The sequence below is a fragment of the Hordeum vulgare genome, chromosome 6H, assembly GCF_904849725.1.
Source record: "Hordeum vulgare subsp. vulgare chromosome 6H, MorexV3_pseudomolecules_assembly, whole genome shotgun sequence".
NCBI classification, from domain to species: Eukaryota; Viridiplantae; Streptophyta; class Magnoliopsida; order Poales; family Poaceae; genus Hordeum; species Hordeum vulgare.
Window position 1 is genome coordinate 473,083,044 of NC_058523.1, and position 72,089 is coordinate 473,155,132.

The following is a 72,089-nucleotide window of genomic DNA, read 5'->3' on the forward strand; positions in this document are numbered from 1 at the left end:
TGTTCAAATCAATGAACCCAAAATGGCCTCAAGAAAAGTTCAGCTTTTCTGATAATTCTTGAAAGCAAATAAGCAATGAAGAAAACCATTTTCTTAACACATTTGGCATTTTAAATAAATGCAAAAGGCTACTGGTTTCAAGTTTAAAATTTGAATTCAAAAATATATAGTTTCCAAAAATGCTGAAAACTTTATGGGTGATTCGAAATATTCCAACTAACACCCGAGCATTTTTCAAACTATTTTTAGTTTGCTTTTGAAGCCAACATAAATAGAAATCAATGTCAGTAATTAAAACAGAAACAAAACAGAAAAAAATTGAGGAAGGACTTACCTGACGCTCACCTGGCCCGTCCCAGCTTCTTCCTGTCGTCTTCCTCCCCCGCCAGCAGGCAGCAGGAGGTGGCTGCCACGACGCCGCGTGCCTCCACGCAGCTCCCTACCTGCCTGGCCGCCGCTTCGCGCTGGCGAGCGCGGGGATAACCTCCCCGAGATTTGGCCTATCCATTCCCGTGCGCCATTCCCCCTCTCCTCTCGGTTCTTTCCTTCCCCCCTTCTGTCGCCATTGCCAAGAGCTCGAGCTCGAGCTGCCCGTGCCTCTGGCAACTAGATCTCTCCCCCGAGTGCGCCATTCGCTCCGCCTCGACGAGCTGGTCCTCCCTGCAGTAGCCGAAGGTCCCCCGAGCCCTGCAACGCCCACGGCACCGTCGTCGTCAAGCTTCGGCCGTCGGCGAGCTCCGCTCGATTCGTCGCCCACAGCGCTTCCCCGAGCCGTCTAAGCCCTCCCCTACACTCCTCGTGAGCTTGCGCAGCTTTCCCCCAACTTTTCCCCGTCGATCTCTTCCTCTAGGCCTAGTTCCACTAGAGCCCGACGAGGACCGCCGCTGCAGCTCGTCGCCGGTAGCCGTCCGGTGAACGGTTGGTCCATCTGAGGCCACCAGCAGCATCAGGCCATCGCGTAGATGCTTTGGGAGCCTAGCCCCGCGTGTTTTGACCCTGTTTCCGATGACCTCGACGATGGCCGAACTTTGTCGCCGTCGAGCTCGTCGCCGGCGTCGATTCCGACCACCCTAGCCCCTGGGGTTTGCCTCATCGTGCGCGTCGTCAAGTGGTCGATCTCCCCGTGGTCTCCGCGGTGCGTTTGGTCGTCGGAGACGAGTTTCCGATGCCCTCCGCCGTACTGGTGGTCGCCGGAGGCTCCTCGCCGGCAAGGACGACCTCGCCGCAAGTGGCTCTCAGTTGGCCTGAGCCACTGACGTGTGGGGCCAGCCTCTGGATGATTTAGTTATAAAAAATAAAATTAAATAAACTAATAAGTCACTGACATGTGGGTCGAGTGAGGTTAATTAGCTAATTAAGTTTAAAACTAATCTAAATCTGACCAAAGTCACTGACCAGTGGGTCCCACTGGTCAGGTTTGACTTTCAACGGCCAGTTGGACCTGCTCATGTCATGCTGATGCAGTAAACATTTTCTGATTTAAAAGAATTCCAGAAAAATGCCAAAACTTCTAAAAATCATAGAAATTAATCTGTAACTCCAATGAAAATAATTTATAGATGAAAAAGTATCAGAAAAATCCAAGGAATCTGAATATGTCATTTTCAAACATGTTTGAAAATGTTACTGGACCAAACATATAGAATAATGAATAAGTTAAATTTTATAAATGCTTTGGAGATGGAATTTGAAAATCATTTGAATTCCACTTCAAATGCCATGATCAAACATTGCTCAAACACAACCAGCAACTTAACATATCATTTCCATGCATGTTAAAAACAAGTTGGTCTGGGCATCAGGTCGAATCAATTAAAAATGGTATTCGAGAATACCTCGTTTGAAGTGATATTTGAATCTGATTCAAATCAACTTCAAACCTAATAAATGATAGTTATATTAGCATACTACCTTGTATCTTAATGCCATGCTCATGCATCATCTTGTTTCATATGATTGTTATTGATTGTTGTCATTTTCTTCGGTAGGCTCCGCTCCTCCGGATTCCACCGAATATCTGACTAACGGATATTGTCCCTTCTCTGAGCAACAAGGCAAGCAACCATTTTGATTATCCCGATAAATCCCATGTTCTCGCTCCTGCACTTACTTATTGCATTAGGATCAAATGCTCACATGATTTTGCCACGTTAGTTGAACCCACTTCCTTTGCATGACCTGTCCTTGTCACAGTAAATAGCTGAACCTTCCAACCTAGCATACCTGGTAGTTGCCTGAGCCATGATGTGCCTTATCCTGCTATGCATGTTATGCTTAGAGTTGTGTATGGTCTGTCATTTGGGAGATGAACAGAATTGTGAGAATGTGTTCAGTCGGTAAAGGTTGTGTGTTGAACCTGATTTGGTAAAGGTACCGGTGAAAGGCTATGTAGGAGTACATGTCGGGTTGTTTCATTGGAACCGTCCTTAGGAACTGAATTCCGTGTATGTAATCCAAGACTAGATACTACCACACGTTGGGATACTTAATTTACCCTCTCGACTTATTAACCGCTTAGTACTCGGTCGAGGAGTTGCAAGTAGTTTCTGGTGTTTACGGTCATGCTGGAGGCCGTGCATAGCGCTGACCTGAGAGGTGGGCTGTGATGCGGTAGTCAGTGGCACGGTGTACCAAGTGGCACCCAGATGGTGGTCTTGGAAACCCTGCGCACATCGTTTGGGGCCGTGGCGGAAACCTCGGCCGGACTTCCGTGCGGGTTACCCTCAGATAGGCGATAAACCTGGACTAAGTATTAGCGTGGTTAACGGTCGTGGCCGACTCCCTCGCTGGGCTTCCGCTTGAAGGTTGCCGAGGTGCATGACGTGCACATGGCGATAAGTGGCGAGAGCGTGTGTGATGAAGTACACCCCTGCAGGGTTATGATCTATTCGAATAGCCGCGTCAGCGGATATGGACTACTTGGAGGCATATGTTGTTCATAGATAACTTCAATGGCTACTCATAAAACTGTCAAGATAAGCGTGAGTGTCGTGGACGGCATTTCCGTATGGAGACGGAATGATGCCACGATGCAGTATTGTTGTGGTGTTAGTGGACTCGTGTGCGAGAAATCAAGTTGTCAAAAATTATTTAAAAATGCAAGTTGTCTAGCCACGAGTCAAATGCTGGCTTTCCGCATGAAACCCCACAATTCCTTATTGATACATTGCATGAGTAGATAGTTATCCTAAAGTCTTGCTGAGTACCTCCGTACTCATGTTTGCTTAATAATTGTTGCAGAGGTTGTTAATGACCCTAAAGGAGGGTTCTTCCTAGACATCGACGACGACGAGTAGCTGGTGTCCCAGCTACGATCTGGCCCTAGGGTGGGTCTGTAGTATAGTCGGGCCACGTGCCTTCTAGTTTCATCTGTCTGTACTCAGACAGTTTGATTACTTCTGCTCGCTTGTAACTTGAATGACTGTTATGATGGGTCGTGAGACCCCTACTGTGTAATATTATGTGTGTGGCTCTTCCGAGACTTTTAAATAAAGCTTGTATGTTTATGGTTATGTTGTGATGCCATCGATGTATCTATACATATCGGTATGCCATGCGTACGTGTGTCGTACTTGATATGTATGGGGTTCGATTACCTATCCGTAGACTTTAGTAGCATTCCTTACAGGGAAATGCCCCTTTGTGATCCAACGAGCCATGGTAGCTTGCTACTGCTCCGGACACATTGGTTGACCGTCGTGTGTCCTTCTTAGCTGCTGTGTCTGTCCCCTTTGGGGAAATGTCACGCGGTGTAATGGAGTCCTTGTAGCTTGCTACGACTCGTCTACATTCGCTGGTGACCGACACCTGCTTTGCTGGGTCATGTATGCTTGTCCCTGTGCGGAAGTGCCACTTTGGTTTATGACTAGACATGTCGATCCGGGTTCTTTGTCAATGGATTGCTAGCGACACAATTGCATACGCGAGTCAAAAGGCGCAAACGGTCCCGGCTAAGGTAAGGTTGCAGCCGTGGGGTTAACCGTGCGTGAGACCGCAAAGAGATGTGATGTGTTACAGGCTGGATTCCTATGGCTTAGGATCGGGGTCCCGACAGCGTTGGTATCAGAGCCTGACTGACTGTAGGACTACTAAGTCAAATTGGTCGAAGTTGAGTCTAGAATTGCTTTAGTTATATATAAGGGAATTGTTCGTGGAAGGGAACGTAAGACTCTTGTTCTCTTCTCAAGTTATTCTATTCTGGTTATCCTCGTCTTTTCTGCGGGAATTAAGGACTAGGTTACTCATCTTCTTCTAGGCTCGTGTTTCTGATCGGTAGATTATAGGACTACGGGTCAAGAGATATTTGGGTTTCTTTTATCCCTAGGAAAAAGGAAGTAAGTTTGATGATCAGAGAATTGAAGTTGATAGTTGAGTGGTTACGCTATTCTATTTTTGGGTTGTCTCAAAATTGTTTTTGAGCACTTACAGCCGTTATGCTGCCTAAATTTCCATTCAGAGCTCTAATGCTTTTGCATTACTCTCTATTTTCAGATGCCTGGCCGTCCTTCTCGTCAGGTGGTACGTCTGACCAGGTGCATTGATGTGCCGGGTCATACGGCCATGCTGGTCAGGTTGATGTCGGTGTGCGGTTACCGCTGCTACCCAGAGTACACAGTGGAGGACCAGTACCGAGACTTCAACCAGAGCCAGTATATCTGCACTGTTAGGGTATTTCCAGACTACCCTGGAGCTGAGGAGCCAATCCATTGGTCCTATGGATTGGGAGTCACTGTTGACATGGCAGTACAAGATGCTTCTTATTCAAGGCTGACCATTATGAGGGCGAGACATGCACTGTTGCAGAATTCAGAGTTCTGTTATGTTCCTACATCTCAGCCTGGTGAAGAGGGATACCTTAGAGGGGTCTATTTTGATTCCTCTATGGAGGATCCGCTACTGCAGACCACTACTGAGATGCTAGAGAACAGAGACAGGGATGCCCGTGCTCTCCGCATGGAGCTTTATGCTACACGTGCCCGTCTGTGGACGGCTTTGACGCAGCTGGCACCGGTAGTCCAGACAGGGTACGGAGATATGGAGATGCTGAACCCTGTTAGGACCCATCTTCCGGCCCATGTTGACTGGCCCGCTATAGGAGGAGTCACCCCTCTTCGGGGACCCTTACTACCACCAGTCACGGGACCAAGGCCACATCCGTGTCCTTATGGATCCCAGGGATCTCAGGCCAGAGTATTTCCTGATCCGCAGGTTGAGCTTCCAGGCCATGGAGGCAATCTTTATGAGATGTTCTATGCGGATGCCTGAGCTATGAGTGGAAGGATGGTATGGTAGTAGCTGTACGTTCACAGTCCTGTGTGACTTGTGAAGTATGCTTGTGACGTGGAATGAATTCCGGAGGCCTAGTTAAATAATGTATAGGAAGCTTGTAAGCCTCTGATGAGTAGTTTCATAATTTCAGTAGTTTGCTCTTCGGTTAAAGTTGTACTGAACTATGTAAGGGTGTGTATGAACCATGGTGTATATATAGCAGTTGCTTGTTACCATGTTGTTCGGATATTCATTTCCGCATTCAATGTGTTCAGTGCATTCTTAATCCATAGCTAGTATTGATAATGATATTGGTCTAAGCTGTGAGTTTGTTTGTCAGGAGGGTGTTCACCAGGTTGAACCGTGCCCCTGCTCATGAGCAAGGCGAGGGTAGTCAAGCGTCGCAGGAAGACCTGCCTCACCCGCCCTCCCTGGCGGAAGTGATGCTTGAGGCAGAGAGGAACAAAAGGGAGACCAATCGACTATTAGAGCGTATTGAGAAGAATACGGCTCGTCAGCCTAGGAATGCTTCAGTGTCCCTCAATGACTTCGTGAAGCTAAATCCTCCAAAGTTCCATCACTCCGTCGATCCCCTCGACGCTGATGACTGGCTGTGCAGTATCTCACGTAAGATTCGCTCTGCGAATGTTTCTGAGGCCGACAAGGTGACCTTTGCGGCGTATTTTCTGGAAGGAAACACCAATCTGTGGTGGGAGAACTTTGAAGCTATGCGTCCTGCTGAACCAGCAGCCACATGGGCAGACTTTAGTGCAGCCTTCCGTCTGCACCATATTCCACAGGGCCTGATGGACAGAAAGAGAGAGGAGTTTTGTGCATTCACTCAGGGAAAGTTGACCGTGGATGCCTATAGCCGCGAGTTCGGTAACCTCGCCCGCTATGCAACAGAGGAGGTGTCTACTGATGCCAAGAAGCAAGCAAGATTCTGTAAGGGTCTGAGCCCTGAGCTTCGTCGTGATCTGCGCCTCCACGAGTGTGCAAGCTTCCACGCCCTAGTTAACAAGGCGATCAGTGCCGAGACTGGTCATACCGACTTCAAAGCCACAAGGAAGCACTCCCGTGACTTTGGCTCGTCATCTGGTTCCGCGTTTCCAAAACGCAGGTTGTGGGTTCCAAACAGTTCTCTGCCGCCAAGATACACTCCGAGGCCATCCTACATGGCGCCTCAGGCGAATCAGACCAACCCTCCAGCAAAAACTTATGGTGGTCCAGCTAGCAATGCTGCACCACGTGCCAACCAAGTGATATGCTACAAGTGTGGAGAACCCGGGCATTATTCCCGTGAGTGTCCTCAGAATGTGGGTGCCAAGCAACCCGCAAAGTCCGTCGGGCAAGGCAAGTCGGGCAAAGCTTACTATGTGAAGCCAACTCCTGCACGTGGCCGTGTGAACTATGTCTCAGTAGAAGAAGCTGCACAGGACCCCGATGTCATACTGGGTATGCTTCTTGTTAAGCATCACCCAACGTCTGTTCTTTTTGACACTGGGTCTTCTCATTCCTTCATTTCAGAAAGTTATGCACAGTTGCATAACATGTCTTTTTGTGATATGCCAATTCCATTGGTTGTCCAAACCCCTGGCAGTAAGTGGCAAACCTCTAGGATAACCTATGACAATGAAATTCTAGTAGACAGGCTAGTTTTTCTAGCCTCATTGATAGCCCTGAAATCTTCGGATATTAATATCATCTTGGGTATGGACTGGATGTCAGCTCACTATGGCAAGATTGATACTCATACTAGAAATGTTCAGCTTACCCATCCCTCGGGTGAGATAGTCAATGTCTCTACTCGAGTTGCCAAATGCCAACTCTATTCCCTCAATGCCAACCCTCTTCCGGAACTTGAAGACATTCTGGTAGTCCGTGACTTCCCGGATCTTTTTCCAGAGGAACTGCCAGGAATTCCACCTGACAGAGATGTAGAGTTCGTGATAGATCTTGTTCCGGGAACTGTTCCAATAGCCAGAAGACCATATAAGATGGCACCCTTGGAGCTAGCCAAACTTAAGAAGCAACTAGATGAGGCCTTGAATAAAGGTTTCATTCGTCCTAGCTCTTCTCCTTGGGCTTGCCCCATCCTCTTCGTCAAGAAGAAGGATGGAACGGATTGGATGGTTGTAGATTATCGACCAGTGAATCTGGTCACCATAAAGAACAAGTATCTGCTCCCCAGGATCAACGACCTGTACGATCAGCTCGCTGGATCCTCAGTCTTCTCCAAAATGGATTTGAGGTTGGGATACCATCAAATCAAGATCAAGAACGGGGACATTCCAAAGACGGCTTTTGTTACTCGTTATGGCCAATACGAGTACACCGTCATGTCCTTCGGTTTAACCAATGCCCCATCCACTTTCTCTCATCTGATGAATTCAATCTTCATGGAGTATTTGGATAAATTCGTTGTGGTATACCTCGATGATATTCTCATCTACTCGAAGAACGAATGGGAACATGCCGAGCATCTAAGGCTGGTATTGATGAAACTTCGAGAGCATCGCCTTTTATGCCAAGTTTTCAAAATGTGAATTTTGGTTACCAGAAGTGATCTATCTAGGTCACGTAATCTCTGGTAAGGGTATTGCTGTCAATCCCGAGAGAGTTCAAGCCGTCCTTGATTGGACTCAACCTGAATCGGTTAAGCAAGTTAGGAGTTTTCTTGGTCTAGCGAGCTATTGTCTCCGCTTTCTCGAGAATTTCTCCAAGGTTGCAAAGCCTCTAACTGAACTCCTCAAGAAGGATAAAAAGTTCGAGTGGACACCACAGTGTGAGCATAGTTTTCAGGAACTGAAAAGACGCCTGACTTCCGCACCTGTGTTGCTACCACCAGATTTTTCTAAGGACTTTGTTATCTATTGTGACGCCTCGCGACAAGGATTAGGTTGCATTCTTATGCAAGATCGTCATGTGATTGCATAGCATCTCGACAGTTGCGTCCACATGAGGATAATTATCCCACACATGATCTTGAGCTTGCAGCTGCAGTCCATGCACTAAAAACCTGGCGACATTACCTTCTGGGTAATCGTTGCGAAATATTCACTGATCACCAAAGTCTAAAATATATCTTCACCCAGCCAGATTTGAACCTCGGGCAAAGACGGTGGGTTGAGTTGATCTCGGATTATGACTTAGGGATAACTTACACCCCAGGGAAGGCCAATGTTATGGCTGATGCACTAAGTCGTAAATCTTATTGTAACAATTTGATGCTACAACAAGGTCAACCACATCTCTATGAAGAATTTCGGAAGTTAAATCTCCATATTGTTCCTCAAGGATTCCTTTCTACCCTGGTGGCGAAGCATACTCTTAGGGATCAAATCATAGCCGTGCAGGCTTATGATAAGGGTATATCTCGGATCAAGGAGAATATTGCTAGCGGTAACGCTAGGGATTTCTCCATCAATGAGAAAGGTGTTGTGTTCTTTCAGAACCGTTTAGTGGTTCCTAAGAGCAAACGTCTGCTGCAATTGATCCTTAAGGAGGCTCATGATTCTCCTCTCACCATTCATCCCGGTAGTACTAAGATGTATCAGGACCTACGCCAGAGGTTCTGGTGGACTAGGATGAAGAGAGAAATTGCTGTGTTCTTTGCCAACTGCGACGTTTGTCGTCGAGTTAAGGCAGAACATCAAAGGCCTGCTGGCACCCTTCAACCTTTAGCTATTCCTGAATGGAAATGGGATAAAGTTAGTATGGATTTCATTACCGGATTTCCCAAGACCAAGAAAGGAAATAATGCTATCTTTGTGGTCATTGACCGTCTCTCCAAAGTAGCTCATTTTCTTCCAGTTCGTGAGAGTATAACAGCTAGCCAGTTAGCAGAGTTATATGTCTCTCGAATAGTGTCTCTTCATGGTGTTCCCCTGGAGATTAACTCAGACCGTGGGAGTATCTTTACTTCTCGCTTCTAGGAAAGTTTTCAGAATGCTATGGGGACTCACTTATCTTTTAGCACTGCTTTCCATCCTCAATCAAGTGGTCAACTAGAAAGACTGAATCAAATCCTAGAAGATATGGTCCGAGCTTGTGTTATATCATTCGGTATGAATTGGGGGAAGTGCCTTCCATTCGCCGAATTTGCTTATAACAATAGTTATCAATCAAGCCTGGGCAAAGCCCCTTTTGAAGTTCTCTATGGACGAAGATGTCGAACACCTCTTAATTGGTCAGAAACCGGAGAGAGGCAACTCTTTGGCCCGGATATGATCCAGGATGCAGAAGAGCAGGTTTGCATTATTCGTGGAAAGTTGAAAACAACCCAGTCTCGTCAAAAGAACCAATATGATCGTCATCATCAGGCTGTGACCTTTGAAGTTGACGAGAAGGCTTACCTTCGGGTTACACCTTTGAAGGGTACCCATCGATTCGGTATCAAGGGCAAGTTGGCTCCTCGTTACATTGGTCCTTTTCGCATTCTTGCCAAACGAGGAGAAGTTGCCTACTAGTTGGAACTTCCTCTGCATCTTTCCAAGGTTCATGATGTTTTCCACGTCTCGCAACTCACGCGTTGCTTTTCGGATCCTATCCGTGAAGTGGACCATGAAACGCTTGATCTCCAAGATAACCTTTCATACCGAGAATACCCCGTGTGTATTCTTGATCAAGCTGAGCGTACCACTCGACGTCGAAACCTCAAGTTTCTTAAAGTTCAATGGTCAAATCATTCTGAAAAGGAGGCAACATGGGAAAGAGAGGATCGTCTCTGACTTGAATATCCCGCGTTATTCCCGACGACTTCTAAATCTCGGGACGAGATTCTTTTGAGTGGTGGTGAGTTGTCACATCCCTGAAACCCTAATCAAGTTAGCATTGTGCTCATATCTTCTTTGCATTGCATCCAAGAAAATTTCAACAAGAACAAAGCAAGTGGTGAAGGAAAACTCAAAAACCCTAGCCACTTCTCAAATTCAAAGAAATTATAAACTTGTTCAAATCAATGAACCCAAAATGGCCTCAAGAAAAGTTCAACTTTTCTGATAATTCTTGAAAGCAAATAAGCAATGAAGAAAACCATTTTCTTAACACATTTGGCATTTTAAATAAATGCAAAAGGTTACTGGTTTCAAGTTTAAAATTTGAATTCAAAAATATATAGTTTTCAAAAATGCTGAAAACTTTATGGGTGATTGGAAATATTCCAACTAACACCCCACCATTTTTCAAACTATTTTTAGTTTGCTTTTGAAGCCAAAATAAATAGAAATCAATGCTAGTAATTAATACAGAAACAAAACAGAAAAAAACTGAGGAAGGACTTACCTGACGCTCACCTGGCCCGGCCCAGCTTCTTCCTGTCGTCTTCCTCCCCCGCCAGTGGGCAGCACGAGGTGGCCGCCGCGACGCCGCGCGCCTCCACGCAGCTCCCTGCCTGCCTGGCCGCCGCTTCGCGCTGGCGAGCGCGGGGATAACCTCCCCGAGCTCTGGCCTATCCATTCCCGTGCGCCATTCCCCCTCTCCTCTCGGTTCTTTCCTTCCCCCCTTCTGCCGCCATTGCCAAGAGCTCGAGCTCGAGCTGCCCGTGCCTCTGGCCACTAGATCTCTCCCCCGAGTGCCCCATTCGCTCCACCTCGACGAGCTGGTCCTCCCTGCAGTAGCCGAAGGTCCCCCGAGCCCTGCAACGCCCACGGCACCGTCGTCGTCAAGCTTCGGCGGCCGGCGAGCTCCGCTCGATTCGTCGCCCACAGCACTTCCCCGAGCCGTCTAAGCCCTCCCCTGCACTCCTCGTGAGCTTGCGCAGCTTTCCCCCAACTTTTCTCCGTCGATCTCTTCCTCTAGGCCTAGTTCCACCAGAGCCCGACGAGGACCACCGCTGCAGCTCGTCGCCGGTAGCCGTTCGGTGAACGGTTGGTCCATCTGAGGCCACCAACAGCATCAGGCCGTCGCGTAGATGCTTTAGGAGCCCAGCCCCGCGTATTTTGACCCTGTTTCCGATGACCTCGACGATGGCCGAACTTGGTCGCCGCCGAGCTCGTCGCCGGCGTCGATTCCGACCACCCTAGCCCCTGGGGTTTGCCCCATCGTGCGCGCCGTCGAGTGGCCGATCTCCCCGTGGTCTCCCCGTGTGTTTGGTCGTCGGAGACGAGTTTCCGATGCCCTCCGCCGTACTGGTGGTCGCCGAAGGCTCCCCGCCGGCGAGGACGACCTCGTCGCCGGTGGATCTCTGCTGGCCTAAGCCACTGACGTGTGGGGCGAGCCTCTGGATGATTTAGTTAATAAAAAATAAAATTAAATAAACTAATAAGTCACTGACATGTGGGTCGAGTGAGGTTAATTAGCTAATTAAGATTAAAACTAATCTAAATCTGACCAGAGTCACTTACTAGTGGGTCCCGCTGGTCAGGTTTGACTTTCAACGGCCAGTTGGACCTGCTGATGTCATGCTGATGCAGTAAACATTTTCTGATTTAAAAGAATTCCAGAAAAATGCCAAAACTTCTAAAAATCATAGAAATTAATATGTAACTCCAATGAAAATAATTTATATATTAAAAAGTATCAGAAAAATCCAAGGAATCTGAATATGTCATTTTCAAACATGTTTGAAAATGTTACTGGACCAAACATATAGAATAATGAATAAGTTCAATTTTATAAATGCTTTGGAGATGGAATTTGAAAATCATTTGAATTCCACTTCAAATGCCATGATCAAACATTGCTCAAACACAACCAGCAACTTAACATATCATTTCCATGCATGTTAAAAACAAGTTGGTCTGGGCATCAGGTCGAATCAATTAAAAATGGTATTCGAGAATACCTCGTTTGAAGTGATATTTGAATCTAATTCAAATCAACTTCAAACCTAATAAATGATAGTTATATTAGCATACCACCTTGCATCTTCATGCCATGCTCATGCATCATCTTGTTGCATATGATTGTTATTGATTGTTGTCATTTTCTTCGGTAGGCTCCGCTCCTCCGGATTCCACCGAATATCCGACTGACGGATATTGTCCCTCCTCTGAGCAACAAGGCAAGCAACCATTTTGATCATCCCGATAAATCCCATGTTCTCGCTCCTGCACTTACTTATTGCATTAGGATCAAATGCTCAAATGCTTTTGCCACGTTAGTTGAACCCACTTCCTTTGCATGACATGTCCTTGTCACAATAAATAGCTGAACCTTACAACCTAGCATACCTGGTAGTTGCCTGAGCCATGATGTGCCTTATCCTGCTATGCATGCTATGCTTAGAGTTGTGTATGGTCTGTCATCTGGGAGATGAACAGAATTGTGAGAATGTGTTCAGTAGGTAAGGGTTGTGTGTTGAACCTGATTTGGTAAAGGTACCGGTGAAAGGCTATGTAGGAGTACATGGCGGGTTGTTTCATTGGAACCGTCCTTAGGAACTGAGTTCCGTGTATGTAATCCAAGACTAGATACTACCACACGTTGGGATACTTAATTGACCCTCTCGACTTATTAACCGCTTAGTACTCGGTCCAGGAGTTGCAAGTAATTTCTGGTGTTTATAGTCATGCTGGAGGCCGTGCATAGCGCTGACCTGAGAGGTGGGCTGTGATGCGGTAGGCAGTGGCACGGTGTACCAAGTGGAACCCGGATGGTGGGCTTGGGAACCCTGCGCACATTGTTTGGGGCTGTGGCGGAAACCTCGGCCGGACTTCCGTGCGGGTTACCCTCAGATAGGCGATAAACCTGGACTATTGTTAGCGTGATTAACTTGAATGACTGTACTCAGATAGTTTAATTACTTCCGCTGACTTGTAACTTAAATGACTGTTATGATGGGTCGTGAGACCCCTAATGTGTAATATTATGTGTGTGGCTCTTCCGAGCCTTTTAAATAAAGCTTGTATGTTTATGGTTATGTTGTGATGCCATCGATGTATCTATACATATCAGTATGCCATGCGTACGTGTGTCGTACTTGATATGTATGGGGTTCGATTACCTAGCCATAGATTTTAGTAGCATTCCTTACAGGGAAATGCCCCTTTGTGATCCAATGAGCCATGGTAGCTGGCTACTGCTCCGGACACATTGGTTGACCGGCGTGTGTCCTTCTTAGCTGCTGTGTCTGTCCCCTTTGGGGAAATGTTACGCGATGTAATGGAGTCCTTGTAGCTTGCTACGACTCGTCTACATTCGCTGGTGACCGACACCTGCTTTGCTGGGTCATGTATGCCTGTCCTTGTGCGGAAGTGCCACTTTGGTTTATGACTAGACATGTCGATCCGGGTTCTTTGTCAATGGATTGCTAGCGACACAATTGCATACGCGAGTCAAAAGGTGCAAACGGTCCCGGCTAAGGTAAGGCTGCAGCCGTGGGGTTAACCGTGCGTGAGACCGCAAAGAGATGCGATGTGTTACAGGCTGGATTCCTATGGCTTAGGATCGGGGTCCCGACAATTTATTTCGGGTATTTTATTCCGTTTGGACTCCGTTCCGAAATCAGATCTGAGAAGAGTCAAAACACACACACAAAACAGGAACTGGCACTTGGCACTGAATTAATAAGTTAGTCCCAAAAAATATATAAAAGGTATATAAAACATCCAAAGTTGACAAGATAACAACATGAAACCATCAAAAATTATAGATACGTTTGAGACGTATCAGGCACTATGGGCCATGCCATAAAGGTCGTACAAGTGTGTCATCTCCGTCTTATTGTGATGCAGCTAAAAGAGAGGAACAAAGTATTAGTAAGGGGCTCAAGCTAGCATGAAGAATGAATTGCATGAATCATGAAGCAAACCACATACCCAGTTTCGTCCCAACTGAAGTAAGTTGGCACTGCCTTGCTGGTGTGGCACACCAACCATTTGGCTACGGCGATCCTTCGCATTGTCGTGGACGGCTCGCCAGTTCCTGTGCACCACTCATCCACCAACGCCTCCCAACAATCCATCTTATCTGCACACCATCTCGGGGGCACCTATAAGTTATTAGAAAGAATTTTGAGTGCATGGTATTAGAAAACTACGTCGAAGGCCTTAAGAATAGGCAGTTACCTTCATGTACTGCTCCTTCTTCAGATACTTTCCGCGGCACTCCTTCTTCTGCTTCTTAATACCACGCGTGGCGTAGTAGTCTCGAATAGCCTGCGGCCGAGCCTCGTGGCGTAAGTTCTGTAATAACCGCTACACTCGGCCTCGAGAACCTTGGCCGCCTCCTCCTCATATCCCCCTCACACATATAGAAGGTCTGCAATCAAACAAGACAACACCGATTAGTACAATAATTAGCTATACTGATAATTTTAGATTGTGTAAAAGGATAATTTACCCAAAAGCTTTTGATCACCATCTCGGCCCTCATGTGGCACAAGACACCATCTATAATTTCCTCCGACGGAGCCTGCGCAGCCTGGTAGTGCTCCGAGGAAAATCCTAGTGTAGGAACCTGACCCTCACCAGGCAACGTGACAAACCCCAAAAAAATTGTTTGGCAAAGCACACCAAGGACGTTGTTCGGCTTGCGGACTCCATGAGGGTGTGCCCATCCCCTGAAGTATGATAAGGTCAACACATTAGATATTTGAAGAAACTTGAAAGCAAAAGCTAAAAAAGAGTAAATGTACTTACCTATCCCCTTCAGGCTTAATCACCGGCCTCTGCTCACGGGTAGCCGGCACGACCGGGAGACGTGTACTACCACGCTTGTACACGGTGGCCCCATCCACCTGCACGTCGCCCTCATTATCCGTAAACTCATCCCTGCCATCAACAGAACAACCACCCGGACCCTCGGTCCAATCCGGCACCTCGGTCCAATCCGGCACCTCGGTCCAATCCGGCACCTCGGTCCGATCCGGTCAGGCACCCCACCTAGACCTCTCCACGTCAGCCGAAGCCTGTGTGGCAGAAGTCTCCTCGGACATAGCCTCAGGAACTCGAGTCTCGTGGGCCGAAGGCACCTCGTCCCGAGGCTGATCCTGGACTGGAGTTTCATGGGCCGAATGCCCGTCCACCCGAGACTCCTGGACCAGAGTCCCCGTAGCCTCCTCCTCAAACGGCTCCACCATAGTAGTCCTGTGCTCGGGTGAATGAGCTGGTGGTGGCGAGGACGGCGCAACAGTCCGCCTACCTCTTCCGCGGCCACCACCTCTCCCTGTAACCTTCCCCTTCTTCCCTACCTGACCAGCACCTGTCCGAGTGGGAAATGTCGCCGACGAAGAAGCACCCGCGGGTGGTGTCGTCAGACTGTCTTCCAAGGCTCTACGGAGAGATAGGGGTGGAATGGAAGTACCAACCCTCGTGCGGGCTGATACGTCTCCAACGTATCTACTTTTCCGAACTCTTTTGCCCTTGTTTTGGACTCTAACTTGCATGATTTGAATCGAACTAACCCGGACTAACGCTGTTTTCAGCAGAATTACCATGATGTTGTTTTTGTGCAGAAATAAAAGTTCTCAGAATGTCCTAAAAATTTACGGAGAATTTTTCAGGAATAAAAGAAAAATACATGCGCAAAGATCCACCGGAGGGAGTGTGCCAGTGGGCCACAAGCCTCTGGGCCGCGACCATCCCCTAGGTGTGCCGTGAGGGCTTGTGAGGCCCACGTGGCACCACCGCCCCCAAATTCAGGTCTATTTATTCCGTCTCGCCCGGAAAAAATCAGAGAGAAGGATTCATCGCGTTTTACGATACGGAGGCGCCGCCACCTCCTGTTCTTCATCTAGAGGGCAGATCTGGAGTCCGTTCTGGGCTCCGGAGAGGGGAAATCGTCGCCATCGTCATCATCAACCTTCCTCCATCCCCAATTCCATGATGCTCTTCACCGTTCGTGAGTAATCTCATCGTAGGCTTGCTGTACGGTGATGAGTTGGATGAGATCTATCATGTAATCGAGTTAGTTTTAACGGGGATTGTTCCCTAGTATCCACTATGTTCTAGATTGATGTTCCTACTACTTGGCTATGCTTAATGCCTGTCACTAGGGCCTGAGTGCCATGATTTCAGATCTGAACCTATTATGTTGTCGCCAATATATGTGTGTTTTAGATCCTATCTTGCAAGTTGTAGTCACCTACTATGTGTTATGACCCGACAACCCCTGAGTGACAATAGCCGGAACCACTCCCGGAGATGACCATAATATGAGGAGTACATGTATTCACCACGTGTTAATGCGTTGGTCCGGTTCTTTATTAAAAGGAGAACCTTAATATCCTGTAGTTTCCATTAGGACCCCGCTGCCACGGGAGGGATGGACAATACATGACATGCAAGTTCTTTTCCCTAAGCACGTATGACTACATACGGAATACATGCCTACATTAGATTGCCGAACGGGAGCTAGTTACATATATCTCCGTGTTATAGCTATTACATGATGAATCACATCCAGCATACTCATCCATCACCGATCCACTGCCGACGAGTCTTTTACTACTGGTCCTTGCTACGTTACTCTGCTGCTATTGATGTCGCTACCGCTGTTACTCTGCTGCTACTGTTGTTCCTTGCTACTGCAGTCACTATTGTTGTTACTTTGCTGCTACTTGTTGCAAGACTTTTCTGGAGCCGTTGCCGGGGAAGAATAGTTCCCCATCCACATGCTATTTACTGGCGCCATTGATACAACAGTTAGGAATAGTCTGCCGTCAACAGATCTTTTTCTGAGATCGTTGCTATCATACCACTTTGCTACTGATACTTTGCTTGCACACACTAATCTTTCAGGTGTGGTTGAAATTGACAAACTCAGCTGCTACTACTTTGAGAATATTCTTTCGCTTCCCTTTGTTTTGAATCAATAAACTTGGGTTGAATACTCTACCCTCGAAAACTGTTGCGATCCCCTACACTTGTGGGTTATCAAGACTATTTTCTGGCGCCGTTGCCGGGGAGGCACAACTATATTCTCTGAGTCACTTGGGTTTGACGTCTACTGGTCACTATGAGGAATCCGAAAGATCCAAGAACTAAAATCTTACCTTCCACTACGAGGAGAGGTAAGGAACTGTCATTTATCTCTGCACTTGATTCACCTTCAGTTTTGAGTAAGTTTGCAACATCACCTCCTGCTAGAAATCTTGATATTTCGCATGTGCTTGATGATGCTACTTCTGCTGCCCATGATGTTATGCTTGATACTATGCCTGATGATGCTATGCTTGATACTATGCCTGATGATGCTATGCTTGATACTATGCCTGATGATGCTATGCTTGATACTATGCCTGATACTGCTTTGCCACTAGGTGCATTCCTTGATGCACAACTTGCTAGAGTTGTTGCTAGATGTGATGGTACTTCTGAAACTGCTGATACTATTGAAGTAGAACCTGCTACTATGCCTGAATTGCCTCTTATGCCTGAACGTTATTTTATGGAGGGAGAGATAGCTGAGGACTTTCTTGCGTGTAAGGATAGCTATGATTTTGAGAGACTACTGCGCAAGTGGAAAGAAAAATCTCTGAACGCTAGGATGAAATACGACCCGAAGTTTGCTACTTCGCCTATCTTTGTGACCGATAAGGATTATGAATTCTCTGTCAACCCTGAGTTAATCACTCTGGTCGAATCTGATCCCTTTCACGGTTACGAATCTGAAACGGTTGTATCCCATCTTACCAAACTGCACGATATAGCCACCCTATTCACTAATGAGGAAAAGATCCGCCACTACTATATTCTCAAGCTGTTTCCTTTCTCGCTAAAGGATGATGCTAAGACTTGGTTCACTTCTCTTGCTCCTGGATGTGTGCGTAGCCCCCAGGATATGGTCTACTACTTCTCAGAAAAATATTTCCCTGCCTATAAGAAGAAAGATGCCTTGCAGGAAATATACAACTTTGCTCAAGCTGAGGAAGAGAGTCTCCCACAAGCTTGGGGGAGGCTCATCCAGCTACTGAATGCTTTGCCTGATCACCCTCTTGACAAGAATGAAATACTTGATATCTTCTATAATGGACTTACCGATGCTTCCAAAGACCACCTAGATAGTTGTGCCGGTTGTGTTTTTAGGGAATAAACTGTAGAACAAGCTGAGATTCTACTGAATAACATCTTGTGCAATGAGAATGCTTGGACTATTCCTGAATCACCTCCTAAGCCAACTCCAAAGAAAAGAGGTATTCTATTCCTCAGTCCTCAAGATATGCAAGAAGCCAAGAAATCTATGCGAGAGAAAGGCATTAAATCTGAAGATGTCAAAAATCTACCACCTATCGAAGAGATACATGGTCTCGATAACCCGATACAGGTAGTAGAAGTAAATTATCTGTGTAGGTTTGATGAGAGTGATATTCCTTTTGATAAACCTGCTAGCTTATGCCTGGATGAATTTTATAACTTTGTTGCCAAACAACAAAGTTTCAATGATTATGTTAGCAGAAAATTGGAACAAAAATGCTCGTATGCTTAGTCATTTAAGTGCTTGTGTGGACAGAAATGTCAATGATCTTAAGCTTCTGAGTAAACATGCCTCTATGGTTACTACTCAAGTAGAACAAGTACTTAAAGCTCAGAATGAATTGCTCAATGAGTTGAATGACAATTCCGTTAGAGTCGTTACTAGAGGCGGTAGAATGACCCAGGAACCTTTGTATCCTAAGGGTCATCCGAAGAGAGTGGAACAAGATTCTCAAGGAGTTAGCACTGATACACCTAGTCATCCTAGAAAAAAGAAGAAAGATGATAGGAACATGCACGCTAGCAACCCTGTTGCTGCTACACCTGAGAGTCCAAACGATGCCTCTATTTGTGATGCTGAAACACAATCTGGTGATGAACATGAGCCTAATGATAATATCAATAGTGATGTTAATGATGGTGCACAACCTAGCAATGATAAGGATGTGGAGATTGAACCTGTTGATCTTGATAACCCACAGCCTAAGAATAAGAGATACGATAAGAATGACTTCACAGCTAGGAAGCATGGTAAAGAAAGGGAACCATGGGTTCAGAAACCCATGCCCTTTCCTCCCAAACCATCCAAGAAAAAGGATGATGAGGATTTTGAGCGATTTGTTGAAATGATCATACCTGTCTTTCTGCAAATGTGTTTGACAGGTATGCTCAAAATGTCTCTGTATGCTAAGTACATGATTGTTACTAATAAGAGGAGAATACATGAGGTTGAGATTTCCACCATGCTTGCTAACTATACCTTCAAGGGTGGAACTCCTAAGAAACTAGGTGATCCTTATGTGCCTGATACGTCTCCAACGTATCTATATTTTTTTATGGTTTCATGCTATTATCTTGTCAAACATTGGATGTTTTGCATGGACTTGACGAAGTATACATATTGCTACAGACTGGTCTGTTTTTGTCAGATTCTGTTTTGGTTGAGTTGGTTGCTTGTTTTGATGAAACTATGGTTAGTATCGAGGGGTACTAGCCATGGAAAAGTGAGAATATAGTAGCCCAACACCAATATAGATGGAATTCAAGTTTCTACAGTACCAAAAGACGTGGTAGTTTGTTTTCTTGTACTAATGTTATCACGAGTTTCTGTTTAAGTTTTGTGTTGTGAAGTTTTCAAGTTTTGGGTGATGTTCTCATGGACGATGAGATAAGGAGTGGATAGAGCTCAAGCTTGGGGATGCCCAAGTCATCCCAAGCCAAATTCAAGGACACCAAAAAGCCTAAGCTTGGGAATACCCCGGGAAGGCATCCCCTCTTTCGTCTTCAATCCATCGGTAACATTACTTGGAGCTATATTTTGATTCACCACATGATATGTGTTTTGCTTGGAGCGTCTTGTATAGTAGGAGTCTTTTCTTTTTGTTGTGTCACGATCATCCTTGCTGCACACCTTTTTGAGAGAGAGAGAGAGACATGCACTCATCGTGATTTTGCTAGAATGCTCATAGTGCTTCACTTATATCTTTTGAGCTAGATATTTTTGCTCTAGTGCTTCACTTATATCTTTTAGAGCACGGCGGTGCGTGATTTGGTAGTTTGCTTATGCTATGAAAGTAGTCCCAAATGTGATAGGTACCCAAAGAGGATGCAAAAACCTCCATCTTCATGTGCATTGAGTAGAAAGAGAAGTTGTGATTCCTCTCAATTAGTTTTGAGACGTGGATTTCGTAATATTGAGAGCTATGTTAGTAGGGTGTTGTGAATCTAGAAATACTTGTGTTGAAGTTAGTGATTCCCGTAGCATGCACGTATGGTGAACCGCTATGTTAGGAAGTCGGAGCATAATTGATCTATTGATTGTCATCCTTTGTGTTGAGGTCGGGATCGCGCGATGGTTAACACCTACCAACCCTTCCCCTAGGAGTATGTGTTTAGCACTTTGTTTTGATTACTAATAAAAACTTTCGCAATAACTATGTGAGTTCTTCATCACTAATGAGAGTCCATGGTATAGATGCACTTTCACCTTCCACATTTGCTAGCCTCTCTAGTGCCGCGCAATTTTCGCCGGTGCACAAACCCACCATACGCCTTCCTCAAAACAGCCACCATACCTACCTACTATGGCATTTTTATAGCCATTCCGAGATATATTACCATGCAACTCCCACCGTTCCGTCTCATGACTTGTGCCGTCACTCTCATAATGCCATTGCATGATCGTAAGATAGCTAGCGAGATGTTTTCAACGTCATACGCCATGCTAGATCGTTGCACATCCCGGTACACTGTCGGAGGCATTTCCTATAAAGTCATCATCATTTTGAGCTTTGAAGCTGTGAGTAAATAAAAGTGTGATGATCATCATTATGAGAGCATTATCCCATGTGATAAAAAAAAGAGGCCAAAGAGCCCAAAACCAAAAAAAAGAGAAAAAAGGAGGCCTAAGAGCCCAAATGAAAAAAAGAGAAAAAGAGAGAAGGGACAATACTGCTATCTTTTTCCACACTTGTGCTTCATAATAGCACCATGTTCTTCATGATTGAGAGCTTCTTGCTTTGTCACCACCATATGCTAGTGGGAATCTTCATTATATAGCTTGGCTTGTATATTCCAATGATGGGCTTCCTCAATTGCCCTAAGTCTTCGTGAGCAAGCAATTTGGATGCACCCCCACTAGTTTTCCTTTTGAGCTTTCACATACTTATAGCTCTAGTGCATCTCTTGTATGGCAATCCCTACTCATTCACATTGATATCTATTAATGGGCATCTCCATAGCCCTTTGATACGCCGAGTCAATGTGACCATCTCCTCCTTTTTGTCTCACAACCACCACACTCTATTCCACCTATAGTGTTATATCCATGGCTCACGCTCATGTATTGCGTGATAGTTATAAAAAGTTTGAGAAAGTAAGAGTGCAAAAACAATGACTTGGCCAATACCGGGGTTGTGCATGATTTACAATAGTTGTGTGAGGATGATGGAGCATAGCCAGACTATATGATTTTGTAGGGATAACTTTCCTTGGCCTTGTTATTTTAAAAGTTCATGATTACCTTGCTAGTTTGCTTGAAGTATTATTGTTTTCATGTCAATAGCAAACTATTGTTTTGAATCTTACGGATCTGAACATTCATGTCACGTGAAAGAAGTTGAAAGGACAACTATGCTAGGTAGCATTCCACATCAAAAATTCATTATTTATCACTTCCCTACTCGAGTACGAGCAGGAGTTAAGCTTGGGGATGCTTGATACGTCTCCAACGTATCTATAATTTTTGATGGTTTCATGCTATTATCTTGTCAAACTTTGGATGTTTTGCATGCCTTTTATATTTTTTTGGGACTAACTTATTGACTTAGTGGCAAGTGTGAGTTCCTGTTTTTTCCATTTTTTTGACCCCTTTCAGAGGAGATTTTGAAACAGAGTCCAAATGGAAGAAAATCCCCAAAAAGATTTTTTCTGTACCGGAAGAAGATCGGGAAGCTTGGGAGCCAAGGCAGGGGAACCTTAGGGGGCCCACAAGCCCCCACCCCGCGGCCAGGGGGGTATGTCGCGACCCACAGGCTTGTGGGCCCCCTGGGCGCCCTCTGCCCTAGGGTTTGCGCCTATATATTCCCTAAAAATCCCAAAAAAATCAGGAGATTATCGAAATCACTTTTCCGCCGCCGCAATCTTCTCTCTCCGCAAGATCCCATCTGGGGCATGTTCCGGTGCCCTGCCGGAGGGGGGATTCGGACACGGAGGGCTTCTTCATCAACACCATGACCTCTCCGATGATGCGTGAGTAGTTCACCATAGACATGTGGGTCCATAGCTAGTAACTAGATGGCTTCTTCTCTCTCTTGGATCTTCAAAACAAAGTTCTCCATGATCTTCGTTGAGATCTATCCGATGTAATCTTCTTTTGCAGTGTGTTTGTCGAGATCCGATGAATTGTGGATTTATGATCATATTATCTATGAATCTTATTTGAGTTTCTTCTGATCTCTATTATGCATGATTTCATATCCTTGTAATTCTCTTCAAGTTGTGGGTTTTGTCTGGCCAACTAGATCTATGATTCTTGCAATGGGAGAAGTGCTTGGTTTTGGGTTCATATCATGCGGTGACCTCACCAGGTGACAGAAGGGGTAGCGAGGCACGCATCATGTTGTTGCCATCAAGGGTAAAAAGATGGTGGTTTTATCATTGGTTTGAGATTATCCCTCTACATCATGTCATCTTGCTTAAGGTGTTACTCTGTTCGTCATGAACTCAATACACTAGATGCATGCTGGATAGCGGTCGATGTGTGGAGTAATAGTAGTAGATGCAGAAAGTATCGGTCTACTTGTCTCGGACGTGATGCCTATAAGTATGATCATTGCCTTAGATATCGTCATGACTTTGCGCGGTTCTATCAATTGCTCGACAGTAATTTGTTTACCCACTGTGATATTTGCTATTTTGAGAGAAGCCTCTAGTGAATACTATGGCCTCGGGGTCTACTCCACACCATATTTTCAGCCTTACACTTTTACTTCGTTGCACCTTCCGCCTTCAGATCTCACTTTGCAAACAATCTTGAAGGGATTGACAGCCCCTTTGAAGCGTTGGGTGCAAGCTCGTTTGTGTTTGCGCAGGTACTCTGGACTTGACGAGACCCTCCTTCTGGATCGATACCTTGGTTCTCAGACTGAGGGAAATACTTACTACTCCTGTGCTGCATCACCCTTTCCTCTTCAAGGGAAAAACCAACACAAGCCTAGTCTCCGTCAACGTGTCAATTTTTGGCGCTGTTGTTTGAGAACTAGCACTACCCACTATACCTTTCTCCATTAAATGTAACTACGTTAGAACTGCATTATGCGACCTTGGAGCCGGTGTTAGTGTTATGCCTCTCTCTCTTTATCGTAGACTTGAACTGGATAAGTTGACACCCACTGAAATCTCTCTGCAAATGGACGACAAATCAACTGCTTTACCTATCGGCATTTGCGAGGATGTGCCTGTTGTGGTTGCTAATGTCACTATCTTAACAGACTTTGTTATCTTGGATATTCCTGAGGACGATGCCATGGCAGTCATCCTCGGAAGACCCTTTTTAAACACTTCAGGGCCTGTTATAGATTGCAACAAAGGCAATGTCACTTTCCATGTCAACGGTAATGAGCATAAGGTGCACTTTCCGAAGAAACAATATCAAGTACATTGCATCAATGCTATCGAAAAAAATTCATCGATTCTTATTGGGAGCTTTGAATGCCCTATTCCTCGTGTCAAGATGAAGTATGATTTGCTTGTTGGGGAGATACACATCCCCATTGAGGTGACCTAGTGACTATTCGAAAATTCTCCGTTCTCTTTTGCGATTCGAAAAGGTTTGTCAAAGAGGCTTGATCAACCTCACAGGCGGATTTCTTTCGATGACCATGAGATGGATGAATTGAGGAGTCACAAACCACTGTTCCAAGCTTTCACCTTCGGTTGCTTAGAAGAAAAATGATAGGTTTAGTTTAGTTTTCCCTGTTTTCTGTTTTAGCGTCCGGTGGAAAAGTACCCCGAAAATAAAAGTTCTCCGAACGTCCAGAAAATCAAGTATGATTTTTTCTAGAATTTTTGAAAAATTGTGAGACAAAGAGCTTGTCTGGGGGCCACACCAGTCGGCCACAAGCCCTAGGGGCGCGGGCACCCCCTGGCCACGCCACCCAGGCTTGTGGGGCCCACAGGCACCCCCTCCATTCATTCTTGCGCTTATCTTCTTCTCCTACCTCAGGAAAAAATCGTTTCGCAGCTCAAACCCGTGTTCTTGCTCCTCTTGCTGGGATTTTCGATCTCTTTGCTCAAATCACCGTTCTCCAAACTGTTTTGGGGAAATTACTCCTTGGTAAGTGACTCCTCCATTGGTCAAATTAGTTTTTGCTCTAGTGCCTTATACTCCACGTATTTTTGTTGCCTTGGTGACCATGTTCTTGAGCTTTGCATGCTAATTTTAGTTGGTCCCAAGTAGTTTTGATGCGTAATATGGTCTCTAGGCACTTGTGGGAGTAGTTGCTACGAGTTTTGTTGAGCCTTGTTCACCTTTTCCTTAGAATCACTGAAAATTTCAAAAAAGGAAGATGTTCAGGAGAAACTTTCATGGTGGTTCCTCAAGCAAGAGAGGTCCCGTCTTGCGATTCGGGAGCCTGATCCTTACCAACCAAGGGATGCGCAGGTACAACCATGTGAATGGCCTTTTGATGAATTTATGATTGAGGCAGGTTTGAAAGATGAGTTTGATGCACTTGTTCACAACGTCGGACTCGAAGAATTCATCTCCGATAAATGTGAATAGTATGTTGCTCTCACTGCCTCTTTTGTTCGTAGATTCAAATTTTCAGCTGGCCGTGAGACATCGGTGCTGTTTGATCTCTATGATAAATCGTATACCATGGATTTAGAGGATTTCAATAGAATTTGCAAAATACCTATCTGGGGTAGTATCAATGATCCTCTAAAATCTTCGGTTAGAGATTTTTGCTCTGGTATTACTGTTGGAGAAACTAGAGACATTACGCAAGCTACCATGGGGAGTATTTATTTTCCTGCCTTGTATTACTTTTCCCTCTTCATAGGCAGATGCATTAATGGCAAGATTTAGCATTGTCACCTCTGCGCACCCGACCTTAGTATCCTTAAGAGCGCGGTGACGGGTGACAAAAGCTTCAACATGGGAGCTATTATAGCAAGGAGGCTGAATAAGAATGCTATTGAAGGGGATTTCTTTGGTGGGATCTATGCCACTCGCATAGCAAATTTTCTTGGAGTACCCATCCGCGAAGGAGATCCCCCGCTCCATACAGCTTTCCTTGACCGCGTCGCTTTGACACGCTACCAGTTCCTTGAGAGGGATGATGAATCCCTCCTATACTGTTTGATATTTAACCGGCAGCGTGTTTTCCATATTACCCTTCCTGCTCCTGCCTTCTTTGACTTTCAGGTAATACGGAGATATTACATAACCAGAGGAGAGGCAGAGGAGTATGAGAGGGAGGCAAAGGCTGCTCGTCTCCGTGAGGCAGCTATTCAGACAGTGGCTGCAGCGCTCCCGTATAACCCCCATTATGATTTTGGGTTTCGCTAGGACCATCCTTGGGAGTAGACCAACTTAGGCCAAAAGGCTAAGCTTAGGGGAGTATGTGTTCTCACCGACTTTACATTCTTGCTTATGTTTTCACTTTGTTAGCCAGTGTTCACACTTTGCCACTGTATCATACATGCTAGTTTATTTTCTTTTTCTTCTCTTGCTTGTTAGGAGCTTTCCCGTGTAAATAGTTTTCTTTTTCTTTGGGTCAAGGTAGAAGATATTGGTTACGATGTTTAGTGGCTCTTGCATGCATACCTGTTTAGCTTTCAAAGAGCCATATTACTTTGTCTTCTCCTTTGTGTTTGCCTGCAGATTCCAGCTTTAGTCCAATGCACGAGCACTCTTATTATTGTTCACGTCGTTCAGTCGTGTAAGTGAAAGGCAATAATGACGATATATGATGAAGTGACTGAGCCTGGAAAAGCTGGTATGAACTCGATCTATTTTGTTTTTGTAAATATGACTAGCTCATCATGCCTGATTCAGCTTTGTTGTGAGAGAAACATGTTTGCAATGACAATTTAGAGGTCATAATTGCTTATGCCATGATTACTTAGCTAGGAGCTAATAATGGTTTGTCTTGGATGCCCACATGAATTTTGAGATGACTGTGTTGTAGTATGATAGGATGGTATCCTCCTTTGAATGATTCAAGTGGCTTGACTTGGCGCATGTTCACGCATGTAGTTGAAACAAAATCAACATAGCCTCTATGATATTCATGTTCATGGTGATTTATGTCCTACTCATGCTTGCACTCAATGTTAGTTAATCTCAATGCATTTTGATGACTGTTGTCGCTCTCTAGTTGGTCGCTTCCTAGTCTTTTGCTAGCATTCACTTGTACTAAGCGGGAATACTGCTTGTGCATCCACATCCTTAAACCCAAAGTTGTTCCATATGAGTCCACCATACCTACCTATGTGCGGTATCTACCTGCAGTTCCAAGTAAATTTGCATGTGCCACCCTCTAAACCTTCAAAAAATAATCTGTTTTGCATGCCCGAACCGCTCATGTGGTGACAGGGGGCTATTGGTATCTTCCATGCTAGGCGTGTTATCCTCGATATGTTTTTATTCACTATCACTCACGAGAAAGGGGTCGGTAATTGGAATTCCCAGTTCCATGCTCAAATCGAAAAGATAATTGCAAACAAAACTCCCCCAGGATTGATGTTGGTATGGACGGTACCCGAGGACTCGGCAAGCCGTGGAGTGTGATTGATTGGTGGTGGGGGAGACAAAACTTTACTTTTCTGTTTGGGAACCGCCTATAGCATGTGTAGCATGGAAGATGTTGAGAACTCTTAGTCATTGCATTGACAATGAGAGCATGCCACCCAAAATTATTATCTCTATTTTAAAAGCTTGAGCTCTGGCACCTCTGCAAATCCATGCTTCCCTCTGCGAAGGGCCTATCTATTTATGTTCCTGTTGAGTCATCCTCCTCTTACAAAAGCACCAATTAGAGAGCACCTCTGTCATTTTTATGCTTTGTTTCTAACTGTGTTGAGTATGACTGTGACTGGATCTTCATTGCCTTGAATTAGAATGTTTAGTCATCCCTTGGTCTTTGAAGGTGCTCTGCATTTATGTTTTGCGGTCTCAGAAAGAGCTAGGGAGATACCTTCTATTCGTACTACTTCATGTTGTTTTGATTGAAGTGTTGACATTTGAGGCTTATTATTATTTGCTCGCTAGTTGATTATGCCATTGATATTAGTTTACCGTGAGACCTAGATTTCATTTGCTTATGTGGTTTGCTTGTGATCTTGCTGAAATTATGGTTATGAGTTAGACATAGTTGCAACCACAAGATCAAACAGAGTTCGTCAAAGTTTTTCTTATGTCTCTTTCAGTTTGTCAACTGAATTGCTTGAGGACAATCAAGGCTTTAAGCTTGGGGGAGTTGATACGTCTCCAACATATCTACTTTTCTGAACTCTTTTGCCCTTGTTTTGGACTCTAACTTGCATGATTTGAATGGAACTAACCCGGACTAACGTTGTTTTCAGCACAATTGCCATGGTGTTGTTTTTGTGCAGAAATAAAAGTTCTCGGAATGTCCTGAAAATATACGGAGATTTTTTCTGGAATAAAAGAAAATATCTGCGCAAAGATCCACCGGAGGGAGTGTGCCAGTGGGCCACAAGCCCCTGGGTTGCGGCCAACCCCTAGGTCGCGCCGTGAGGGCTTGTGGGGCCCACGTGGCACCACTGCCCCCAAACTCAGCTCTATTTATTCCGTCTCACCCGGAAAAAAACAGAGAGAAGGATTCATCGTGTTTTATGATACGGAGGCGCCGCCACCTCCTGTTCTTCATCTGGAGGGCAAATCTAGAGTTTGTTCTGGGCTCCCAAGAGGGGAAATCATCGCCATCGTCATCATCAACCTTCCTCCATCGCCAATTCCATGATGCTCTTCATGGTTCATGAGTAATCTCATCGTAGGCTTGCTAGACGGTGATGAGTTGGATGAGATCTATCATGTAATCGAGTTAGTTTTGACGGGGATTGATCCCTAGTATCCACTATGTTCTAGATTGATGTTGCTACTACTTGGCTATGCTTAATGCTTGTCACTAGGGCCCGAGTGCCATGATTTCAGATCTGAACCTATTATGTTGTCGCCAATATATGTGTGGTTTAGATCCTATCTTGCAAGTTGTAGTCACCTACTATGTGTTATGACCCGGCAACCCCGGAGTGACAATAGCCGGAACCACTCCCGGAGATGACCATAGTATGAGGAGTTCATGTATTCACCACGTGTTAATGTGTTGGTCCAATTCTTTATTAAAAGGAGAAACTTAATATCCCGTAGTTTCCATTAGGACCCCGCTGCCACGGGAGGGATGGACAATAGATGTCATGCAAGTTCTTTTCCCTAAGCACGTATGACTACATACGGAATACATGCCTACATTAGATTGACGAACGGGAGCTAGTTACATATCTCTCCGTGTTATAGCTGTTACATGATGAATCACATCCGGCATACTCATCCATCACGGATCCACTGCCTACGAGTCTTTTACTACTGGTCCTTGCTACATTACTTTGCTGGTACTGTTGTCGCTAGTGCTGTTACTCTGCTGCTACTGTTGTTCCTTGCTACTGTTGTCACTACTGCTGTTACTTTGCTGCTACTTGTTGCAAGACTTTTCTGGAGCCGTTGCCGGGGAAGAATAGTTCCCCGTCCGCGTGCTATTTACTAGCGCCATTGATACAACAGTTAGGAATAGTCTGTCGTCAACAGATCTTTTTCTAACAGCGTTGCTATCATACCACTTTGCTACTGATACTTTGCTTGCACACACTAATCTTTCAGGTGTGGTTGAAATTGACAAACTCAGTTGCTAATACTTGAGAATATTCTTTCGCTTCCCTTTGTGTCGAATCAATAAATTTGGGTTGAATACTCTATCCTCGAAAACTGTTGCGATCCCCTACACTTGTAGGTTATCACGGGCCGCCAAAGAAGAACCCCTCGAGCGATCTGGACACGCGCCCACCATCTTTCAACACCTGCTGACCTACCATGATTAAGATTAAAATAAATTAGTACAACATAAAAAAATTGAAAAACTTACATGAATAATAATATGTACATATATAATTGAATCTTACAAACTAATAATCATCATCACTAAAATCTGCCAAGAAACTAAAATCTGCTATCAGTAGTATCCATTAACTATTCAGAATGATTACATCATAACTTTTTTTAGTGGAGCATGTGTATCCAGTTTGAACTCCAAATCTTATGTCAATGTTGTGAAATTATTTTTGTTATTTTCTTCATCTCTATTGGATGGTATTAGTTGCACATTTATACCTAGAGCGGAGGTTGCATCTCGATTGGGTTTATAAGTCACGCATGAGGTTTTAGGACTTTGATTTAACTAATAAAAAATATATAATATGCAGCACAAATTATATGGTTAGAGTCATCATTTGAAAAAGGAATCTAAAAATTTATTTTTGTAAAATATAACATATGTTTCCCTAGTCAAATTGACGACCTAAAAACACGTGCCCGCCTTATAAACCCAACTAGAGGGCTCCCTTGAGATTGAGTCGCCCTCCCTCCAGCACTGCTAAAATAACTTTTACTACTAGTCTCAAAGTCCAATCTAGTCATTTTTTACCTCAGCCTAATACATATTTGCACTTCTAAGGCATCTCAGCCCCCCTCCCTCCATTTTTTTCTAGATTCGCCACTGATCTCAATATCTTTGCCATAATTTTGAAAACAAGCGACATGTTATAATTCCTACAATTGGTTCTTTTAGTAACCACCTATATGCAGCTAGGGTGCATATATATATAGTTGATCCCTGCAATACTATATATATAGTTGATCCTTGCAATACTATTTTTATTTGTCTCAATATGAACACATGTCACTTGACCATACATACCACCTCATGAACTCCACTACTTGTATTTCTCTCAACATTCATGGAAAATGTTACATACTATACTTTATAAATATTTTACAAAAAGTTATAATCAAGTTCAATAAAGCATATGTATTTACATATTTCGATCTCATATTCATATTCCGGATAACCAAATCTCAACAAAATATATATACTGCAAGCAATTCCAAGAACATTTTGAGTGTCATTTTCGGAATGTTGGAATGAAATTTTTTTATAGATCCATATACAGGGGTGGGGGTGGGGGGGCTCATCGACAGGGGCGGCCGTGGCGTCGTGGGCGGCGGGGCCGGGGGTGTTGGGGCGGCGCCATGGGTGTTGGGCCTGCGGGGCGGCGCTAGGGGGTTGTGGGGCACCGGGGCGGTGCCGGGGGCGGTGGGGCGGCGGCGGGGGGGGCTATGGGGCACCGGGGCGGCGCCGGGGGCGGCGCCGCGACGGTGGTGGTGGCGGTGGGCGTTGGGGGAGGAGTGGAAGAGAAGAAGAGAAGGAGGGACGGCTGTTAGACAAAAGTGAGAGAGAGAGAGAGGGTCGGGGTGGGGGCGGGACGGCCGTTACAAAATACTAAGGCTTTGTCGTCTGCCTCCAGACTCTTTGTCGTCCACTAGCAGACGTCAAAGAAGGGATTGTAGTTTGACCTAACATTCCCTCGGCCAGGTGGGCCCAGTCCAAAGCTTTGTCGTCTGCTGTCCTAATCTTTGCCGTCTGCGGCTGATGGCAAAGAAGTGACTGATGGCAAGGACATTCTATGCCATCAGCTAGTTCATTGCCGTCATCTTTGTGGCAGCGGATGGCAAAGACACTCTTTGCCATCAGCCAGCGGATGGCAAAGATTTGGCAGACGGCAAAAAACTGAATTCCAGTAGTGCCTCCTAGCAAATATTGTTTGGCTAAGTTAGACTGCTCAACCACTAATTGTTAGCGTTGCTAGTTGCAGGTTCCAGCTGGTCCATGTGATAACATGGGAAATTTTATATCATTATATTAATTGCTATTTAATTAATGCACCTAGATACTTGGTAAAAACGGAAGGCCTAGCCTTTTGCCGGGTGATTTGTTCTGTTGTTGCCGCCTTAGTTTCGGCTACCGGTGTTTTATTCCATAACTGAGCGCTCCTAACACGTTCGGGGTTGTTATGGGGACCCCCTCGATAAATCGTATAGTGTTAATACTTGTCTCGCATGACCCAACTTTGGTTTTAACTTGCTAAGAACTTAATAATAAAAGGCATAGGGAATAGCTACCCCGAGGAATTTAATCAACCCCCCTGGGCCAGTGCTCCTCATGAGTGTTGGTCCAAAATGGCAGACTGCGGGGCCACCGCGAGGAAACTCGAGGTTTGGTTTCGCATAGGCTTTCCCATCCGTCGTGTCCTGAGAACAAGATACAAGGCTCCTATCGGGTTCGTTGACATGTCGGGAGGTCTTGCTGGACTTGTCTTACGTTAGCGATATATCTTGCGCATTGGGATTCCGGTGAGAGTTTGGGTCTTCTCAGAGTTGAGGTTTTCCTCTAAAGAATCCGACGAGATCACGAGTTCCGTGGTAGAGGATTACTATGCGGCATGTGGTAATTTGTAATGGACAAGTTGGAGCACCCCTGTAGGGTTTAATCTTTCGGAGAGCTATATCCGCTGTTATGTGGCAAACATGGATATTTTGTTAACATCCGGTTCTAGGCAACTAAAAGTAATTCAAATAAAACTTGCCAACTGAGTGCATAACCGTGACTATTTCTTTCAGAGCTCCTTCTCTGATCGAGAACACGGTGGGGTTATGAATGACGTAAGTAGGTGTTCAGGATCACTTAGTGATCATCCTAGTCTTCGACCGCTCTACATAGACCACCACATGTTATTTATTTTCTTCATAAGTTAGTCACCATATATGCTTAGGATGCTGCAAACTCAAACACTTAACCTACCTCACCTATTTAACTTAGTTAGACTCGATACCAAGGTCATGAGATTGCTGAGTCCTCGTGACTCACAGTTTACTACAAACACCCACAGGTAAAGGTACCCCAGATGCAGGAGTTCCCGATGACAACCAGCTGAAGTGGGAGTTTGATGAGGACAGTGGCAGACCGTATACGACTTATCCCGAGGACTAGAGGCGCATGGTCGTGATCGTGTGACTAACAAGATGGGATAGCATATTTTGCCGTTTATCTTCTCCGTAGTCGGACCCTGTCTTATGTATTAACAAAGTTGTCAGAATCACGATTCTAAATCGGATCGGAGCTCCATTGCTAGGATCGTGAATCTAGAATCATAACTATCAGGATCGTAGAAACTTAGATTCTATGAGAAAAGTCGTAGAATCGGAGAGCCTAGTTTGGATCGTAAGATCGTAAGATTCTAAGACCTGAGTCGCGATTCTGATAACTTTGTGTATTAATAATGAATGCTTGTTTGGATTGTAATTTAGCATGTGGTGAGTGTAAGCTGAATCTTATACTCATCTATCTATTTATGTACGGCATTGTTATCCTACTTGTGAAACGCTTAGATGCGACTCTTTCCCCTTTTGAGGCCTCGCCCCCAAATTAGGAAAGTGTCACATCTTGGTCGTTACAGTGCTCCAATTAGTTGTAATGCCCAAGATGCGACCCTATCCTTATTTTGGCACAAGGGCCTCGACAGGGATAGAAGCGCATCTCGTCGTTTCGCAAGAATGGATATCGTTACAAGTACATGTACTGAAAAGATGAGTATATGGAACTGGCTTACACTCGCCACAAGCTACATCAGGGTCACATCAGTACAATACATAATCATCATGAGGAAGAGGAGGGTCTGACTATGGACGAAAACAAACCGAGAAAAGGACGACGTCCATCCATGCTATCCCAGGTTGCCGGCCTAGAACCCATCCTAGATCGATGAAGAAGAAGAAACTCCAAATGAACAATCAACGCACTCGCGTCAAATAACCCTTTACATGTACCTACAACTGGTGTTGTAGAAATCTGTGAGCCACAGGGGACTCAGCAATCTCGTTTCCAAAGGTATCAAGACTAGCAAAGCTTATGGGTGAGGTATGGTTAAGTGGTGAGGTTGCAGCAAGCGACTAAGTATACATTTGAGGTGGCTAACTTACGAGTACAAGAATAAGAGGGGGAAGATCTATGCACAGCGAACGTGAACTACTGGTGATCAAATGAATGATCCTGAACTCCTACTTACGTCGGACATAACCCCACCGTGTCCTCGATCGGAGAAGGAGCTCACGAAAGAGACAGTCACGGTTACGCACTCAGTTGACAAGTTATTATTAAGTTTACTTCAAGTTATCTAGAACCGGATGTTAAACAAAGTTTCCACATTGCCACATAACCGCGGGCACGGCTTTTTGAAAGATTTAACCCTGCAGGGGTGCTCCAACTAGTCCATCACAAACTACCACACGCTGCGACGGAATGACCTCAATCAGGGAAACCCGTGATCTCCTCGGGTTCCTATTGGATAACCTCAACCTCGAGATAACCCAAAGCATCCTCGGAATCGCTCGCACAAGATGCTCGAGAAAGGTAAAACAAGTCCAGCAAGGATGCCCAGCGTTTCGACGATCCCGATAGGAGCATCATATCTCGTTCACAGGACACAACGGATGAGCACTACGTACGGTGGCCGGATAGACATCCCCGAGTTGCCCCGGGTGGCCCTGCAAGTGGCTTTGTTTTGGACCAGCACCATCAGCACTGGCCCTCCCTGTATTATGTTGAATTACTCCTCGGGTTCATGACGCCCTATGTTTTTTAGTATTAACAGTATTATTATGTTGGGCAAATATAGTACCAATGTTGGGCCTTGCCAGACGAGCTTTATCCCAAAACGAGAATCTAGGGGGTCCCCATAGCAACCCCAAGCATGTTAGGAGCACTCATTTATGGAACATAACACCGGTAGCTGAAAACTAAGGCGGCAAATGTGGAACAAAACACCAGGCTAGAAAGGCCGAGCCTTCCACCTTTTACCAACTATATAGGTGCATTAAATTAAATGGCATTTAATAGGGTGATATAACAAGGAACCGATGTTATCACATGGAAGCAACTGCACCTGCAACTAGCAACGCTAACACATGGTTAAGCAAGCGGTAACATAGCCAATCAGTGGTTTGCTAGGTTGTGAACAGGTTGAAGGTTTTTGTGGCAATGTTGAGAGGCTGATATTTAATAGGTGGTAGGCAGCGAGACGTAAGGTAGAAACGATAAAACTAGCATGGCAATGATAGTAATGGTATCTAGGGAAATGTTCATCTTGCCTGAGATCCCGCTTGGAAGAAGAACGACTCCGTGAAGCAGACGAACCGATGTAGCCGAACGGATCCTCACTTTCTGACACGCTTGCGGAACTCTATTGAGACGAAGGAAACCGGAAACAAGAATCAACACACGATATTCACCACACGATGCACAACACATATGATGCATGAACGATATCAATTATGCACGTATGACATGGCAATTCACACAATCAAACTCTACATATTAAGTGAAGTTCAATATGCAACAAGTTGCATATTGACGAAACTCCACATACGGATTATTTAGTTTTATCCTAATTAGGTACACGACAATATTAAATGTGGTTAAACAAGGCAAGAGGTGAAGCGTAATTAAACTCCCTATCTAGGCATTTTAAATGAGGTCGGAAAGGACATATAGCATCTCCGAGATGACCCCACACGTTAAATTAGGATTATGTCCAGATCTGAACTAACATGTTTTAATACTAGTTAAACAGCAAAATAAAGTGGTTCACGTGAGTCTACGCGTCATTCCAATTAATTTACACATAGAGAACATCTCCAATGGAGCTACGGTTCAAAAGATATGATCACCGCAAGATATGATGTCATGAATGCAATATGTATGCGAATGTCAGCCACAAGCATTCCAAACCTAGAAGGCAGCAACATAATATGACACTACACGAGATTCTAAGCAAGTTTCATATTGGACACGATCAAAATGGAGCAACGGTTCAACAAATACAAGCTACACAAGAAATAGTCATAACATGCCAAAAATAGCAACATGGCATTTTCTACACCCCAAAATAACAAGCTACAAAAATCTAAAATGCTCAAACAAGGCATGAGACAGTAGAGGGCAAGATGCACTTCAACACCCTACTAATAACATCTAGCATGTCAGCATGGATCACTAGGAAAAGAACTCACAAAATGGCATCTCACGCACAGTTTCACACTAAGTGAAAATATCAGTTTTTTACACTGCAGTTTTCGATCTGAAGGCATATTCACAGTAGCAAAACTATATGCTACAGGGCACCGAATGACATGAAAATTTACAGCATGCTAGATAATATTAAGGACTAAAAATAACTCCATTGCACGAACCTCAAAAGAGCTATAAATCACTAGAAAATCTCATGGAAAGACATCAACAAAATATAACATATTTCAGACTTAGAAATATTTCAGCATCTCCAAATCAACACTATTTTCTAGCATGTTGACAACAAGCAAACAACACCTAAACATGGATTTTTATTTCAACCAAAATTACCAGGGGCTAGCATACATATCCAAGGGCATATCTCTAGTTCAAAACTAATTCATATCATGCACGGAATAAATCCCACGAAATAAACAAAAGGGCAACATGGCCAAATATCATGCATACTAATTTGCTCAAAAGACAAAACTAAATGCACAGTTAAATTCTATGGATTTTTCTACCCCGAAAACATATATAATATGTGGGGTAGCAAAATAAAACTAACGCCACACATATATGCGAGGATATGTCCTGAACACAACATAGCAAACAAGCGACGAAACCTACATGCAAAAATGAAAACAACTACTCTAAAATACATAGCAAAGGGTACCGAACAACATGAACATTTTATCTATTGAGTTTGAAAAATCCGGACGCGCACAAAAATTACTACGGGACAATAACCTATTAGGACACCATGCAAATCTAGGCAAACTGCGGGTCAAACTACTCCAAACCTGCATGAAAGTTGCAAAATCTGAATCTACGCGAAAAACTACACAAGATACATATATAATACATCGCGATCTGATGGACGGTTAATTATCTATAGACGTTTGAAAATTACAGCATTTTTCTGAAAACGTGGGAATTAACTAAACCGCAAACGGGAAAAAAAAAACTACTGGGCCGAATCTAGGCATGCACAAGACCACTAAACATCGCACAAGGAGAGGGATAGGGCGGCAGGGGGATTTCACCTTGGTGGGCTCGGCCCAAAGGGGAAGAGGAGGCAGTCCTGGAGCAGGGAGAGCTGGCCAGCTCGGCCTCGCTCCGGATTGGCCTGGCGCTCGGCCCACACAGGAGCCACACGAGGCGAGCGGCAGCGCGTCGCCCCGTCGTTCCTCTACACGAGGCAGAGTGGCGGCGGCGCTGGTAGTCGGCTGGTGGCTGGAGGCGGTGCCGGCAGCGCTCCAAGGCGGCGGAGGCCGACGGGATCCGCCCGGCGGGGGCTACGCCCGACGGCTGACGCGACGGGAGGTGCTGGAGCGACGGATCTGGCGGCGGGCGCGGGGACCTGGCGAGGCGGAGCTGGCCTCTGGACTAGATGACAGGAGGTGGTCGGCGGAGCAGTTCCGGGGCAGAGCCGCTGCTGTTCCGGCGAGGCCCTCCGGTGGCCGGCCGGTGGTGGGAGGCGCGCGGCGAAGCGCATGCGGCGCGAGCTGCGGGGAGGCGCGGGGCACTCGGGGGCAAGGGAGCAGCTGTGCGGTGGCGGTTGCCAAGGGCTTGCGCGGGCCGCACGCGGGATTAGGCTATCCTGGCGGCTGGGAGGGAGATAGGGGAGAGAGGAGCTGCGGCTGGGGTTTGAGGGGCACGGAAAACGAGGCAGTGTTAGGGAGAGACTAAAAATGGAAGGGGAGGCCCTTCCTTTTATAGCTGAGGTAGCTAGGGTTTGCAGTTTTTTCGCCCCGGTTTCAACCGTGCTATCGGAATCGAACGGTTTCGTACACGGGGACGGTCTAGGTGGTTGTGTAGAGTGGCTAGGTGGGATGAGAGGGAAATGGTGCGGCGTGGCAACGCGATTTAAAATACTGAAACACGTCCGACGAATAACCAAAGACGGTGCCGCTACGATCGACCGTTCGGGTACCAGACGGACTATGATTGCGACGAAAATTGGGAGGCGGCCTACCTATATTAAAATAAGACGGCACGCAAAGTTTCATCCCAATCCAAGAATATTTTATACACACTTTTAAAAACAATTATCTTAACGATGTCGCGGGCGCGTGCGTGTGTGGTCGGGCTCAACACGGTCAACGACGAACACGGAGAGAACCGGCAACTAATAATGGATGCAGGTTTTGAAAACTGGCGGCAACAGAGTGCCAATGCAATGCTGATGATGCGAATGATGCGATGATGAATGTGATAGACAAACGAACCACACGACGAGAACGGAATAAAAGGGGAATCTTCTGGAGCAGCGGTCACGGGATGTCACAACTCTCCTACACTACAAGAGGATTTCGACCCAAGATCCAAGAATGAAAGGGGAAGAGGAAGAGAAAGAGCAAGAGGTAAAACTTGGGCGCTTCTTTGACAAACGAGTGAAAGCAACAAATCTTGAAGGTTGGAAAGAGATGAAGAATGATAAGAGAACAGGCAAGGATTCACAGAAAATTTCGGCAGCACTTCGGTAGGAAATTGAGGACAGAAATTCGGAACAATGGAAAGATCTTGAGAATATTCACAACAAACTAACTAAATTGATAAGCAATGAGAGAACATGATCTTGACAGAACAAGATGATAGATTGAAGAGAGCAACATCACAAAGCCTCCGTTAGAAAGAATAGAAACTAGATCTTGGCAAGAAAAGAACAAAGAAGAAAAAGAGAACTACTACCACAAGAATCTTGAAGACACCTTGAGAATGAAGAGATCTTGAGCCGCCTAATAGAAAACTGAACAAGGCACCGGAATAATTGAGAGGCGAACGAAGAGACACCAATTGAGAAGAATTTGAGAACGAAAGCTGAAAGCTGAGAACGAAGAAATCTTCTGAAATGGTGGCCTTCGGAGGATCAAGAATGAAAACAATTCATAATTGCACCGGATAGCAAGAAAGGGATTCTCATGATTGGAAACAACTCAAGATGATGCCATAAAGCTGAAATGATGAATCTTCAAGAGAATGGACCAAGATTTGAGAGAAACACTCCTTGTGTCTTCCAAGCTGAGAATGAAGAGAAGGGACACCACCAAAATAAATAAGACACTCCGGAATAAGAAGAATGAATGATTGATCCAATGATGAAAATATTTCAGATTGATCTTGAAGAAAGAATAAGACTGATGAAAATCGTTCTTACATCATAATTGAAAATAATTACAAAGCACCGGAAAGATTACAAGAGCCAGAAAAGATCTTGGGAAAGAACCTGTGGGTTATGGGCCCACTGAAAAGAAACACCGTTGAAAAGATTGCTCAGAAAGAGAGATATTGCACCGGTACAAATGAAAACTAGATGAGGTTGGGACCCTCGAAATAGTAGAAAGGATTGAAAACAAGAAACTTGTGAGATAACTTCAACACTCCGGATAGAATAAGGAGGGAAGAAAAACAAGAAAGACTTGATAAGAATTTTCAACATGGGAAATAATTACAAGGATGACAAGGATATGATGAACACCGAGATCTTAAATTGAATCCACCGGGTAAGAAACAACATGAAGAAATGATAAACTCAAACTCCTGAGAATTTTATAATGAATCACCAGATAGGACACGGAAGAAAAGATAGCGGAAGCAACAATTAAAAGAAGACACTTGGATAAAAATTGAATCACTCAGGAAAAGGGTGGGAGGGCAGGAAAAACAAAGACAACTGGGACAGATGAGACAACTCCGGAAAGAAAAGAGAGATTGATCTTGCAAATATTGAAGAGGATTGAATTTACTGAAGAGAAGCACACCGGTTGGAAAAGAATTGACAAGCAGCTTCGGTTGAATGAATTATAAGACAATTGATAGAGCAAAACAATTTGCATTCCCATAAAATACGAGAACACCTCTTGGAAGGATATGAAATCACCATTTGACATCAAACCAACTCGAATTACCATACTCCAACAAAACAAAGGTGTGAGGCTTATGAAACAAGCCAGAACAAATTCATGAGAGAGATTTTGTCCGATATTTTCGTGGATGAGGCTCGCACGGGCTCTATCGTACAGTAGCCATCATGTGCAAGGCAGTGCACACGACATACGAAGCATCCCCGAGTCGTAGCAAGCTACAAGGCTCTTTAAGACACAGCGAGAACCACTGTAAAACGACCATGAACAAACGAATCCACTAGATGTCGAACCCCAACCTCACGTCATGCATCTGTTGGAAGATTGACCTATAAGTAACTTCTTGAATTCCCACCTGAGAACTTCCGAAATTTCTGGTCATGCAATCGGGTCCACGGATACAAGGAGTAATTTCACTCAACTCCTAGCATCTAACCCGTCCAGTGCATCACATCCGTCAACACATAACCAGAATCTCGGAACCTCATCTATCTCAGACCCTCGTAATCACAACGATACTACGTATGGCGATACATCCAGATCTATCTGCACCGGTACTGGGGAAGCCGGACTCCTCTCGCTACTACTAGTATTGAAGCAATTTCGAACATCCTTCGTCCTGAGATACTAAGAAATCTGAATGATAACGATGTGCTCAAGAATCCCCTGGACCTCAACTCCCCGGAAGAAATCAAGTCAGACAGGAGGCACCAAGACAGAAGTCCGTCACATCGACATCATATAGATTCCAAAAATATCCGTGTGATCCTAAATTTTTTTTGAGTGAGAAGAGGAGTAGAATTGAAATTTCCTAAGTCGTGAACCTCACCAGAGCATAGACGGGGAGAAAAAAGAAACCTACTCTCCGATATAACTAAGACCCAAAATAGTTTTTCACTAGACTCGACTCGGCCAAGTTTGATCAATCAAGGGGGCTCCTAGGCCGGTACTGCTCTGATACCAACTTGTAATGCCCAAGATGCGACCCTATCATTATTTTGGCACGAGGGATAGAAGTGCATCTCGTCGTTTCGCAAAAATGGACATCGCTACAAGTACATGTACTGAAAAGATGAGTATATGAAATTGGCTTACACTCGCCACAAGCTACATCAGAGTCACATGAGTACAATACATAATCATCATGAAGAAGAGAAGGGTCCAACTACGGACGAAAACAAACGAGAAAAGGATGACGTCCATCCTTGCTATCCCAGGCTGCCGGCCTGGAACCCATCCTAGATCGATGAAGAAGAAGAAGAAACTCCAAAAGAACAATCAACGCGCTCGCGTCAAATAACCCTTTACCTGTACCTGCAACTGGTGTTGTAGAAATCTGTGAGCCACAGGGGACTCAACAATCTCATTTCCAAAGGTATCAAGACTAGCAAAGCTTATGGGTGAGGTATGGTTAAGTGGTGAGGTTGCAGCAAGCGACTAAGCATACATTTGAGGTGGCTAACTTACAAGTACAAGAATAAGAGGGGGAAGATCTATGCACAACGGACGTGAACTACTGATGCTCAAATGAATGATCCTGAACTCCTACTTACGTCGGACATAACCCCACCGTGTCCTCGATCGGAGAAGGAGCTCACGAAAGAGACAGTCACGGTTACGCACTCAGTTTATAAGTTATTATTAAGTTTACTTCAAGTTATCTAGAACCGCATGTTAAACAAAGTTTCCATGTTGCCACGTAACTCCAGGCACGGCTTTCCGAAAGATGTAACCCTACAGGGGTGCTCCAACTAGTCCATCACAAACTACCACACCCTGCGACGGAATGACCTCGATCAGGGAAACCCGTGATCTCCTCGGGTTCCTATTGGAAAACCTCAACCTCAAGAGAACCCAAAGCATCCTCGGAATCCCTCGCACAAGACGCTCGAGAAAGGTAAAAAAAGTCCAGCAAGGCCGCCCGGCGTGTCGACGATCTCGATAGGAGCCACGTATCTCGTTCTCAGGACACGACGAATGAGCACTACATACGGTGGCTGGATAGACATCCCCCGAGTTGCCTCGGGTGGCCCCGCAAGTGGCTCTGTTTTGGACCAGCACCATCAGCACTAGCCCTCCCTGTATTATGTTGAATTACTCCTCGGGTTCATGACGCCCTATGTTTTTCAATATTAACAACATTATTATGTTGGGCAAATATAGTACCAATGTTGGGCCTAGCCAGACGAGCTTTATCCCAAAACAAGAATCTAGGGGGTCCCCATAACAACCCCAAGCATGTTAGGAGCGCTCATTTATGGAACATAACACCGGTAGCTGAAAACTAAGGCGGCAAAGGTGGAACAAAACACCAGGTTAGAAAGGCCGAGCCTTCCACCTTTTACCAAGTATATAGGTGCATTAAATTAAATGGCATTTAATAGGGTGATATAACAAGGAACCCATGTTATCACATGGACGCAACTGCACCTGCAACTAGCAACGCTAACACATGGTTAAGCAAGCGGTAACATAGCCAATCAGTGGTTTGCTAGGTTGTGAACAGGTTGAAGGTTTTCATGGCAATGTTGAGAGGCTGATATTTAACAGGTGGTAGGCAGTGAGACATAACGATAGAAACGATAAAACTAGCATGACAATGATAGTAATGGTATCTATGGAAATGGCCATCTTGCGTGAGATCCCGCTGGGAACAAGAACGACTCCGTGAAGCACACGAACCGATGTAGCCGAACGGATCCTCACTTTGCGACACGCTTGCGGAACTCTATCGAGACGAAGGAAACCGGAAACAAGAATCAACACACGATATTCACCACATGATGCACAACACATATGATGCATGAACGGTATCGATTATGCACGTATGACATGGCAATTCACACAATCAAACTCTACACATTAAGTGAAGTTCAATATGCAACAAGTTGCATATTGACGAAACTCCCCATACGGATTATTTAGTTCTATCTCGATTAGGTACACGGCAATTAAATGTGGTTAAACAAGGCAAGAGGTGAAGCATAATTAAACTACCGATCTAGGCATTTTAAATGAGGTCGGAAACGACATATAGCATCTCCGAGATGACCCCACACGTTAAATTTGAATTATGTTCAGATCTGAACTAACATGTTTTAATACTTGTTAAACAGAAAAATAAATTGGTTCACGTGATTCTACGCGTTGTTCCAATCAATTTACACATAGAGAACATCTCCAACGGAGCTACGGTTCAAAAGATATCATCACCGCAAGATATGATGTCATGAATGCAATATGTACGCGAGTGTCAGCCACAAGCATTCCAAACCAAGAAGGGAGCAATATAATATGAAACTACATGAGATTCTAAGCAAGTTTCATATAGAACACAATCAAAACGGAGCAACGGTTCAACAAATACAAGCTACACAAAAAATAGTCATAACCTGCCAAAAACAGCAACATGACATTTTCTACACCCTAAAACAACAAGCTACAAAAATCTAAAATGCTCAAACAAGGCATGATACAGTAGAGGGCAAGATGCACTTCAACTCCCTACTAATAACATCTATCATGGCAGCATGGATCACTAGGAAAACAACTCACAAAATGGCATCTCACGCACAGTTTCAGACTTAGTGAAAATATCAGTTTTTGACAGTGCAGTTTTCGATCTGAAGGCATAGTGACAGCAGTAAAACTATGTGCTACACGGCACCGAATGACATGAAATTTTTATCACGCTAGAGAAGCTTAAGGACTACAAATAACTCCATTGCACGAACCTCAAAAGATCTATAGATCACTAGCATAACTCATGGCAAGACAATAATAAAATATAACAGATTTCAGACATAGAAATATTTCAGCATCTCCAAATCAGCACTATTTTCTAGCATGTGGACAACAAGAAAACAACACCTAAACATGGATTTCTATTGCAACCAAAATTACCAGGGGCTAGCATACATATCCAAGGGCATATCTCTAGTTCAAAACTAATTCATATCATGCACGAAATAAATCCCACGAAATAAACAAAAGGGTAACATGGCCAAATATCATGCAGACTAATTTGCTCAAAAGACAAAACTAAATGCACAGTTAAATTCTATAGATTTTTCTACCCCGAAAACATATATAATATGTGGGGTAGCAAAATAAAACTAACACCACACATATATGCGAGGATATGTCCTAAACACGACATAGCAAACAAGCGACAGAACCTACATGCAAAAATGCAAACAACTACTCTAAAATACATGGAAAAGGGTCCCGAACAACATAAACATTTTACCTATGGAGTTTGAACAATCCGGACGCGCACAAAAATAACTACGGGACAATAACCTATTAGGACAGCACGCAAATCTAGGCAAACAGCGGGTCAAACTACTCCAAACATGCATGCAAGTTGCAAAATCTGAATCTACACGAAAAACTACACAAGATACATATATAATACATCACGATCCGATGCACGATTAATTATCTACGGACGTTTGAAAATTATAGCATTTTTCTAAAAACCTCGGAATTAACTAAACCGCAAACGGGAAAAAAAAACTACTAGGCCGAATCTAGGCATGCACAAGACCACTAAACATCGCACAAGGAGAGGGATAGGGCGGTAGGGGGATTTCACCTCGGTGGGCTCGGCACAAAGGGGAAGAGGAGGCAGGCCTGGAGCGGGGAGAGCTGGCCAGTTGGGCCTCGCTTCGGATTGGCCTGGCCCTCTGCCCACGCAGGAGCCACACGAGGCAAGCGAGAGCGCATCGCCCCGTCGTTCCTCTGCAGGAGGCAGAGTGGCGGTGGCACTGGAGGTCGGCTGGCGACTGGACGCGGTCCCAGCAGCGCTCCAGGGCGGCGGAGGCCGACGGAATCCGGCCGGCGGGGGCTACGACCGACGGCTGATGCGACGGGAGGTGCCGGAGCGGCGGATCTGGCGGTAGACGCGGGGACCTAGCAAGGCGGAGCTGGCCTCCGGACTAGGTGACGGGAGGCGGCCGGCGGAGCAGCTCCCGGGGCAGATCCGCTATTGCTCCGGCGAGGCCCTCTGGTGGCCGACCGGTGACAGGAGGCGCGCAGCGAGGCGCGTGCGGCGCAAGCTGCAGGGAGGCGCGGGGCGCTCGGGGGCGAGGGAGCAGCTGCGCGGTGGTCGTTGCCACGGGCTCGCGCGGGCTGGCGGTGGCGCCAGATGGGCTTGGCGGGCCGCGCGCGGGCTCAGGCAGGTCTGGCGACTGGGAGGGAGATAGGGGAGAGAGGAGCTGCGGCTCGGGTTTGAGGGGCACGGAAAACGAGGCATGGTTAGGGAGAGACTAAAAATGGAAGGGGAGGCCCTACCTTTTATAGCCGAGGTAGCTAGGGTTTGCAGTTTTTCGCTCCGGTTTCAGTAGTGTGATCGGAATCAAACGGTTTCACATGCGGGGACGGTCTAGGTGGCTGTGTAGAGTGGCTAGGTGGGGATGAGAGGGAAATCGTGCGGCATGGCAACACGATTTCAAACAACAAAACACGTCCAACGAATAACCTCAGACGGTGCCGCTGTCGTCGACCGTTCGGGTACCAGACGTACTCCGATTGCAACGAAAATTGGCAGGCGGCCTACCTATATTAAAATAAGACCGCACGCCACATCCCAATCCAAGATTATTTTGTACACACTTTCAAAAACAATTATTTTAACGATGCCGCGGGCGCGTCCGTGTGTGGTCGGGCTCAACACGGTCAACAACAAACACCGAGAGAACCGACAATTAATAACGGATGCAGGTTTTGAAAACTGGCGGCAACGGAGTGTCGATGCGATGCTGATGATGCGAATGATGCGATGATGAATGCGACAGACAAACGAACCACACGACGAGAACGGAATAAAAGGGGAATCTTATGAAGCGTCGGTCTCGGGCTGTCACACTAGTCCATCACCAACTACCACACACTACGCCGAAACGACCTCGATCAGGGAAACTCAAGATCTCCTCGGGTTCCTATTGGAAAAACTCAACCTCGAGATAGCCCAAAGTATCCTCGGCATTGGTGACCCTGAAGTATAGGGGATCGCAATAGTTTTCGAGGGTACAGTATTCAACCCAAATTTGTTGGTTCGATAGGGGAAGCGAAAGAATATTCTCGAATATTAGCAGCTGAGTTTGTCAGATTCAACCACACCTGAAAGGTTAGTGTCTGCAAGCAAAGTATCAGTAGCAAAGTAGTATGATAGCAACAGTGTCAGAAATACAACTGTTGACGGCAGACTATTCCTAACTGTTGTATCAATGGCGCCAGTGTTGCACGTGAGCGAGTAACTATTCTTCCCCGACAACAGTGTCGGAAAAGATCTTGCAACAAGTAACAGCGAAGTAGCAAGGAACAGCAGTAGCAGCAGCAGCAGAGTAACAGCAGTAGCAACAGTAGTAGCAAAATGGCCCAATCCCTTTTGTAGCAAGGGACAAGCGAGGACAAAGTAACGTAGCAAGGACCAGTAGTAAAAGACTCGTAGGCAGTGGATCGGTGATGGATGAGTGTGACGGATGTGATTCATCATGTAACAGCTATAACACGGAGAGATAAGTAACTAGCTCACGTTCGTCAATCTAATGTAGGCATGTATTCCGTATGTAGTCATACGTGCTTCGGGAAAAGAACTTGCATGACATATATTGTCCATCCCTCCCATGGCAGCGGGGTCCTAATGGAAACTACGGGATATTAAGGTTCTCCTTTTAATAAAGAACCGGACCAACGCATTAACACGCGGTGAATACATGAACTCCTCATACTATGGTCATCTCCGGGAGTGGTTCCGGCTATTGTCACTCCGGGGTTGCCGGGTCATAACACATAGTAGGTGACTACAACTTGCAAGATAGGATCTAAAACACACATATATTGGCAACAACATAATAGGTTCAGATCTGAAATCATGGCACTGGGGCCCGAGTGACAAGCATTAAGCATAGCCAAGTAGTAGCAACATCAATCTAGAACATAGTGGATACTAGGGATCAATCCCCGTCAAAAACTAACTCGATTACATGATAGATCTCATCCAACTCATCACCGTCCAGCAAGCCTACAATGATATTACTCACGAACGATGAAGAGCATCATGGAATTGTCGATGGAGGAAGGTTGATGATGATGATGGCGACGATTTCCCCTCTGCGGAGCCCGACACGGACTCCAGATCTGCCCTCCAGATGAAGAACAGGATGTGGCGGCACCTCCGTATCGTAAAACGCGATGAAACCTTCTCTCTGATTTTTTTTCCGGGCGAGACGGAAGATATAAAGCTGAGTTTGGGGGCGGTGGTGCCACGTGGGGCCCACAAGCCCTCACGGCACGGCCTAGGGGGGTGGTCGCGGCCTGTGGGCTTGTGGCCCACTAGCACGCCCCCTCCGGTGGATCTTTGCGCGGGTATTTTTATTTTATTCCACAAAAAATCTCCGTAAATTTTCAGGACATTCCGAGAACTTCTATTTCTGCACAAAAACAACACCATGGCACTTCTGCTGAAAACAACATCACTCCGGGTTAGTTCCATTCACATCATGCAAATTAGAGTCCAAAACAAGGGCAAAAGAGTTCGGAAAAGTAGATACGATGGAGACGTATCAACTCCCCCAAGCTTAAAGCCTTGCTTGTCCTCAAGCAACTCAGTTGACAAACTGAGAGAGACAAAAGAAAAACTTTGACGAACTCTGTTTGATCTTGTTGTTGCAACTATGTCTAACACACAACCAGAATTTCAGCAAGATCACAAGCAAACCACATAAGCAAATGACATCTAGGCCTCACGATAAACTCATATCAATGGCACAATCAACTAGCGAGCAAATAATAATAAGCCTCAAATGTCAACACTTCAATCAAAACAACATGAAGTAGTACGAATAGATGGTATCTTGCTAGCTCTTTCTGAGACCGCAAAACATAAATGCAGAGCACCTTCAGAGACCAAGGGCTAACTAAACATTCTAATTCAAGGCAATGAAGATCCAGTCACAGTCATACTCAACACAGTTAAAAACAAAGCATAAAAATGACAGAGGTGCTCTCTAATTGGTGCTTTTGTAAGAGGAGGATGACTCAACAGGAACATAAATAGATAGGCCCTTCGCAGAGGGAAGCATGGATTTGCACAGGTGCCAGAGCTCAAGCTTTTAAAATAGAGATAATAATTTTGGGTGGCATGCTCTCATTGTCAATGCAATGACTAAGAGTTCTCAACATCTTCCATGCTACACATGCTATAGGCGGTTCCCAAACAGAAAAGTAAAGTTTTGTCTCCCCCACCACCAATCAATCACACTCCACGGCTTGCCGAACCTCGGGTACCGTCCATACCAACATCAATCCTGGGGGAGTTTTGTTTGCAATTATCTTTTCGATTTGAGCATGGAACTGGGAATTCCAATTACCGGCCCCTTTCTCGTGAGTGATAGTGAATAAAAACATATCGAGGATAACATGCCTAGCATGGAAGATACCAATAGCCCCCTGTCACCACATGAGCGGTTCGGGCATGCAAAACAGATTATTTTTTGAAGGTTTAGAGGGTGGCACATGCAAATTTACTTGGAACTGCAGGTAGATACCGCACATAGGTAGGTATGGTGGACTCATATGGAACAACTTTGGGTTTAAGGATGTGGATGCACAAGCAGTATTCCCGCTTAGTACAAGTGAATGCTAGCAAAAGACTAGGAAGCGCCCAACTAGAGAGCGACAACAGTCATCAAAATGCATTGAGATTAACTAACATTGAGTGCAAGCATGAGTAGGACATAAATCACCATGAACATGAATATCATAGAGGCTATGTTGATTTTGTTTCAACTACATGCGTGAACATTCGCCAAGTCAAGCCACTTGAATCATTCAAAGGAGGATACCATCCTATCATATTACAACACAGTCATCTCAACATTCATGTGGGCATCCAAGACAAACCATTATAAGCTCCTAGCTAAGTAAGCATGGCATAAGCAATTATGATCTCTAAGCTGTCATTCCAAACATGTTTCACTCACAACCAAGCTGAATCAGGCATGATGAGCTAGTCATATTTACAAAAACAAAATAGATTGAGTTCATACCAGCTTTTCCACGCTCACACACTTCATCATATATCGTCATTATTGCCTTTCACTTGCACGACCGAACGATGTGAACAATAATAAGCGTGCTCATGCATTGGACTAAAGCTGGAATCTGCATGCAAACACAAAGGAGAAGACAAAGTAATATGGCTCTTTGAAAGCTAAACAGGTATGCATGCAAGAGCCACTAAACATTGTAACCAATATCTTCAACCTTGACCTAAAGAAAAAGAAAACTATTTACACGGGAAAGCTCCCAACAAGCAAAAGAAGAAAAAGAAAGTATTTTTGGGTTTTCTCAAACTAGACAGACACACGGAAATAAAACGAGAAAAATAAAATAAACTAGCATGGATGATACAGTGGCAAAGTGTGAACACCGGCTAACAAAGTGAAAGCATAAGCAAGAATGTAAAGTCGGTTAGAACACGTACTCCCCCAAGCTTAGGCTTTTGGCCTAAGTTGGTCTACTCCCAAGGAGGGAAATAACAAGCTCTGGGGTACTTCGGAGTGGACTGAGGATGCCACTGCCGTGTAAGCTCCTCTGGCTCCCACTGATAAACCGGTGTCTGGTACTCGACTGGTGGCTCGGGCACGGGCACCTGTGGTTGGGCTAAGCCCCAATATGCGTAGATGTCCGAGGGCATAATAGTGTACCTGCTTGCATGAATATTGAACCAAGAAGGAGCAGGCAAATTAATAGCCTCACGAGTACCCTGACTAAACACCAGGTTATAAATCATCCTTCTACTTATATCTCTATCAAGAAAGTCATGGCGAACCATGCTATCGTAATCTAGATATCTCTTGGGAAGAAAAATATCTTCTTCCTCCTCCAGTCTATTAGGTATCTCAAAATGTCTAGCAAGACGAGTAGCATAGATACCTCCATAGACAATGCCCTTAGAACGGTTCGTGTTCAACCGTTCAGCTACTATGGCACCCAAGCTATAAGTTTTATCATTGTAAAGGGCTTCGCGCAAGACCGTGAGATCTGGGGAACTAAGTGACCCAGCTTTCCCACGGCCAATCAAACATTTTCCCACAAAAAGTGAGAAGTACCGAAGCACGGGAAAATGTATGCTAGCAGCTCTAGCACAAGACACTCCTCTCTCATCTCCTACAGCAATTGTACCGATGAAAGCTTCCAAGTCCCGTGGACGAGGTTCATGAATATCCCCAACGTAGGGTAATTTGCAGATATTGCAAAAATCCTAGAGTGACATGCGCTGGGGGATATCATAAAGTTTGAACTCAACCATAGGAGGATTCTTCCTCTGATAGAAGTTAAAGCTTTGTACGAATATATTAGTGAGGAGGAGGTATTGCGGACACGTATCTTCAACGAAGGCAGTAAGGCCTGCATTCTCCACCAAGTCATAAAAGTCCTCATAAATTCCAGCGGCGCGTAAGAACACGTCGCTTGGCCACTCGCAAGCTCGAACTTCAGCGACTCGAGGGACCTGATACTTGGGCTTCTTCTCACTCCCATCATCCTTGGGGTCACGGCTTGACGAGCCTCTTAAGAACCTCCTCATCTTTTCCCTTTTCTATATCTGGAAATTTCTAAAAAATTTAGTGACTCTAAGGAAAAGTGAATAAGGCTCAACTAAACTCGTAGCAACTACTCCCACAATTGCCTAGAGGCCATATTATGCATCAAAACTACTTAGGACCAGCTAAAATCAGCATGCAAAGCTCAAGAACATGGTCACCAAGGCAGCAAAAATACGCGGAGTATAAGGCACTAGAGCAAAAACTAATTGGACCAATGGAGGAGTCACTTACCAAGGAGTAATTTCCCCAAAATAGTTCGGAGAATGGTGATTTGAGCAAAGAGATCGAAAATCCCAGCAAGAGGAGCAAGATCACGGGTTTGAGCTGCGGAACGATTTTTTCTCGAGGTAGGAGAACTAGATGAGAGCAAGAATGAGTGGAGGGGGTGCCTGTGGGCCACACAAGCCTGGGTGGCGCGGCCAGGGGGTTCCCGCGCCCCTAGGGCTTGTGGCCCACTGGTGTGGGCCCCATACAAGCTCTTTGTCTCATAATTTTTCAAAAATTCCAGAAAAAATCATACTTGATTTTCAGGACGTTCGGAGAACTTTTATTTTCGGGGTACTTTTCCACCGGACGCTAAAACAGAAAACATGGAAAACTAAACTAAATCTATCATTTTTCTTCTAAGCAACCGAAGGTGAAAGCTTGGAACAGAGGTTTGTGACTCCTCGATTCATCCATCTCATGGTCATCGAAAGAAATCCGTCAGTGAGGTTGATCAAGCCTCTTTGACAAACCTTTTCGAATCGCAAAAGAGAACGGAGAATTTTCGAATAGTCACTAGGTCACCTCAATGGGAATGTGTATCTCCCCAACAAGAAAATCATACTTCATCTTGACATGAGGAATAGGGCATTCAAAGCTCCCAATAAGAATCGATGAAGTTTTTTCGATAGCATTGATGTAATGTACTCGATATTGTTTCTTTGGAAAGTGCACCGTATGCTCGTTACCTTGACATGGAAAGTGACATTGCCTTTGTTGCAATCTATACCAGCCCCTGCGGTTTTTAAAAAGGGTCTTCCGAGGATGACCGCCATGGCATCGTCCTCAGGAATATCCAAGATAACAATGTCTGTTAAGATGGTGATGTTAGCAACCACAACAGGCACATCCTCGCAAATGCCGATAGGGAAAGCAGTTGATTTGTCGGCCATTTGCAGAGAGATTTCAGTGGGTGTGGACTTATCCAGTTCAAGTCTATGATAAAGAGAGAGGGGCATAACACTAACACCGGCTCCAAGGTCGCATAAAGCAGTTCTAACGTAGTTTCCTTTAATGGAGCAAGGTATAGTAGGCACACCGGGATCACCTAGTTTCTTAGGAGTTCCACCCTTGATGGTATAATTAGCAAGCATGGTGGAAATCTCAACCTCAGGTATCCTCCTCTTATTAGTCACAATATCTTTCATGTACTTAGCATACGGAGACATTTTGAGCATATCTGTCAAACGCATTTGCAGAAAGACAAGTCTAATCATTTCAACAAATCGCTCAAAATCCTCATGATCCTTTCTCTTGGATGGTTTGGGAGGAAAGGGCATGGGTTTCTGAACCCATGGTTCCCTTTCTTTACCATGCTTCCTAGCAGCGAAGTCGTTCTTATCGTATCTCTTATTCTTAGGTTGTGGGTTATCAAGATCAACTGGTTCAATCTCCACATCCTTATCATTGCTAGGTTGAGCATCAACATGAACGTCACTATTGATATCATCATTAGGCTCATGTTCATCACCAGATTGTGTTTCAGCATCGGAGACAGAGACATCGTTTGGACTCTCAGGTGTAGCAGCAATAGGGTTGCTAGCGTGCAGGTTCCTATCATCTTTCTTCGTCTTTCTAGGATGACTAGATGCATCAGTGCTAACTCCTTGAGAATCTTGTTCGATTCTCTTGGGATGACCCTCAGGATACAAAGGTTCCTGGGTCATTCTACCGCCTCTAGTAACGACTCTAACGGAATTGTCATTCAACTCATTGAGCAAGTCATTCTGAGCTTTAAGTACTTGTTCTACTTGAGTAGTAACCATAGAGGAATATTTACTCAGAAGCATAAGATCATTGACATTTCTGTCCACACAAGCACTTAAATGACTAAGCATACGAGCATTCTGTTGCAATTGTCTGCTAACATAATCATTGAAACTTTGTTGTTTGGCAACGAAGTTATCAAATTCATCCATGCATAAGCTAGCAGGTTTATCAAAAGGAATATCACTCTCATCAAACCTACGCAGAGAATTTATTTCTACTACCTGTATCAGGTTATCGAGACCATGGATCTCTTTGATAGGTGGTAGATTTTTGACATCTTCAGATTTAATGCCTTTATCTCGCATAGATTTCTTGGCTTCTTGCATATCTTCAGGACTGAGGAATAGAATACCTCTTTTCTTCGGAGTTGGCTTAGGAGGTGGTTCGGGAATAGTCCAAGCATTTTCATTGCACAAGATGTTATTCAATAGAATCTCAGCTTGTTCTACAGTTCGTTCCCTAAAAACGCAACCGGCACAACTATCTAGGTGGTCTCTGGAAGCATCGGCAAGTCCATTATAGAAGATATCAAGTATTTCATTCTTATCAAGAGGGTGATCAGCCAAAGCATTCAGTAGCTGGATGAGCCTCCCCCAAGCTTGTGGGAGACTCTCTTCCTCAGCTTGAGCAAAGTTGTATATTTCCTGCAAGGCAGCTTGCTTCTTATGGGCAGGGAAATATTTTTCAGAGAAGTAGTAGACCTTATCCTGGGGGCTACGCACACAACCAGGAGCAAGAGAAGTGAACCAAGTCTTAGCATCATACTTTAGCAAGAAAGGAAACAGCTTGAGGATATAGTAGTGGCAGATCTTTTCCTCACTAGTGAATAGGGTGGCTATATCGTGCAGTTTGGTAAGATGGGCTACAACCGTTTCAGACTCATAACCGTGAAAAGGATCAGATTCGACCAGAGTGATTAACTCAGGGTCGACAGAGAATTCATAATCCTTATCGGTCACAAAGATAGGCGAAGTAGCAAACTTCGGGTCGTATTTCATCCTAGCGTTCAGAGATTTTTCTTTCCACTTGCGCAGAAGTTTCTCAACATCATAGCTATCCTTACACGCAAGAAAGTCATCGGCTATCTCTCCTTCCATAACATAGCGCGTATCAGGCATAATAGGCAACTCAAGCATAGTAGCAAGTTCTACTTCAATAGTATCAACAGTTTCAGAGGTATCATCATGTCTAGCAGCAACTCTAGCAAGTTGTGCAGCAAGGAATGCACCTAGTGGCAAAGCAGTATCAGGCATAGCATCATCAGGCATAGTATCAAGCATAGCATCATCAGGCATAGTATCAAGCATAGCATCATCAGGCATAGTATCAAGCATAGCATCATGGCAGCAGAAGTAGCATCATCAAGCACAGGCGACATATCAAGATTTCTAGCAGGAGGAGAAATCACAAACTTACTCAAAACTGAAGGTGAATCAAGTGCAGAGCTAGATGGCAGTTCCTTACCTCTCCTCGTAGTGGAAGGCAAGATTTTAGTTCTTGGATCTTTCAGATTCCTCATAGTGACCAGCAGACGTCAATCCCAATTGACTCAGAGAATATAGTTGTGCTTCCCCGGCAACGGCGCTAGAAAAATGTCTTGATGACCCTCAAGTATAAGGGATCGCAACAGTTTTCAAGGGTAGAGTATTCAACCCAAATTTGTTGGTTCGACAGGGGAAGCGAAAGAATATTCTCGAGTATTAGCAGCTGAGTTTGTCAGATTCAACCACACCTGAAAGATTATTGTCTGCAAGCAAAGTATCAGTAGCAAAGTAGTACGATAGCAACGGTGTCAGAAACGGAACCGTTGGCGGTAGACTATTCCTAACTGTTGTATCAATGGCGCCAGTGTTGCACATGAGCGAGTAACTATTCTTCCGCGACAACAGTGTTGGAAAAGATCTTGCAACAAGTAACAGCGAAGTAGCAAGGAACAGCAGTAGCAGCAGCAGCAGAGTAATAGCAGTAGCAACAGTAGTAGCAAAGTGGCCCAATCCCTTTTGTAGCAAGGGACAAGCCAGGACAAAGTAACGTAGCAAGGACCAGTAGTAAAAGACTCGTAGGCAGTGGATCGGTGATGGATGAGTGCGTCGGATGTGATTCATCATGTAACAGCTATAACACGGAGAGATGAGTAACTATCTCCCATTCGTCAATCTAATGTAGGCATGTATTCCGCATGTAGTCATACGTGCTTAGGGAAAAGAACTTGCATGACATCTATTGTCCATCCCTCCCGTGGCAGCGGGGTCCTAATGGAAACTACGGGATATTAAGGTTCTCCTTTTAATAAAGAACCGGACCAATGCATTAACACGCGGTGAATACATGAACTCCTCATACTATGGTCATCTCCGGGAGTGGTTCCAGCTATTGTCACTCCGGGGTTGCCGAGTCATAACACATAGTAGGTGACTACAACTTGCAAGATAGGATGTAAAACACACATAAATTGGCAACAACATAATAGGTTCAGATCTGGAATCATGGCACTTGGGCCCTAGTGACAAGCATTAAGCATAGCCAAGTAGTAGCAACATCAATCTAGAACATAGTGGATACTAGGGATCAATCCCCGTCAAAAACTAACTCGATTACATGACAGATCTCATCCAACTCATCACCGTCCAGCAAGCCTACAATGAGATTACTCATGAACAATGAAGAGCATCATGAAATTGTCGATGCAGGAAGGTTGATGACGACGATGGCGACGATTTCCCCTCTCGGGAGCCCAAAACGGACTCCAGATCTTCCCTCCAGATGAAGAACAGGATGTGGCGGCGCCTGCTTATCGTAAAACGCGATGAAACCTTCTCTCTAATTTTTTTCCGGGCGAGATGGAAGATATAGAGCTGAGTTTGGGGGCGGTGGTGCCACGTGGGCCCCACAAGCCCTCACGACGCGGCCTAGGGGGTGGCCGCGGCCTGTGGGCTTGTGGCCCACTGGCACACACCCTCCGGTGGATCTTTGCGCAGGTATTTTTCTTTTATACCAGAAAAATTCTCGGTTAATTTTCAGGACATTCCGAAAACATTTATTTCTGCACAAAAACAACACCATGGCAATTCTGCTGAAAAACAGCGTCAGTCCGGGGTAGTTCCATTCAAATCATGCAAATTAGAGTCCAAAACAAGGGCAAAAGAGTTCGAAAAAGTAGATACGACAGAGAAGTATCAGGCATCCCTCGCACAAGACGTTCAAGAAGAGTAAAACAAGTCCATCAAGGCCACCTAGTGAGCCAGATCCGCATCTAGAGCCGCGCACTCTCTATCTACATGCGTCAACCGTCTATGCAAAGTGGACGATAGCCTGAAAACGCCTAGAGTTGCCCCGAAGTGGCACCGCCGACTGCTAGGTGGGTGGAACAAAACTCACGAGGAGCACTGGACCGGGGGCTTGATTAATATCCACGAGTTGATCAAACCCTGTGCATATTTGGAACAAGTTGATCAAACCTTGTGCATATTTTAGTTGTTATTAAGCAAATAGTACCAATGTTGGGCCTTGCCAGACGAGTTTTATCCCAAAACGAGAATCTAGGGGGTCCCCATAACAACCCCAAGCATGTTAGGAGCGCTCAACATAACACCGGTAGCCGAAACTAAGGCAACAAAGGTGGAACAAAACACCAGGCCAGAAAGGCTGAGCCTTCCACCTTTTACCAAGTATATAGGTGCATTAATTTAAATAGCAATTAATATGGTGATATAACAAGGAACCCATGTTATCACATGGAAGCAACTGCATGTGCAACTAGCAACGCTAACACATGGTTAAGCAAGCGATTGCATTGCCAATCAGTGGTTTGCTAGGTTGCAGAAGGTTGGAGGTTTCATGTCAATGTTGAGAGGCTGATATTTAACAGGTGGTAGGAAACGAGACATAACGATAGAAATGAAACAACTAGCATGTCATTCATAGTAATGGTATCTGGGGAAATGGCCATCTTGCCTGAGATCCCGGTTGGAAGAAGAACGACTCTGTGAAGCACACGAACCGACGTAGCCGAATGGATCCTCACATTCTGACACGCTTGCGGAACTCTATCAAGACGAAGCAACTCAAAAACAAGAATCAACACACGATATTCACCACACCACATGCACGACATGATGCAGTTCACATATGATGCATGATCAATTTCAAATATGCAAGGCATGGCATGGCAATACACACAATCAAACGCTACACATTAAGTGAAGCTCAATATGCACGAGTTGCATATTGACGAAACTCCACATTTTAATTTCTTAGTTCACTCCCTTTATTTACACCAAAATATTAAATGTTATTAAGCATGGCAAGAGGTGAAGCATGTAATGCACGGTTAATTATCTACGGACGTTTGAAAATTATAGCATTTTTCTGAAAACCAGGAATTAACTAAACCGCAAACGGGAAAAAAACTACTGGGCCGAATCTAGGCATGCACAAGACCACTAAACATCGCACAAGGAGAGGGACATGGCAGCACGGGGATTTCACCTCGGTGGGCTCGGCCCAAAGGGGAAGAGGAGGCAAGCCTCGAGCGGGGAGAGCTGGCCAGCTGGGCCTCGCTTCGGATTGGCCTGGCGGTCGGCCCACGCGGGAGCCACACGAGGCAAGCGGCAGCGCGTCGCCCCGTCGTTCCTGTGCATGAGGCAGAGTGGCGGCGGTGCTGGAGGTCGGATGGCGGCTGGAGGCGGTGCCAGCAGCGCTCCAGGGAGGCGGAGGCCGATGGAATCTGGCCGGCGGGGGCTAATCCCGACGGCTGAGGCGACGGGAGGTGTCGGAGCGGCGGATCTGGCGGCAGGCGCGGGGACTTGGCGAGGCGGAGCTGGCCTCCAGACTAGGCGACGGGAGGCGGCCGACGGAGCAGCTCCCGGGGCAGAGCCGCTACTGCTCTAGCAAGGCCCTCCGGTGGCCGGCCGGCGGCGGGAGGCGCGTTGCCAGGCGCAGGCGGTGCAAGCTGCGGGGAGGCGCGGGGCGCCCGGGGGCGAGGGAGCAGCTGCACGGTGGCAGTTGCCATGGGCTCGCGCGGGCCGGCGACGGCACCAGATGGGCTTGGCGGGCCGCGCGCGGGCTCAGGCGGGCTTGGCGGTTGGGAGGGAGATAGGGGAGAGATGAGCTACGGCTAGGGTTTGAGGGGCATGGAAAACGAGGCACGGTTAGGGAGAGACTGAAAATGGAAGGGGAGGCCCTTCCTTCTATAGCCGAGGTAGCTAAGGTTTGCAGTTATTCGCCCCGGTTTCAATCGTGCGATCAGAATCGAACGGTCTCGCATGCGGGGACGGTCTAGGTGGCTGTGTAGAGTGGCTAGGTGGGGATGAGAGGTAAATGGTGCGGCGCGGCAACGCGATTTAAAACGTTGAAACATGTCCAACGAATAACCGAAGATGGTGCCGCTGCGGTCGACCGTTCGGGTACCAGAGGGACTCCGATTGTGACGAAAATTGGCAGGCAGCCTACCTATATTAAAATAAGACCGCACGCCACATCCCAATCCAAGAATATTTTATACACACTTTTAAAAACAATTATCTTAACGATGCCGCGGGCGCGTGCGTGTGTGGTTGGGCTCAACACGGTCAACGACGAACACGGAGAGAACCGACAACTAATAACGGATGCAGGTTTTGAAAACTGGCGGCAACGGAGTGACGATGCAATGCTTATGATGCAAATGATGTGATGATGAATGCGACAGATAAATGAACCACACGACAAGAACTGAATAGAAGGGGAATCTTGTGGAGCGTCGGTCTCGCGCTGTCACACTAGTCCATCACAAACTACCACACACTGTGCCGAAAGGACCTCGATTAGGGAAACCCGTGATCTCCTCGGGTTCCTATTGGAAAACCTCAACCTCAAGATAGCCCAAAGTATCCTCGGCATCCCTCGCACAAGACGTTCAAGAAGAGTAAAACAAGTCCAGCAAGGCCACCCGGTGAGCCAGATCCACATCTAGAGCCGCGCGCTCTCTATCTACAGGCATCAACCGTCTATGCAAAGTGGACGATAGCCTGAAAATGCCTCGAGTTGCCCCAAAGTGGCACCGCCGACTGCTAGGTGGGTGGACCAACACTCACGAGGATCACTGGACCAGGGGCTTGATTAATATCCACGAGTTGATCAAACCCTGTGCATATTTTAGTTGTTATTAACCAAATAGTACCAATGTTGGGCCTTGCCAGACGAGTTTTATCCCAAAACGAGAATATAGGGGGTCCTCATAACACCCCCAAGCATGTTAGGACCACTCATTTATGGAACATGACACCGGTAGCCGAAACTAAGGCGACAAAGGTGGAACAAAGCACCAGGCTAGAAAAGCTAAGCCTTCCACCTTTTACCAAGTATATAGGTGCATTAATTTAAAAAGCTACTAATATGGTGATATAACAAGGAACCCATGTTATTGTTGGGTAACGTCGCATGGGAAACAAAAAATTTCCTACGCGCACGAAGACCTATCATGGTGATGTCCATCTACGAGAGGGGATGTGTGATCTACGTACCCTTGTAGACCGTACAGCAGAAGCGTTAGTGAACACGGTTGATGTACTGGAACGTCCTCATGTCCCTCGATCCGCACCGCGAACAGTCCCACGATCTAGAACCGAACGGACGGCACCTCCGCGTTCAGCACACGTACAGCTCAACGATGATCTCGGCCTTCTTGATCCAGCAAGAGAGACAGAGAGGTAGAAGAGTTCTCCGGCAGCGTGATGGCGCTCCGGAGGTTGGTGATGACCTTGTCTCAGCAGGGCTCCGCCCGAGCTCCACAGAAACGCGATCTAGAGGAAAAACCGTGGAGGTATGTGGTCGGGCTGCCGTGGAAAAGTCGTCTCAAATCAGCCCTAAAACCCCACTATATATAGGAGGAGGAGGGGGAGACTTGCCTTGGGGTCCAAGGACTCCCAAGGGAGTCGGCCCAGCCAAGGGGGAAGGTCTACCTCTCCCAAACCGAAATCCACTTGGTTTGGAAGGTGGAGTCCTTCTTCCCTTTCCCACCTCCTTCTTTTTTTTCTTTCCTCTTTGACTTTCTTTCCTATGCGCATAGGCCTCTCTTGGGCTGTCTCACCAGCCCACTAAGGGCTGGTGTGGCACCCCAAACACCCATGGGCTTCCCCGGGGTGGGTGGGTCCCCCCCCCGGTGAACTCCCGGAACCCATTCGTCATTCCCGGTACATTCCCGGTAACTCCGAAAGCCTTCCGGTAATCAAATGAGGTCATCCTATATATCAATCTTCGTTTCCGAACCATTCCGGAAACCCTCGTGACGTCCGTGATCTCATCCGGGACTCCAAACAACATTCGGTAACCAACCATATAACTCAAATACGCATAAAACAACGTCGAACCTTAAGTGTGCAGACCCTGCGGGTTCGAGAACTATGTAGACATGACCCGAGAGACTCCTCGGTCTATATCCAATAGCGGGACCTGGATGCCCATATTGGATCCTACATATTCTACGAAGATCTTATCGTTTGAACCTCAATGCCAAGGATTCATATAATCCCGTATGTCATTCCCTTTGTCCTTCGGTATGTTACTTGCCCGAGATTCGATCGTCAGTATCCGCATACCTATTTCAATCTCGTTTACTGGCAAGTCTCTTTACTCGTTCCGTAATACAAGATCCCGCAACTTACACTAAGTCACATTGCTTGCAAGGCTTGTGAGTGATGTTGTATTACCGAGTGGGCCCCGAGATACCTCTCCGTCACACGGAGTGACAAATCCCAGTCTCAATCCATACTAACTCAACGAACACCTTCGAAAATACCTATAGAGCATCTTTATAGTCACCCAGTTACGTTGCGACGTTTTATACACACAAAGCATTCCTCCGGTGTCTGTGAGTTATATGATCTCATGGTCATAGGAACAAATACTTGACACGCAGAAAACAGTAGCAACAAAATGACACGATCAACATGCTACGTCTATTAGTTTGGGTCTAGTCCATCACATGATTCTCCTAATGATGTGATCACATTATCAAGTGACAACACTTGCCTATGGCCAGGAAACCTTGACCATCTTTGATCAACGAGCTAGTCAACTAGAGGCTTACTAGGGACAGTGTTTTGTCTATGTATCCACACAAATATTGTGTTTCCAATCAATACAATTATAGCATGGATAATAAACGATTATCATGAACTAAGAAATATAATAATAACTAATTTATTATTGCCTCTAGGGCATATTTCCAACAGTCTCCCACTTGCACTAGAGTCAATAATCTAGTTCACATCACCATGTGATTCCAACGAATCCAACACCCATATAGTTATGGGGTCTGATCACGTCTTGCTCGTGAGAGAGGTTTTAGTCAACGGTTCTGAAACTTTCAGATCCGTGCGTTCTTTACAAATCTTTATGTCATCTTATAGATGCTGCTACTACGTGCTATTCGGAAATGCTCCAAATATCTACTCTACTATACTAATCCGTTTCACTACTCATAGTTATTCGGATTAGTGTCAAAGCTTGCATCGACGTAACCCTTTACGACGAACTCTTTAACCACCTCCATAATTGAGAAAAATTCCTTAGTCCATTAGTTACTAAGGATAAATTTTGACCGCTGCTAGTGATTCAATCATGGATCACTCTCTGTACCCCTCAACATACTTTGAGTCAAGGCACACATCAGGTGCGGTACACAGCATGGCATACTTTAGATTCTACGGCTAAGGCATAGAAGACGACCTTCATCTATTCTCTTTATTCTGCCGGGGTCGGGTTTTGAGTCTTACTCAAATTCACACCTCACAACGCAACCAAGAACTCATTCTTTGCTGATCTATTTTGAACTCTTTCAAAAACTTGTCAAGGCATGCATCTTGTTGAAACTTCTATTAAGCGCTTTCGATCTATCTCCATAGATCTTTGATGCTCAACGTTCAAGTAGCGTAATCCAGGTACTCCTTTGAAAACTTCTTTCAAACAACCTTGTATGCTTTACAGAAATTCTACATTACTTCTGATCCACAATATGTCAACCACATATTCCTATCAGAAATTCTATAGTGCTCCCACTCACTTCTTTGGAAATACAAGTTTCTCATAAACCTTGTATACACCCAAAATCTTTGATCATCTCATCAAAGTGTATATTCCAACTCCGAGATGCTTGCACCAGTCCATTGAAGGATCACTGGAGCTTGCATACTTGCTAGTATCTTTAGGATCGACAAAACCGTCTGGTTGTATCACATACAATGTTTGCTCAAGGAAACCGTCGAGGAAACAATGTTTTGACATCCTACGTGCAATATTTCATAAATAATGCATCAACAACTAACATAATTCTAACAGACCTTTAGCATCGCTACGAGTGAGAAAGTCTCATCATAGTCAACTGTTTGATCTTGTCGAAAATATCTTTGCGACAAGTCGAGCTTTTCTTAATAGTGACTTATCACCATCATCGTCTGTCTTCTTTTAAAGATCCATCTCTACTCAATAGTCTTATGACCATCAAGTAGTTCTTCCAAAGTCTACACTTTGTTTTCATACATGGATCCTCTCCCGGATTTCATGGCTTCCAGCAATTTGTCGGAATCCGGGCCCACCATTGCTTTCTCCATAACTCGTAGGTTCACTGTTGCTCAACAACATGACCTCCAAGACAGGGTTACCGTACCACTCTACAGTAGTACGTGACCTTGTCGACCTACGAGGCTTGTAGTAACTTGATCCGATGCTTGATGATCACCATCATCAGCTTCCACTTCAACTGGTGTAGGCGCCACAGGAACAACTTCCTGCGCCCTGCTACACACTGGTCAAAGTGATGGTTCAATAACCTCATCAAGTTTTACCACCCTCCCACTCAATTCTTTCGAGAGAAAACTTTCCTCGAGAAAGGATCCGTTTCTAGAAACAAACACTTTGCTTTCAGATCTGAGATAGGAGATGTACCCAACTATTTTGGATATCCTATGAAGATGCATTTATCCGCTTTGGGTTCGAGCTTATCAGACTGAAACTTTTTCACATAAGTGTCGAAGCCCCAAACTTTCAAGAAACGACAGTTTAGATTTCTCTAAACCTCGGTCTATACTGTGTCATCTCAACGGAAATACGCGGTGCCCTATTTAAAGTGAGTGCAGTTGTCTCTAATGCATAACCCATAAACGATAGTGGTAATTCGATAAGAGACATCATAGCATGCACCATACCAAATAGTGCATGGCTATGATGTTCAGACACATCATCACACTATGATGTTCCAGGTGGCATGAACTGCGAAACAATTTCCACATTGTCTTAACTGCGTACCAAAACTCGTAACTCAGATATTCATTTCTATGATCATATCGTAGACAGTTTATCCTCTTGTTACGACGAACTTCACTCTGAAACAGAATTGAACTTTTCAATATTTCAGACTTGTGATTCATTAAGTAAATACTCTAGTATCTACTCAAATCATCATTGAAGTAAGAACATAATGATATCCACCGCGTGCCTCAGCACCCATTGGACTGCATAGATCAAAATGTATCACTTCCAACAAGTTACTATCTTGTTTCATCTCAATGAAAACAAGGCCTTGCTCATGTGGTATGATTTGCATGTCACTAGTGATTCGAAATCAGGTGAGTACAAAGATCCATCAGCATGGAGCCTCTTCATGCAATTTATACTAACATGACTCAAGCGGCAGTGCCACAAGTAAGTGGTACTATCATCATTAACTCGTATCTTTTGGCACCAATATTATGAACATGTGTAACACTACGATCGAGATTCAATAAACCATTGAAGGTGATTATTCAAGAAAATAGAGTAACCATTATTCTCTTTAAATGAATAATCGTCTTGCAATAAACATGATCCAATCATGTTCATGCTTAACGCAAGCACCAAATAACAATTATTTAGGTTTAACACCAATCCCGATGGTAGAGGGAGCGTGCGACGTTTGATCATATCAACCTTGGAAACACTTCCAACACATATCGTCACCTCGCCTTGAGCTAGTCTCCGTTTATTCCGTAGCTTTCATTTCGTGTTACTAATCACTTAGCAACCGAACCGGTATCCAATACCCTCATGCTACTAGGAGTACTAGTAAAGTACACATCAACATCATGTATATAAAATATACTTCTTTCGACTTTTGCCAGCCTTCTTATCTACCAAGTATCTAGAGTTGCTCCGCCTCAGTGACTGTTCCCCTCATTACCGAAGCACTTAGTCTCGGGTTTGGGTTTAATCTTGGGTCTCTTTATTAGTGCAGCAACTGTTTTGCCGTTTCACGAAGTATCCCTTCTAGCCCTTGCCTTTCTTGAAACTTAGTGGTTTCACAAACCATCAACTATTGATGCTCCTTCTTGATTTCTACTTTCGCAGTGTCAAACATCGCGAATCGCTCAAAGATCATTGTATCTATCCTTGATATGTTATAGTTCATCACGAAGTTCTCATAGCTTGGTGGCAGTGACTTTGGAGAACTATCACTATCTCATCTGGAAGATTAACTCCCACTTGATTCAAGCGATTGTCGTACTCAGACAATCTGAGCACACGCTCAACGGTTGAGCTTTTCTCCTTTACTTTGTGGACAAAGAATCTTGTCGAAGGTCTCGTACCTCTCAACAAGGGCACAAGCATGAAATCACAATTTCATCTCTTTAGAACATCACTTATGTTCCGTGACGTTTTAAAACATTTTCGGCGCCTTGCTTCTAAGCCATTAAGTATTTTGCACTGAACTATCGTGTAGTCATCAAAAACGTGTATGTCGGATGTTCACAGCATCCACAGACGACGCTCGAGGTGCAGCACACCGAGTGGTGCATTAAGGACATAAGCCTTCTGCGCAGCAACGAGGACAATCCTCGGTTTTACAAACTTAGTCTGCAATGTTTGCTACTATCAACTTTCAACTAAATTTTCTCTAGGAACATATAAAAATAGTAGAGCTATAGCGCAAGCTACATCGTAATTCGCAAAGACCATTAGACTATGTTCATGACAATTAGTTCAATTAATCATATTACTTAAGAACTCCCACTCAAAAAGTAGATCTCTCTAGTCATTTGAGTGGTACATGATCCATATCCACTATCTCAAGTCCGATAATCACGTGAGTCGAGAATAGTTTCAGTGGTAAGCATCTCTATGCTAATCATATCAACTATACGATTCATGCTCGACCTTTCGGTCTCATGTGTTCCGAGGCCATGTCTGCACATGCTAGGCTCATCAAGCTTACCCCGAGTGTTCCGCGTGCGCAACTGTTTTGCACCCGTTGTATGTGAACGTTGAGTCTATCACACCCGATCATCACGTGGTGTCTCGAAACGACGAACTGTAGCAACGGTGCACAGTCGGGGAGAACACAATTTCGTATTGAAATTTTAGTGAGAGATCACCTCATAATGCTACCGTCGTTCTAAGCAAAATAAGGTGCATAAAAGGATTAACATCACATGCAATTCATAAGTGACATGATATGGCCATCATCACGTGCTCCTTGATCTCCATCACCAAAGCATCGGCACGATCTTTTTGTCACCGGCGTCACACCATGATCTCCATCATCATGATCTCCATCAACGTGTCACCATCGGGGTTGTCGTGCTACTCATGCTATTACTACTAAAGCTACGTCCTAGCAAAATAGTAAACGCATCTGCAAGCACAAACGTTAGTTATAAAGACAACCCTATGGCTCCTGCCGGTTGACGTACTATCGACGTGCAAGTCGATATTATCTATTACAACATGATCATCTCATGCATCCAATATATCACATCACATCGTTGGCCATATCACATCACAAGCATACCCTGCAAAAACAAGTTAGACGTCCTCTAATTTTGTTGTTGCATGTTTTACGTGGTGACCACTGGTATCTAGTAGGATCGCATCTTACTTACGCAAACACCACAACGGAGATATATGAGTTGCTATTTAACCTCATCCAAGGACCTCCTCGGTCAAATCCGATTCAACTAAAGTTGGAGAAACTGACACCCGCCAGTCATCTTTGAGCAACGGAGTTACTCGTAGCGATGAAACGAGTCTCTCGTAAGCGTACGAGTAATGTCGGTCCGAGCCGCTTCGATCCAACAATACCGCGGAATCAAGAAAAGACTAAGGAGGGCAGCAAAACGCACATCACCGCCCACAAAAACTTTTGTGTTCTACTCGAGAAGACATCTACGCATGAACCTAGCTCATGATGCCACTGTTGGGTAACGTCGCATGGGAAACAAAAAATTTCCTACGCGCACGAAGACCTATCATGGTGATGTCCATCTACGAGAGGGGATGTGTGATCTACGTACCCTTGTAGACCGTACAGCAGAAGCGTTAGTGAACACGGTTGATGTAGTGGAACATCCTCACGTCCCTCGATCTGCCCCGCGAACTATCCCGCGAACAGTCCCACGATCTAGTACCGAACGGACGGCACCTCCGCGTTCAGCACACGTACAGCTCGACGATGATCTCGGCCTTCTTGATCCAGGAAGAGAGACAGAGAGGTAGAAGAGTTCTCCGGCAGCGTGAGGCGCTCCGGAGGTTGGTGATGACCTTGTCTCAGCAGGGCTCCGCCCGAGCTCCGCAGAAACGCGATCAAGAGGAAAAACCGTGGAGGTATGTGGTCGGGCTGCCGTGGAAAAGTCGTCTCAAATCAGCCCTAAAACCCCACTATATATAGGAGGAGGAGGGGGAGACTTGCCTTGGGGTCCAAGGACTCCCAAGGGAGTCGGCCGAGCCAAGGGGGAAGGTCTCCCCCACCCAAACCGAAATCCACTTGGTTTGGAAGGTGGAGTCCTTCTTCCCTTTCCCACCTCCTTCTTTTTTTCTTTCCTCTTTGATTTTCTTTCCTATGCGCATAGGCCTCTCTTGGGCTGTCTCACCAGCCCACTAAGGGCTGGTGTGGCACCCCAAACACCCATGGGCTTCCCCGGAGTGGGTGCCCCCCCCCCCCCCCGGTGAACTCCCGGAACCCATTTGTCATTCCCGGTACATTCCCGGTAACTCCGAAAACCTTTCGGTAATCAAATGAGGTCATCCTATATATCAATCTTCGCTTCCGGACCATTCCGGAAACCCTCATGACGTCCGTGATCTCATCCGGGACTCCGAACAACATTCGGTAACCAACCATATAACTCAAATACGCATAAAACAACGTCGAACCTTAAGTGTGCAGACCCTGCGGGTTCGAGAACTATGTAGACATGACCCGAGAGACTCCTCGGTCAATATCCAATAGCGGGACCTGGATGCCCATATTGGATCCTACATATTCTACGAAGATCTTATCGTTTGAACCTCAATGCCAAGGATTCATATAATCCCGTATGTCATTCCCTTTGTCCTTCGGTATGTTACTTGCCCGAGATTCGATCGTCAGTATCCGCATACCTATTTCAATCTCGTTTACTGGCAAGTCTCTTTACTCGTTCCGTAATACAAGATCCCGCAACTTACACTAAGTCACATTGCTTGCAAGGCTTGTGAGTGATGTTGTATTACCGAGTGGGCCCCGAGATACCTCTCCGTCACACGGAGTGACAAATCCCAGTCTCAATCCATACTAACTCAACGAACACCTTCGAAAATACCTATAGAGCATCTTTATAGTCACCCAGTTACGTTGCGACGTTTGATACACACAAAGCATTCCTCCGGTGTCTGTGAGTTATATGATCTCATGGTCATAGGAACAAATACTTGACACGCAGAAAACAGTAGCAACAAAATGACACGATCAACATGCTACGTCTATTAGTTTGGGTCTAGTCCATCACATGATTCTCCTAATGATGTGATCACATTATCAAGTGACAACACTTGCCTATGGCCAGGAAACCTTGACCATCTTTGATCAACGAGCTAGTCAACTAGAGGCTTACTAGGGACAGTGTTTTGTCTATGTATCCACACAAATATTGTGTTTCCAATCAATACAATTATAGCATGGATAATAAACGATTATCATGAACTAAGAAATATAATAATAACTAATTTATTATTGCCTCTAGGGCATATTTCCAACAGTCTCCCACTTGCACTAGAGTCAATAATCTAGTTCACATCACCATGTGATTCCAACGAATCCAACACCCATATAGTTATGGGGTCTGATCACGTCTTGCTCGTGAGAGAGGTTTTAGTCAACGGTTCTGAAACTTTCAGATCCGTGCGTTCTTTACAAATCTTTATGTCATCTTATAGATGCTGCTACTACGTGCTATTCGGAAATGCTCCAAATATCTACTCTACTATACTAATCCGTTTCACTACTCATAGTTATTCGGATTAGTGTCAAAGCTTGCATCGACGTAACCCTTTACGACGAACTCTTTAACCACCTCCATAATCGAGAAAAATTCCTTAGTTCACTCCCTTTATTTACACGACAATATTAAATGTTGTTAAACATGGCAAGAGGTGAAGCATGCGATGCACGGTTAATTATCTACGGACGTTTGAAAATTATAGCATTTTTCTGAAAACCTAGGAATTAACTAAACCGCAAACGAAAAAACTACTAGGCTGAATCCAGGCATGCACAAGACCACTAAACATCGCACAAGAAGAGGGATAGGGCGGCAAGGGGGTTTCACCTCGGTGGGCTCGACCCAAAGATAAAGAGGAGGCCGGCATGGAGCGGGGAGAGCTGGCCAGCTGGGCCTCGCTTCGGATTGGCCTGGCGCTCGGCCCACGCGGGAGCCACAAGAGGCAAGCGGCAGCGCGTCGCCCCGTCGTTCCTGTGCACGACGCAGAGTGGCGGCAGCGCTGGAGGTCGGCTGGCGGCTGGAGGCGGTGCTGACAGCGCTCCAGGGCGGCGAAGGCCGACGGAATCCGGTCGACGGGGGCTACGCCCAACGGCTCACGCGGCGGGAGGTGCCGGAGCGGCGGATCTCGCGGCGGGCGCGGGGACCAAGCGAGGCGGAGCTGGCCTTTGGACTAGGCGACGGGAGGCGGCCGACGGAGCAGCTCTTGTGGGAGAGCCGCTCCTGCTCCGACGAGGCCCTCCGGTGGCCGGCCGGCGGCGAGAGGCACGCGGCGAGGCGTAGGCGGTGCGAGCTGCGGGGAGGCTTGGGACGCTCGGGGGCGAGGGAGCAGCTGCGCGGTGGCGGTTGCCACGGGCTCGCGTGGGCCGGCGGCGGCGCCACGTGGGCTTGGCGGGCCGCGCACGGGCTCAGGCGGGCCTGGCGGTTGGGAGGTATATCGGGGAGAGAGGAGCTACGGCTGGGGTTTGAGGGGCACGGAAAATGAGGCAGAGTTAGGGAGAGATTAAAAATGGAAGGGGAGGCCCTTCCTTTTATAGCCGAGGTAGCTAGGGTTTGCAGTTTTTCGCCCCGGTTTCAACCGTGCGATCGGAATCGAATGGTCTCGCATGCGGGGACGGTCTAGGTGGCTGTGTAGAGTGTCTAGGTGGGGATGAGAGGGAAATGGTGCGGCGCGGCAACACGATTTAGAACACCGAAACACGCCTGACGAATAACCAAAGACGGTGTTGCTGCGGTCGACCGTTCGGGTACCAGACGGACTCCGAGTGCGACGAAAATTGGCAGGAGGCCTACCTATATTAAAATAAGACCGCACGCTGCATCCCAATCCAAGAATATTTTATACACACTTTTAAAAACAATTATCTTAACGATGTCGCGGGCGCATGCGTGTGTGGTCGGGCTCAACACGATGAACGACGAACACGGAGAGAACCGGCAACTAATAACGGATGCAGGTTTTTAAAATTGGTGGAAACGGAGTGTCGATCCAATGCTGATGATGTGAATGATGCGATGATGAATGCGACAGACAAAAGAACCACACGACGAGAACGGAATAAAAGGGGAATCTTCTGGAGCGTCGGTCTCGGGCTGTCACACTAGTCCATCACAAACTACCACACACTGCGTCGAAACGACCTCGATCAGGGAAACCCGTGATCTCCTCGAGTTCCTATTGGAAAACCTCAACCTCGAGATAGCCCAAAGTATCATCGGCATCCCTCGCACAAGACGTTCAAGAAGATTAAAACAAGTCCAACAAGTCCAGCAAGGCCAGATCCCATCTAGAGCCGCGCGCTCTCTATCTACAGGCGTCAACCGTCTATGCAAAGTGGACGATAGCCTGAAAATGGCTCGAGTTGCCACGAATTGGCACCACCAACTACTAGGTGGGTGGACCGACACTCACGAGGAACACTGGACCGGGGGGTTGATTAATATCCACGAGCTGATCAAACCCTGTGCATATTTTAGTTGTTATTAAGCAAATGGTACCAATGTTGGGCCTTGCCAGACGAGTTTTATCCCAAAACGAGAATCTAGGGGGGCCATAACAACCCCAAGCATGTTAGGAGTACTTATTTATGGAACATAACACCGGTAGCCGAAACAAAGGAGACAAAGGTGGAACAAAACTCCAGGCTAGAAAGGCTGAGCCTTCCACCTTTTACCAAGTATATAGGTGCATTAATTTAAATAGCAATTAATATGGTGATATAACAAGGAACCCATGTTATCACATGGAAGCAACTGCACATGCAACTAGCAACGCTAACACATGGTTAAGCAAGCGGTAACATTGCCAATCAGTGGTTTGCTAGGTTATAGAAGGTTGGAGGTTTCATGTCAATGTTGAGAGGCTCACATTTAACAGGTGGTAGGCAACGAGACATAATGATAAAACGAAACAACTAGCATGGCATTGATAGTAATGGTATCCATGGAAATGGTCATCTTTCCTGAGATCCCGCTTGGAAGAAGAACGTCTCCGTGAAGCAGACGAACTGACGTAGCCGAATGGATCCTCACATTCTGACATGCTTGCGGAACTCTATCGAGACGAAGCAAGCCAAAAACAAGAATCAACACACGATATTCACCACAACACATGCACGACATGATACAGTTCACATATGATGCATGATCAATTTCAAATATGCAAGGCATGGCATGGAAATTCACACAATCATACGCTACACATTAAGTGAAGCTCAATATGCATGAGTTGCATATTGACAAAAATCCACATTTGAATTTATTTGTTCACTCCCTTTATTTACACGACAATATTAAATGTTGTTAAACATGGCAAGAGGTGAAGCATGCGATTCTACATGACATTCTAGTTGGTTAACACCTAAGAACATTGAACGAAGCTACCGTTAAAAGATACATGCAACACAGGACATTATGCCATGAATTCAACATGCATGCAACTTTATGAAAACATTGTCGTGAAGGGGTATGAAGCATGTGTCGCCATGGCAAAAGAAAGGAAACCATGGTGGCAAAACGGAAACGAGGCCACGCAACGTTTCAGTTCCGATAACTCGATGAGGTACCGGTGCCAACGAATTGGGAGCGTGTGCGCGTCATGCCAAGAATGATGGGGTCATCCCGGTAATGAAGTTCCCATGTGTTGGGGGCATGACAAAAGAGCGACAACATGCAACGGGCAACATATATGGTGCAAGCATATGGTTCAACTCATACATCACATGCATTCGGTCCACATGCATCATCTCGATGGTTATACCTTTGAAGCGTGCGTCTCGGGGCTGATCGAGTCGTTGCGGTGTAGATGAACATGGGTTGTCGTGGACGTCGTGGAAGTAGATGTACTCACGATTTGTCAAAGGTAGTGGTACACGCAGTCTTGGTGGTCCCCGTGGAACTCGGTGTGGCGGTGATCAAAATAAAACAACACGAACAATCTCTCGGTTCGACAGCATATCCCCGGGCGACATGCTCAACTGGCAAAAAGGAACCCGCTTCATCCGAAGGCAGCCAAGTCCGTGTGTTCGTGGCGTGCTAACTAAACCTCTCTGTGACTGAACAAATCAGAAAAGAGAGGCTTGATCTATTCTCGTAACTTGGAACGCGGGGTTGTTGGCCTTGGCGATGGGCATGCTGGACAAGGCGCAGGAGCGGGGATGCATCGTGCTCGTCTCCTCCTCTGTTCGACTCCGAGCAGGGACACGCGTGGCGGCACTGCGGACTCCAGATGGCACGGGGTCGCAAGGTGGAACCCGTTCCACGGGACGACCAGCAGGTCAAGCGGGCAGCGTTGCTCGTGCAAAGAAACAATGACGACACAGCTGGTCCATGTCGGCTCGGGCTCCTGCGAGATGCGGCGGAGAGAGAAGATGAGAGGGAGGGGAAGGAGAACACGGAAGGGACGAAGGAGCAGGGCGACGAACCTCGGCATCTCGGTGGCTCGGCACGAGCGAGCGAATGCAGGCCGACTAGCTCACGAGGCGGCAACGGAGGGGCGACTCCTGGAGAGGGAGCTCGCGTAGAGAGACGAGGTCGAGGCTGGCACAGATGGATGCAGCGGGGACGGGGCTGTCGGATCCAGGGCGAGGCAAGCTCGAGCTCCTCCGGGAGGTGGATGCTACCTCGTGAGCTTGCGCTGGTTTTTCCCTTGAAGAGGAAAGGGTGATGTAGCACAGTAGCACTAAGTATTTCCCTTAGTTTGAGAACCAAGGTATCAATCAAGTAGGAATATCAAGGCAAGTCTCCAAAGTACCTGCGCAAAAACAAACAAACTTGCACCCAACGCTATAAAGGGGTTGTCAATCCCTTCACGATTGATTGAAAGGTGAGATCTGAAGGCGGAAAGTGCAACAAAGTGGAAGTGTAGAGCTGAAAATATGAAGTGAAGTAGACCCGGGGGACATAGTGTTCACTAGAGGCTTCTCTCATGATAGCAAATATTACAGTGGGTGAACAAATTACTGTCGAGTAATTGATAGAACCGCGCAAAGTCATGACGATATCTAAGGCAATGATCATACATATAGGCATCACGTCCGAGACAAGTAGACTGATACTGTCTGCATCTACTACTATTACTCCACACATCGACCGCTATCCAGCATGCATCTAGTGTATTGAGTTCATAACAAACAGAGTAACGCCTTAAGCAAGATGACATGATGTAGAGGGATAAATTCATGCAATAGATATAAACCCCATCTTTTTACCCTTGATGGCAACAACACGATGCGTGCCTCGCTACCCCTTCTGTCATTGGGTGAGAACACCGCACGGTATGAACCCAAAACCAAGCACTTCTCCCATTGCAAGAATTATAGATCAAGTTGGCCAAACAAAACCCACAACTCCAAGATAATTACAAGGACACGAAATCATGCATATAAGATATCAGAGGAGAATCAAATAATATTCATAGATAATCTGATCATAAATCCACAATTCATCGGATCTCGACAAACACACCGCAAAAGAAGATTACATC